Source organism: Salvelinus fontinalis, chromosome 42 (genome assembly GCF_029448725.1).
Source record: "Salvelinus fontinalis isolate EN_2023a chromosome 42, ASM2944872v1, whole genome shotgun sequence".
NCBI classification, from domain to species: domain Eukaryota; kingdom Metazoa; phylum Chordata; class Actinopteri; order Salmoniformes; family Salmonidae; genus Salvelinus; species Salvelinus fontinalis.
Genome location: NC_074706.1, coordinates 19922550 through 19977194, shown reverse-complemented (window position 1 = coordinate 19977194; position 54645 = coordinate 19922550). Strand labels below are relative to the sequence as shown.

General features: G+C 44.1%; 2 protein-coding genes across 3 annotated transcripts; both read left to right on the top strand.

Moving 5' to 3' along the window:
* The first annotated feature begins 2621 nt into the window (after nucleotides 1–2621).
* LOC129841455 (uncharacterized) lies at nucleotides 2622–32368 on the top strand. The gene is made up of 7 exons (XM_055909725.1): nucleotides 2622–5979; nucleotides 6101–8632; nucleotides 10526–10656; nucleotides 10854–11018; nucleotides 18881–18992; nucleotides 20726–20823; nucleotides 22209–32368. Exons 2-7 carry the CDS (start codon nucleotides 8344–8346, stop codon nucleotides 23148–23150), a joined length of 1737 nt encoding a protein of 578 aa, XP_055765700.1. The 5' UTR covers nucleotides 2622–5979; nucleotides 6101–8343; the 3' UTR covers nucleotides 23151–32368.
* Nucleotides 32369–35806: 3438 nt separating this feature from the next.
* LOC129841430 (uncharacterized) lies at nucleotides 35807–46078 on the top strand. Of its 2 annotated transcripts, none has more exons than XM_055909694.1 (7): nucleotides 35807–36374; nucleotides 36920–37044; nucleotides 37215–37376; nucleotides 39734–39886; nucleotides 42592–42703; nucleotides 42919–43040; nucleotides 44563–46078. In XM_055909694.1, the coding sequence occupies exons 1-7, from the start codon at nucleotides 36116–36118 to the stop codon at nucleotides 45577–45579; spliced, it is 1950 nt and encodes a 649-aa protein (XP_055765669.1). In that variant the 5' UTR covers nucleotides 35807–36115; the 3' UTR covers nucleotides 45580–46078. The 2 variants fall into 2 exon arrangements, with proteins under 2 accessions (XP_055765669.1, XP_055765668.1); XM_055909693.1 differs by having other exon boundaries at nucleotides 35809–36374; nucleotides 36914–37044.
* The last annotated feature ends 8567 nt before the right edge of the window (nucleotides 46079–54645 follow it).

The window sequence follows — 54645 nt, the reverse complement described above, 5'->3', positions numbered from 1 at the left end:
CCATTCTCATCGACGGGGCTGTAGTGGAGCAGGTTGAGCGCTTCAAGTTTCTTGGTGTCCACATCACCAACAAACTAACATGGTCAAAGCACACCAAGACAGTCGTGAAGAGGGCACGACAAAACCTATTCCCCTCTCAGGAGACTGAAAATATTTGGTATGGGTCCTCAGATCCTCAAAAGGTTCTACAGCTGCACCATCGAGAGCATCCTGACTGATTGCATCACTGCCTGGTATGGCAACTGCTCTGCCTCCGACCGCAAGGCACTACAGAGGGTAGTGCGAACGGCCCAATACATCACTGGGGCCAAACTTCCTGCCATCCAGGACCTCTATACCAGGCAGTGTCAGAGGAAGGCCCTAAAAATTGTCAAAGACTCCAACCAGGCCTCCCGGGTGGCGCAGTGGTCTAGGGCACTGCATCGCAGTGCTAACTGCGCCACCAGAGTCTCTGGGTTCGCGCCCAGGCTCTGTCGCAGCCGGCCGCGACCGGGAAGTCCGTGGGGCGACGCACAATTGGCATAGCGTCGTCCGGGGTAGGGAGGGTTTGGCCGGTAGGGATATCCTTGTCTCATCGCGCTCCAGCGACTCCTGTGGCGGGCCGGGGGCAGTGCGCGCCAGCCAAGGGGGCCAGGCACACGGTGTTTCCTCCGACACATTGGTGCGGCTGGCTTCCGGGTTGGAGGCGCGCTGTGTTAAGAAGCAGTACGGCTGGTTGGGTTGTGCTTCGGAAGACGCATGGCTTTCGACCTTCGTCTCTCCCGAGCCCGTACGGGAGTTGTAGCGATGAGACAAGGTAGTAATTACTAGCGATTGGATACCACGAAAATTGGGGAGAAAATGGGATAAAAAAAATAAATAAAAAAAAGACTCCAACCACCCTAGTCATAGACTGTTCTCTCTGCTAACGCATGGCAAGCGGTACCGGTGCGCCAAATCTTGGTCCAAGAGGCTTCTAAACAGCTTCTACCCCCAAGCCATAAGACTACTGAACATCTAATCAAAATGGCTACCCAGACTAACCCGTCTTTTACGCTGCTGCTACTCTCTGTTATGATCTATGCATAAATCACTTTATTAACTCTACCCACATGTATATATTTCCTCAACTAACCTGTACCCCCGCACATTGACTCTGTGCCAGTACCCCCTGTATATACAGTTGAAGTAGGAAGTTTACATACACTTAGGTTGGAGTCATTAAAACTCGTTGTTCAACCACTCCACAAATGTCTCGTTAACAAACTATAGTTTTGGCAAGTCGGTTAGGACATCTACTTTGTGCATGACAAGTAATTTTTCTAACAATTGTTTACAGACAGATTATTTCACTTATAATTCACTGTATCACAATTCCAGTGGGTCAGAAGTTTACATACACTAAGTTGACTGTGCCTTTAAACAGCTTGGGAAATTCCAGAAAATTATGTCATGGCTTTAGAAGCTTTTGTTGGGCTAATTGGCATAATTTGGGTCAATTGGAGGTGTACCTGTGGATGTATTTCAAAGCCTACCTTCAAACTCAGTGCCTCTTTGCTTGACATCATAGGAAAATCAAAAGAAATCAGCCAAGACCTCAGAAAACAATTGTAGACCTCCACAAGTCTGGTTCATCCTTGGGAGCAATTTTCAAATGCCTGAAGGTACCACGTTCATTTGTACAAACAATAGTACGCAAGTATAAACACCATTGGACCACGCAGCCATCATACCGCTTAGAAAGGAGACACGTTCTGTCGAGATGAACGTACTTTGGTGCGAAAAGTACAAATCAATCCCAGAACAACAGCAAAGGATCTTGTGAAGAGGCTGGAGGAAACAGGTACAACAATATCTATATCCACAGTAAAACGAGTCCTATATCGACATAACCTGAAAGGCCACTCAGCAAGGAAGAAGCCACTGCTCCAAAACCACCATTAAAAAAAGCAAAGATCATACTTTTTGGAGAAATGTCCTCTGGTCTGATGAAACAAAAATAGAACTGTTTGGCCATAATGACCATCGTTATGTTTGGAGGAAAAAGGGGGAGGCTTGCAAGCCGAAGAACACCATCCCAACTGTGAAGCACGGGGGTGGCAGCATCATGTCGTGGGGATGCTTTGCTGCAGGAGGGACTGGTGCACTTCACAAAATAGATGGCATCATGAGGCAGGGAATGTGGATATATTGAAGCAACATCTCAAGACATCAGTCAGGAAGTTAAAGCTTGGTCGCAAATGGGTCTTCCAAATGGACAATGACCCCAAGCACACTTCCAAAGTTGTGGCAAAATGGCTTAAGGACAACAAAGTCAAGGTATTGGAGTGGCCATCACAAAGCCCTGACCTCAATCCTATAGAAAATTTGTGTGCAGACCTGAAAAAGCGTGTGTGAGCAAGGAACCTGACTCAGTTACACCAGCACTGTCAGGAGGAATGGGCCAAAATTCGCCCAACTTATTGTGGGAAGCTTGTGGAAGGCTACCCAAAACGTTTGACCCAAGTTAAACATTTTAAAGGCAATGCTACCAATTACTAATTGAGTGTATGTAAACTTCTCACCCACTGTGAATGTGATGAAAGAAATAAAAGCTGAAATAAATAATTCTCTCTATTATTCTGACATTTTACATTCTTAAAATAAAGTGGTGATCCTAACTGACCTAAAACATAATTATTTTTACTAGGATTAAATGTCAGGAATTGTGAAAAACTGAGTTTAAATGTATTTGGCTAAGGTGTATGTAAACTTCCGACTTCAACTGTAGCCTCGCTATTGTTATTTTACTGCTGCTCTTTAATTATTTATTAGTTTTATTTCTTATTTTTTAAGGTATTTTTCTTAACTGCATTGTTGGTTAAGGGTTTGTAAGTTAGCATTTCACTGTAAGGTTGTTGTATTGTTGTATTCGGCGCATGTGACAAATACAATTTCATTTGACTTTATTTACCTAATTCTTGAATCAACACATATGGAAAAAAATATATAATAATAAACTCTAATGGCTACATATTGTTAGGTATTTGAATGAAAGGGTTAGAGATGGGCTTTACTGTGGTTAACATTTTATAACATGTCACATTTCTGTGTGTACAGCAAAGAGTTTCTTCTATAACGCCTTCATACTTTTATGTTCAATTTGTGTTTACAGTCTGCAGTCCATGAGGACCTGCTGATATCCGGTGTTGCTGGTGGGAGAGAGTGGACCTCTGAAGCAGCTGGTCACAAATCCTGACCCTTGGTCAGAACCAGTCACTCTTCCTTGCCGAGTCAGAACCAGGACCGAACCACGAGGGTCAGTGCAGGACCGGAGCAGGGCCTGGGGCTAATAGGGATAGACCATCCTGTTTCCAGGGTTCCAGGGTGTTAAACACAAGAGGTACCTAGCCTATAACACAGCACACAATCCCAACAACACCCAAACAATGGCTCGAGGTCAAGGAGGGAGCTCAAAGACTAACCACCTGACTGAGGATGGTGGCTCCTGTTTCTACCTCCTCTGGTGTCATTGGGTCACAACGTGGGAGACCCAGCGTTAGGACGGACGCCAACAAGCAGTAGTATGCCTGCCCAACGTGTGGAAAGGGCTTCGCTTAGGCAAACTACACTACATGACCAAAAGTATGTGGACACCTGCCAGTCAAACATCTCATTCCAAAATCATCTAATATGGAGATGGTCACCCCTTTGCTGCTATACAATAGCATTAGTGAAGTCGGGCACTGATATTGGCCGATTAGGCCTGACTCGCAGTCAGCGTTCCAATTCATCCCAAAGGTGTCAGATGGGATTGAGGTCATGTGCAGGCCAGTCAAGTTCTTCCACACCAATCTTGACAAACCATTTCTGTATGGACCTTGCATTGTGCACGGTTGCATTGTTATGCTGAAACAGGAAAGGGCCTTCCCCAAACTGTTGCCACAAAGTTTGAAACACAGAATCGTCTAGAATGTTATTGTATGCTGTAGTGTTAAGATTTCCCTTCACTGGAACTAAGGGGCCTAGCCCGAACCATGAAAAACAGCCCTAGACCATTATTCCTCCTCCACCGAACTTTACAGTTAGCACTATGCATTCGGGCAGGTAGAGTTCTCCTGGCATCCCCCAAACTCAGATTCATCTGTCGGACTGCCAGATGGTGAAGCGTGATTCATCACTCCAGAGAACACGTTTCCACTGCTCCAGAGTCACGGCTGAGCCGTTGTTGCTCCTACATTTTTCCACTTCACAATAACAGCACTTACGGTTGACTTACGGTGCCACATTGAAAGTCACTGAGGTCCTCAGAAAGGCCATTCTACTGCGTATTGTCTATGGAGATTGCATGGCTGTGTGCTTGATTTTATACACCTGTCAGTAACGGGTGTGGCTGAATTAGCCGAATCCACTAATTTGAAAGGGTGTCCACATACTTTTGTATATAAATCAAATCAAACGTTATTTGTCACATGCGCCGAATACAACAGGTGTAGTAGACCTTACCATGAAATGCTTACTTACAAGCCCTTAGCCAACAATGCAGTTCAAGAAATAGAGTTAAGAAAATATTTACTAAATAAACTTAAGTAAAAAATAACAATAATGTGGCTATATACAGGGGGTACCGAGTCAATGTGCGGGGGTACAGGTTAGTAGAGGTAATTTGTACATGTAGGCAGGGGTAAAGTGACTATGCATAGATAATACATGTAAATAGTCCAGGTGGCCATTTGATTAATTGTTCAGCAGTCGTATGGCTTAGGGGTAGAAGCTGTAAGGAGCCTTATATAGTGTATTTACTGAACAAAAATAGAAAATGCAACATGCAAGAATTTCAACGATTTTACTGAGTTACAGTTCATAAGGAAATCCGTCAATTTAAATAAAGAAATTAGGCCCTAATCTATGGATTTGACATGACTGGGCAGGGGCGCAGCCATGGGTGAGCCTGGGAGGTTATAGGCCCACCCACTTGGAAGCCAGTAGTGATGGGTCGTTCGCGCACGAGTCGGCTCTTGGCTCTTGTAGGTGAACGTTGGGAGCCGGCTAGCATATCAGAAGAGCCTAATCTATTTATAAAAAATAAAATATGAATAATCAAAAGATTTAAATGAATAAAATTAACTAATTCAAAGAAAGAAAAAATAAATAAAATAATATAGGCCTAAATGCTCAAGCGCACACAGATTCGTTCTGACTGTGCTCAGACTAACAGCCTCACCTGTTGTTCCTGTCAATCAATGAACCAATGAACCAAACATGCATGAGGGAGGGCCAAGCCAACTCACTCACAGTCACACACTTAGCAGCCGAGGAGAGAGAGGAAGGACAGCTGTGAAAACAACAGCTGGAAAATGAGTCAGAAGCACAGTAGCATTTGGATGCATTTTAATAATGTAGACAATGTTAGAGCACCATGTAGAATTTGCCAAAACAAAATCACATATAAAGCCGGTTCTACGCACAACCTACACCGGCATATGCGAACTGTGCACCCAACTGTGAAGCTATTTGTAGAGGAGCTTCGAGGAACTAGCGGGCCAAGTAGATGGAAAAGTGGTCTGTTGTGTTAGCGACAATGCAGCTAACATAACCAAAGCCATGAACATTTTTAAATGGACCCATCATCCATGTCTTGCCCACACAATCAACCTGATTGTAAGAGATGCTCTGAAGGTGATAAAGCCCACGGTGGACAAAGTGAAAGCAGCTGGGGAATACTTCCACAGGAGAACAGTATGTGCTGAAAAACTAAAGTCTACACAAAGCCAGATGGGTATGAGCTGAGCTGAGGCCAAGACTCCACTACAAGGTGGAATTCAACATTTTATATGTTGAAGCGGTTTCTTGAATCAAATGATGCCATCATCTCTACCGTGGCCATTGTCAATGCACCTGTTGATGCTCTGACCCAAGAGGAATGGGAGGTGGTGGAACCCTTTGAGCAGGTCACTGTGGAGATCAGTGCAGAGTCCTGGAACCCTTTGAGCAGGTCACTGTGGAGATCAGTGGAGAGAGGTACAGTAAGCAGTTATTATTTAATCCAGTATTAAAAATGTATATGAGCAGTAGATGAGAATGTAGTATCAGTACACAAAACATGAACCTGAACTAATAAGTTACTGTTTTCTCTTTCCAGCTATGTGACAGCCTCAAAAATGATACTCCTGTGTAAGGGTCTGCAGCGAATCACAGCCAGCCGCCAGAGAGAAGCAAATGTAACCACAGGACATGTGACAAAGTTGTTGGACACCCCATGTTCATCAATAGACAGAAAGTTCCACAGAATGGAATATAATCACGTGCTATCAGAAACCGCTGCACTTGACCCCAGGTTTGAGAAGTTAGCCTTCAGTGATGCCAGCGCGATTGATGAGGCTCTTCAAACAAACCAATGCATTTTTAAATACATTGTGGGTAAGGTGGCTCTTTTTGTGGGTAAGGCTAGCTCTATTTGGGGAGCTGAGCCAAACGAGCCGGCTCACTGGAAAGAGCTGGAATGCCCATCACTAGAAGCCAGGCCCATCCTCTGGGGAGCCAGGCCCAGCCAATCCAAATGAGTTTCTCCCCAAAAAAGGGCTTTATTACAGACAGAAATACTCCTCAATTTCATCAGCTGTCCGGGTGGCTGGTCTCAGATGATCCCACAGGTGAAGAAGCCGGATGTGGAGGTCCTGGGCTGGCGTGGTTACACGTGGTCTGCGGTTGTGAGGCTGGTTAGACGTACTGCCATATTCTCTAAAACGACGTTGGAGGTGGCTTATGGTAGAGAAATTAACATTACATTCTCTGGCAACAGCTCTGGTGGACGTTCCTGCAGCCAGCATGCCAATTGCACGCTCCCTCAAAACTTGAGACATCTATGGCATTGTGTTGTGGACAGAACTGCACATTTTAGAGTGGCCTTTTATTGTCCCCAGCACAAGGTGCACCTGTGTAGTGATCATGCTGTTTAATCAGCTTCTTGATATGCCACACCTCTCAGGTGGATGAATTATCTTGGGAAAGGATAAATGCTCACTAACAGGGATGTAAACTAATTTTTTTGAACAACATTTCAGAGAAAAAATGCTTTTTGTGCATATGGAACATTTCTGGGATATTTTATTTCAGCCCATGAAAAATGGGACCAACACTTTACATGTTGCGATTATATTTTTGTTCAGTATAAATGCATATTCCCATGAAACTGATTGAGATCAAATAAATAGTTGTCATGGAGATGCAGTTTGGACGTTTCACCAGTATAAGGTCACAAATTATCATACATGATTGACAGCGATGGCCTGTTTTGAAATGAGGTATTCCTAACTTGGGGATTTAAAAATATTAACTTTTGAGACAATAGGGTGTGTTCGTAAATTCAATCTGGAATGCAAAAGTGTGCTCTAGGTGTTCATAAATTCAGAGGGTTTCGCTCTGGAGCGTTCACACTGGACGCTCTGGCCGAGGAGTAGAGTTGATCCGAGCATTCTGACCTCACAACGGCAGTAATGCACCCAAGCTAACGTTGCCTACCTTGCTAGCTACTTCCAGACACAAATGAGAGAACACCTCACTCTGACCATTTTACTTGCCCTAGCAGAGATGGTTAGGCTGTTTTCCTTTTATCCAGAGCGTTGGTGACTAAATCTGTTGCTGGCAACAATTTAATTACGCCTTTTTTTTGCCTACGTTTACTGACATCCGCCATATTCAACGGGTGTTGAGCGTTCGTAAATTCATCAGTTATTCTGCGCTCTGACACACTCAGACGAGTGCTCTGAACTCGGAGTAGATAGCCAGAGTGAATTTACAAACGCACCCATAGTGTGGGCATGGGCAGACGTTCCAATTGGAGGATGCAGTTTATGCATATTCTATAAACTGTCGGTACAAACGTTGATTGAAGAAAATTATTACGTCATTGGCATATTTTTTTGGGGGCGCTCCCTCACCTAAAAAAAATTGCACAACACAACTACTTGTAACCTTAACGTTTTTTCAACAGACTATCGTATTTGTTGATTTAATCCGACGTTATTCATATAATGAGTAATCTAGGAATGTCACGAGAAAACAGCAACTCCACAGATCGCAATGACACTCTATAAGCAGTACCGTATTTCAAAGAACAGCGGCGCGCATACCTTTTTCATTTAACCACACCATTTGATATGACGCCTACCAATAAGATCTTTTCTCTTTAGTGTAAACGGAAGTGATCAAAAACTATTTCCACGTTAGCATTGTTATTTAGACGTTTATTATCATCATAGAACTCAATATCAGTCCTTTAACTGTATAATGTCGTTTTTAATTCGCGTTGATACCAGGACTTGGTTAATAGATAGTATTTAGGTAACGCTAACTAGGTATAGTAGCTGATCACGTTAGCTAACAATGGCTAACTGCAACGATATGGTTTTTCACACTCAAATAGCCTCCATTATGGAGGTGCTAGCGAATGCAGCCGTGGCAGAGATCTGTAAACTCGTAGACGACGACTATGCAGTGTTTCGTTTGGAAATAACTCAAAGCCAGAAAGAAAACAGGACATTGCGGAGGAAACTACAGCTACTGGAACTGAAGGTGGCACGGGAGCGCGCAGAGGGGACAATGCGAGAGCGCGCCCTCGCCAGTCATAGCAGTAGTGTCAAGTTCCTCGACCGACACAGAGGAATGGCAAGAGGTATATTTTGCAGAATGCTGTCGCCGTTCATAAAGTTAATTGCACCTTTCATCCCTGCACATGTGTTCAGATGTTACCCAGAATTGGGTTTTGGTCAGTTTTTGGATGGTATGCAATATTTCAAATTCCCTGATTACTAGCCATCTATGGCTAGATATGGGTCGGAAAACGTACCTCAATGCAGGGATAGGATATGCCACTGTACTCCAAATTTGACCTTTAATGGGTTTCCAGCCGCATACAAGCCTAAGATCACCATGCGCAATGCCAAGCATCGGCTGGAGTGGTATAAAGCTCGCCGACTCTGGAGCAGTGGAAGCATGTTCTCTGGAGGGATGAATCAAGCTTCACCATCTGGCAGTCCGACAGACAAATATTGTTTTGGCGGATGCCAGGAGAATGTTACCTCCCCGAGTGCAGAGTGCCAACTGTAAAGTTTGGTGGAGGACGAATAATGGTCTGGGGCTGTTTTTCATGGTTTGGGCTAGGCTCCTTAGTTCCAGTGAAGGGAAATCTTAATGCTACAGCATACAATGACATTTTAGACGATTCTGTTCCTCCGATTTTGAGGCAACAGTTTGGTGAAGGCCCTTTCCTGTTTCAACAGGGCAATGCCACTGTGCACAAAGCGAGGTCCATACAGAAATGGTTTGTCAAGATCGTTATGGAATAACTTGCTTGGTCTGCACAAAGCCCTGACCTCAACCCCATCGAACACCTTTGGAATGAATTGGAACGCCGACTGCGAGCCAGGCCTAATCGCCCAACATCAGTGCCCGACCTCACTAATGCTCTTCTGGCTGAAATTGAATGGAAGAAAGTCCCCGCAGCAATGTTCGAACATCTAGTGGAAGCCTTCCCAGAAGAGTGGAGCAGCAAAGGAGGACCAACTCCATATTAATGGCAATGATTTTGGAATGAGATGTTCGACGAGCAGTTTTGTCCATGTAGTGTATCACAGCCAACGTGACATGCAATTCCATTATGGCTGCTGTGGCTACTGCTAGCTAGCATGAGGACGAATATGGCAGTTTTCTGGGAAAACGAACAGTATTTCAATCTTCTCGATGGAGCAGTATGGATAAAGGTCAGATCTGGAGTACTGCACTGTTGTACGGGTCCGTATCTCGTGCCGGCTCCATGGTGTCTTAATGTAACCATGAAAAGATGCAGTAGTCTCTACAAGCCAGAATGTTTATTAAAATGATATTTAAACTTTACCGGTTGTTCATGCTGTTGGTCCTTTTGGCAGTAGGAGATAGTGTATCCACAGGAAAGGGTTGATTACCCTACTTTTTGTGGCGCAGGTAGGTTCTGTCGCTTGTATTTTCAATCTCTTGACACTTACGTTGACCAAAGCACATTTCCTCGCAATCAGCTGGAAGTGTTTGCCGTTCGGTTATGCTCGGCCATATTGTGCAAGTATTTGTCAAGTGCGAATTGCATCAGTAGGTCGGGGGTTTTATAACACTTCCCTGTGGATATTCTGTGGCTATTTTGTACCAGATTACCTCCGACATAGGGACAAAATCAGCGGACAACAAGTAAGCTAAGTCGAAATGAGGTTTGTTCAACATTCTGACTTGTGGGACTGTTCAGTAATGCTGAGCCTACATGTTAGAGACGAGTGGGGAAGTATTTCACCCTCGGATTCTAAAAGAGGCTATTATAACCAGAGCCATTGATTTTTGTCATACGCTTACACTGTTATATGAAGCAGGACTTTCATACAAGCCTTATAATGAGAACTCCGCCGTGTTCTGCAACCAAAATTGCACTCTTCGCTCTCATGCAGAATTGTTTGTAAACACAGAAAAGGGTCTATACCGTTGAGCAGACAGTAGCCAACATAACCTATTCCCCCCCCCCCCCCCCCCCCAATCACTTTCACAGGTGAAGGAAGTCTCACTGAAGGCCACAGGAGCTTTGTGAAGCAAATGAAGCACAATTCAGAGAGAGATGACCAACCAATCAATGTTGATGAGGGGAGTGGAACCTCAACCCAGCACGTTATCATGATAGAGGTTAGTGTAATAGTATTACATAAAAAATTACAGTTACTTTGTTAATCAAATGTGGCCCGTTTATTTCAGAAAGGCTCCCCTCAGCTATTCACTTGCTTACATGTACATCTGCCATAGGGGAGCTTTTGAGACTTCACTACGACAGTTATCCAATTCTGCTAATTTACAGGTAATAACCTCCTCTCTTTTTGTGTCAGTCTGCAGATGCAGATACTGCAGGTCCTGGGGTCAAGATGGAGAGGTCTGAAGGAGAGGAAGACCCACGGCACAGCACAGACATCCAGACTGGAATGCCCTCTGTAGCCATGGAGGACACCACCACCGCCCCAGCACAGCCCAGGACCCGTAGCAGCATCACTGAGGTCAGTGGAACGCCGAACGCCGTCCTCAAGTCAGAGACAGACTCCAATACTTTAACTGTAACAAAAAGGCTCTTACACACAGGATCTGACCACAAATCAGACCCAGAGAGACTGGAGTTGGGGACACTGGGCTGTCCTCCTGCTCCCGGTTCAGAGTACTTACCCGTATTTCTCCAGAGCCAGAGAATGGTTCATTCCCGTGGAGATGGTAATGCGTTAGACACTGAAGTTGATGATCCGTCTTGTTCTTACACTACAGAGATGGACCCTGGCAACATATCCTTGGGTTTAGAGAGACAGACTGATCTGTCTAAAGGGGACTGGAACCAGTACAGTAGTAGTATATACACTGAAGGGTGCCGAGATAAGAAAAGGGAGGTTATAATCATAGATGAGGTGACTGTGAAAGTGGAGGGTGACGCTTCTCCCACATGGAATGCAGATAGTCACCTAGGAGATGGACACTCACAGGGCAGAGATTTCTTAGATTACAGGGAAAGCTTAGAGACAAATCCAACCGTCGTGACCCACTCTCCTATACACAAGTTCAGGGATCGCGACCCAGTGTCCACGTCGATGGGGCCTTCCGATTCACCCAGCCATGTCCTTTTTGATCAGGTATTGAACTCAAACGACAGGGCTAGAGCCCAGGCTCGGGGAGGTGGAGCCACATCAGGCAATAGTAAAGAAAAACGGTTCCTCTGCATGTTCTGTAACAAAGGCTTCAGCAGCCCCCAGAAAGTGGATATCCACCAGAGGGTCCACACAGGGGTGAAACCCTTCAGCTGTACCCAGTGTCATATGCGCTTCGCCCAGGCACGTGACCTGAAGAGGCACCAGAGGGTCCACACAGGTGAGAAACCCTACAGCTGCCCCCAGTGTGAGAAGAGGTTCTCCCGCCAGGACCATCTGAAGATGCACCTGAAGGTCCACACGGGAGAGAGGCCGTTCTCCTGTACGCATTGTGGGAAGAGGTTTTCAGAGAGGAGCTACCTCAGGATACACCAGCAGAAAAAACATTCCACTCTATAACATAGAAAGTAACTCTTCCACTCAATAGCTTCTGATGTTTAGATCAAACCCTGCATTATAGACAAAGAATAATTTTCATTGTTGTCAGCAGAATAGATCCATAGATGTGTTTGGAATAACAAGAGGAACGGATATCATTGTTGAATATTCCTTGGTAGAATATTGCATCCAGACATTGTGATATATAAGGCATATATAAGCCTACAAAGTCTGATACATGTTGATTGTACTGTGTAGGCTATATGTTGTTCACAAATGCCTATTTAATTACTTGCATTCAACTACTAAATTTTCTCCCCAAGACACTTTTCATGAGAAAATTAATGCAATTTAGCAAGTTCATTCAGATTATTAGTTGAGATGTGTATGTGTGGTTTTCATATGATGTATTTAAAACTTGTTTATGTTCAATAAACACAAAATGGAACTTTTCATTCTAAGACTTTCATTTGGACTCTTAGTATACATCACATCTGATCTCACCCTATTCTGCATACACACGATATTATAACCAATATACACTTACTAAATATACCCAAACCCCTACTGTACACGTCAACATAGTTTAGTCAGGTTTGTCTGATGACTTTTAACTTATCATAGCTGACTTATTTTTACCCACATAATATTTCTGTCCCATGATGTTTTTTTGTTTTTTATTAAGTCATTCTGTAACTACAGTATAGAACTCTAACGTAGTGGGGAACATAAGCAACAATTGAAATTGAAATATTTTCTGCGGCTCAAAATGCGTATTAGCCAATTAAAATGTTTGATTTATTTGCAGTTGACCAAACTCTAAATTGTAGCTAGTCTCATCAGATTATATCCTGGAACAAGTTCTGCATCAGCCAATTAAAATTGTCGACGTAGGTGGACATGTTCCAACACTTGTTCATGGAAGTGTCCTTAACATACCGCAGTCCAACTGCACATTCTGATCATAAAAGCAACTGTCACGTGTATTAGACTGACTGATCAAATTGCTCTCTGTGTAAATTGCCTAGTCTGCGTAATTGACGCAGATTGTGACAAGGCTTCGATTCTCAAATGAGCCCCCCCCCCCCCCCCTTTTATATGTAGATTGACGTGTATTGTGTTAGTGTGTTGAAAAGGGATGTAGCCAACAGCTTGAAAATGCAGAGCTGCCTCTTAAGCATTGCACACAAACACACTGCTATTTGTGCATCTAACTTTCTTACGGTGTGTTTGTAAATTCAATCTGGAGTGCCAGAGTGCCCTCTGGGCATTTGTAAATTGTCGGATTGTTCGTTTGTTGTAAATTCAAGAGTGTTTTGCTCGCGGAGCGTTCAGAGCGCATACTGGACGCTCTGGCGGAGAAGCAGGGTTGATCCAAGTTTCTGACCTCACAACGGCAGTCAAGCACCTAAGCTAACCTTCATTTAACTAGGCAAGTCAGTTAAGAACAAATTCTTATTTTACAATGACGGCCTACCCCGGCCAAACCTTCCCCTAACCCAGACGACGCTGGGCCAATTGTGTGCTGACCTATGGGACTCCAAATCATGGCTGGTTGTGATACAGCCCGGGATCAAACCAGGGTCTGTAGTGATTCCTCTAGCACTGAGATGCAGTGCCTTAGACCGTTGCGCCACTTGGGAGCTCGAAAATGAGAGAACACCTCACTCTGACCATTTGACTCTCCATAGCAGAGCTGGTTAGGCTGTTTTCATGTTATCCAGAGCATTGGTGACTGTAACTGTGCTCCTGGCAACAATTTAATTACGCTTTTTCGCTGAGGTTTACTGACACCGGCCATATTCAAGAGGTGTATTTGTCAGTTATTCTGCGCTTTTGCACACTCGGAGGAGAGTGCTCCGAAATCGGAGTAGATAGCCAGAGCGAATTTACTAACGCACCCTTAGTCCTGAATGAATCGTGAATAATGATGAGTAAGAAAGTTACAGATGTAGAAATATCATACCTCCAAGACATGCTAACCTCTCACCATTACAATAACGGGGGAGGTGAGCATTTTGGGGGGGGGGGGGGGGGGGGGGGGTGTATGATATTTGTAAGTGTATCTTTCTCACTCATCATTATTCATGATTCATTCAGGGTTATCCGTAATGATGGTAGCACCCACATTAATGTAGAAGAGTTTAGAAACATATTCTATTCTTATTTACAATGAAGGTGACTCAAATGACACAATACATTACATTTACCATTAATTTCTATTGGGCACAAAATTCTCTGAAACACAACCAAAATAAACAGCAATGCATCCAACAAGTTTGTGGAGTCACACACTTGATGTAATCATTGCGCGCTAGGAATATGGAACCAAATACTAAACTTTTGAATACTTTAATACACATAAGTGAGGGGACTATGTACAAAAGGTGCTCTAATTTCTAAACGGTTCACCCGATATGGATGACAATAACCTTAAATAATATCTAACAGTCTTCACTTTAACCTCAGTCGTGTGGTCAGGTGCCACAAAGGGAGTCCTCGAAAAACATTAATAATATGCATGTCAATTTCTTATGGCTCAAAGTGGAGGAGAGATTGACTTTATCACTACTTGTTTTTGTAAGAAGTGTTGACATGCTGAATGCATCGAGCTGTCTGTTTAAACTACTAGCACACAGCTCGGAGACCCATGCATACCCCACAAGACACGCCACCAGAGGTCTCTTCACAATCCCCAAGTCCAGAACAGACTATGGGAGGCGCACAGTACTACATGGAGCCATGGCTACATGGAACTCTATTCCACATCAGGTAACTGATGCAAGCAGTAGAATCAGATTTAGAAAACAGATAACAATACACCTTATGGAACAGCGGGGACAGTGAAGAGACACAGACACACATACATGGATGTTGTATTGTAAATATGTGATCGTGGAGTAGTGGCCTGAGGGAACACACTAAATGTATTGGGTAAAGTGTTATGAAATGCAATGTCATGTAATATTTACATTGTATATAACTGCCTTAATGTTGCTGGACTCCAGGAAGAGTAGCTGCTGCATTGGCAAGAACTAATGGGGATCCATAATAAATACAAATACAAATAGTTAATGTATAATTTCAAATCCAAAGGGTTGGAGTACAGAGCCAAAACAACAAAAATTGTCCCCAATATGTTTGGAGCTCACTGACCTTCAGGGAAGTGTCTGACGCCCTCCCAGCTCCCCTGTCCCTATCCCTCCACTCTCGCCAATAACCACCATTGGAACTTAACTATAATGGAAAACAAGGAATAATAATGACTTGACCTCCTAATTTGTCCAGAACTCTTATTCATTTTACAGCAGGTTTGCAAGTCACAAAAATAAATAAAATTACATTGTAGTATAGATTCATCCTTTCTTCCTCTTTTCCAAGCCAAGCTTATCCCTCAAACCTCCCCATCCCAGTCTTCCTACCCCCAAGCCAAGCCAAGCTCATCACACCCTCCCCCCTTTATTCCACCAAGCCAAGCTTGTCACACCCTCCCATCCTTGCCAAGCTTGTCACAACGTCCCATCCTTGGACACCCTTACCCACCCAAGCCAAGTTTCTCCCAACCTCCCGTCTTTTCCCACCCTCCCTTCTTCTCAGATACATTTACATACATCGACTTACTCATCCATTCTCCTTCATTCACACATACCCTATGCATCCACACACCCATTCACTCCCTCCCCACACGTATTAATTCACCTTCCTTCACACTCCCATTCATATGAACACCCACACACACCTACACTCACGCCCAAACACACACACGTCCATAGAACAGTTGGTTCCACTTTATTTGAAGGCTTCATAAAGCCTTGATATAGGGTTCATAAACACTGCATAAATGGGCCAAAAATCAGTCATCTTTATTGTATTTCATGCTCTATAAAAGATGTATAAATATGTCAAACAGTTATGCCACATTATGAATCTTTATAGAGCATGATATACGGTTATAGATGAGATGCTTCACAAATATGTAGTGTTATGACGCCTATATGAAGGCTTTATGAAGCTATCATAAGATGCACTTATAAAAAAGCTGGACCAAACAGTTATTGACATACATGCTATATTTCCTCATTTGTATTATATTTTCAGTGTCCATGTAGCCCATTGGCATCGGCTACTTCTATCGTTACTTCCTAGAGAAGAATAGTTACTTTGGGAAAGTAGATTATAGATTTTATTGGGGGAGGGGGAAATAATATTATCTCAATTTACCATAAGCTGATCATAGGCATCACTGTATGTAGCCTAGTGTGCACGTAGTTTTGTCATACTTAATCCTCTTCTCAGAACAGGGGGCTCTCCTTCTTCAACTGGAAAGGTTTCTTGTAGGTTGATTAGGGCTTCATTGGTGCTTGTGAGTTCCATCATTTGCGTTCCCTTCCATACCCACAGCACTGCCGGGAAGCAGAGTTGAGATTTGATTCTGATTGTCTGATCGGAATGTATTCCTTGCGTTTTCTCCTCAGCCTAGCAGACAGGTCCTAGACGAATCGAATGGACTGGCTGTGGCTTTTGATCTCCTTTCCCTCCTGTGCTTTCAGAATGTTGACTTTGGTCTGATAGTTCCACAGCTTGAAGATTACCATGCAGGGATATTTAGCGTTCATCTGTTTCACGCCCGATCCTTTGGCATCGTTCCAGATCCTCTGGTGCTATATCCACGGCAAGTTCTTCTGATATCAGTTTGACCACGTAACTGGAAAGGTGTCCTTTTTTCCTCGTCTTCTGGTACAGACAATATTCTCATGTTTCATCTCATTCTGTTTTCTTGCTGATCCAATTCATCTTCTAAAGTTTGCAACTTTGTTTCCAGCAGGCAAATTTTTGGGGGGTTCTTTCACGTGCATGTCTGACACGATAGACTACTTTCTTTTCGAGCGAATCTACTTTTTTAACAACAGATTGTAGCAGTTTGTTTTGGTGTGCATTGAGAGCATTTTAGCTTTGTTTGATATTCTTTAGCTGTTCATTACTCCCGTTTGCATCTCCTAATTGCTCCTTGTCTTTTGCTCTGGGGGAAGCAATGCTTTGTTGGATTTGTGTCGCCGCACCGCTTTACCAACTGATTGGTTTGCATTTGTACATAACTGACCGCTCACGCTTTCCCATTCGCTTGGGGATATATTGATCTATTTGATTTTAGAGACTTAATTTAAACTTTGTTGTCTGCCTTCTACACATATACCACATGTTTGTCAGTACAAAACAGAGCTAGTCACACCTGTCATAACTCTCCTGTGAAGATCTGAAGGATCAGGGTACAGTGGGTCCTCTCTACAGCGCCCTCTCTCCCCCGCAGAGGTAGAGGGGAACGCTTCATGTTGGTCGTAAAATACTCTGCTTTTGGACTCTGTAGTATCGAGATTGGAATGTGACTGTGGAACACAGAGACACTTGGACATCAAAAGGTTGAATAATTGAACAGTATTTCTGTTGCCCAAGCAGTTGGAGTAGTCCGTGGACACTTAAGGAACAGTCATGTCGAGTTTGTTTCATTTGGTGACCTCATGAAGGACAGGAGACACAGATTACTGTTTCTTTGTTTGTATACACTTCTCAATTATGGGGTTTGCATCTGAATGTTGTATAAAATGAATGATTAAGCATGAGAATACTTTTGGAAAGATAACAATGTGATCTTAGTCTTCTAAATGAGAATTGTTTTTCATAGTAACTTATGATCAGTCAGTGGCCACGCTCCTGTGAGCACAGACACTACACGGCATCATGGAACGCCCCCTTTTCTACTCCTGTATAAAACCACCCGTGACAAAATTTACATTAGACCAGAAAACATGGAAGCTGTCGCTATAAGTTGAAATGGTTGGCAACTCTACCAAAGGACAGGACCAGAGAACATGGAGATCATTCCCACGTTGAAATGGCTAAGAAATCTACAAACTAAAGAACAAGTATTCAGGCTGCAGCTGTTTAAGTACTTTAGTCTGGTAAATGCAACCGGTCGAATGACCGAATGGTACTCTGACGTATCCATTATAACAAGCTGGCGATCGCAGAGAGGGACAACAAAGGCATACACTCATAAATATGTAAATTGCCATTTCTTTTCGAATGAGTGGTTGTTCATGTTCAAAGTATTAGCATTTCCATGAGTGTAGTTATCAACTCTGAATATCCCGCTCTTAAGCTTTCCCGACCCCTTTCCTTTGTCTACCAAGCCATCATATTGGCTTAGCCCACTAGGTACTTTTCTTTGTGTCATGTTAGTAACCAATGTGTGATCTACTGTGTGTGTGTTTATGTAATTCTGTGATTGATTAGTTAGTTAGTTAGTAAATAAATAAGCCATTTTGTATATCACTGATTCATGATTTATGATGATAGGGTTCGTGCAGATATCCAGAGTTTGCGACATTCAGGAATGAGACTGATGAGGTAATAATACATTAATATACGACTGTAATCGATAAGATAATAAAATATCTGAAGAGTTATATTCAGGAAATTACAACTCTATAAACAACATTTTCCCGTGGTGCCCCAACTTCCTAGTTAATTACTATTCCGTGATTAAACGAATCAGATCAGCTTAAACGATTAGATCAGATTAAACGATTAGATTAGCACTCCTACTCTGAGACTCTTTGTAGATATTGGCCGAGGTCTTGATTAATTTTGTGGGACCATGGCTTTTAAATGATCAAACCATTAAAGAGTGTCAAGTAATCAAATCAACTAACATGTTTGCATAGTATAAAATAAATTGACATGTTTGCACAGTACTCATAGAAATCCCTCATTGCCCAATTAGAAGATGCTCCAAAGCAGGGTGCTCCTATCAGATTTCTTGATCCAAAATCATCTCACTCTGTATCTTACAGTCAGTAGACATGGAGGATGGGAAGCCTGATCTGCTGATAGTCAAAGAGGAGACGATAGAGGACGAACCAGAGCGCATTGATCTGCTGAGTGGACTAAAGATGGGGGCGCAAGGTAAGGGAGAAATACACTACCTTTCAAAAGTTTGGGGTCACTTAGAAATGTCCTTGTTTTTTTTGGTCCATTAAAATAACATCAAATTGATCAGAAATACAGTGTAGATATTGTTCATGTTGTAAATGACTATTGTAGCTGGAAACGGCTGATTTTTATTCAACTATCTACATAAGCGAAGAGGCCTATTATCAGCAACCATCAGTCCTGTGTTTCAATGGCACGTTGTGTTAGCTAATCCAAGTTTATAATTTTAAAAGTCTAATTTATCATTAGAAAACCCTTCTGCAATTATGTTAGCACAGCTGAAAAGTGTTGTTCTGATTAAAGAAGCAATACAACTGGCCTTCTTTAGACTAGTTGAGTATCTGGAGCATCAGCATTTGTGGGTTCGATTACAGGCTCAAAATGGCTAGAAACAAAGAACTTTCTCCTGAAACTCGTCAGTCTATTCTTGTTCTGAGAAATGAAGGCTATCCCATGCGAGAAATTGCCAAGAAACTGAAGATCTCCTACAACGCTGTGTACTACTCCCTCCACAGAACAGTGCAAATTGGCTCTAACCAGAATAGAAAGAGGAGTGGGAGGCCCCGGTGCACAACTGAGCAAGAGGACAAGTACATTAGAGTGTCTAGTTTGAGAAACAGATGCCTCACAAGTCTTCAACTGGCAGCTTCATTAAATAGTACCCGCAAAACATCAATCTCAACGTCAACAGTGAAGAGGCGACTCCATTATGCTGGCCTTCTAGGCAGAGTTGCAAAGAAAATGCCATATCTCAGACAATCCAATAAAAAGGAAAGATTAAGATGGGCAAAAGAACACAGTCACTGGAGAGAGGAACTCTAACACAACGTGCCATTGGAACACAGTGATGGTTGCTGATAATGGGCCTCTGTACGACTATGTAGATATTCAAAAAAAAAAATGTATCTGCCGTTTCCAACTACAATAGTCATTTACAACATTAACAATGTCTACACTGTATTTCTGATCAATTTGAAGTTATTTTAATGGACATTTAAAAAATATATATATTTCAAAAACAAGGACATTTCTTTTTTCCTTTTTTTTTTACCCCCTTTTTCTCTCCAATTTAGTGGTATCCAATTGTTAGTAGTTACTGTCTTGTCTCATCGCTGCAACTCCCGTACGAACTCGGGAGAGGCAAAGGTCGAGAGCCATGCGTCCTCCGAAACACAACCCAACCAAGCCGCACTGCTTCTTAACACAGAAGACTTCCAACCCGGAAGCCAGCCGCACCAATGTGTCGGAGGAAACACAGTACACCTAGCGACCTTGTCAGCATGCACTGCGCCCGGCCCGCCACAGGAGTCGCTAGTGCGCGATGAGACAAGGATATCCCCGCCGGCCAAACCCTCCCTAACCTGGACGACGCTAGGCCAATTGTGCGCAGCCCCATGGGCCTCCCGGTCGCGGCCGGTTGTGACAGAGCCTGGGCTCGAACCCAGAGTCTCTGGTGACATTAGACCACTGCGCCACCTGGGAGGCCCCACAAGGACATTTCTAAGTGACCCCTAACTTTTGAACGGGAGTGTACATATAGCCTACATACAGTAATAGATCTTCAATGGGAATAGTGGCTATTCTTTTTTTTCTTCATTCATAAAATTAAATCAATGCAGCTTATGTTCACATACAAAAACACACATTATAATGGATGAACTTGACCAGGTAATTGACAACAAAAAAACTCTAACCTCTTCCTGCAGGAGACTGGGTGGCCATCTTGGATACCCAGACCGGTGTAGCCAAGAGCCCAGGGGAAAACATCATTGATCAGGGCAGGACCAGAGGCGATATAGTGGAGGTCAGTGGATGGGACAGCGTCCTCAACTCTGGGCTGGGGAACAACACTGTTAACCACAACCAGAAACAGACAGGGGAACACAAAACAACATCCACACTTAGTCTCCATGACAACAGACTGGCTGAGACCAGGGTGAGGCGTAGATTTGGTCTGCGGGGACGGGGAAGTGTCAGTATGAGAACAGTCACAGACTCGGCTAGCGATGCTCCATCCTGCTCGTATAGTTGTGATTCAGAGAGACTGACGGCGCCTCAGGTTAACCGCCTAACAGGTGTTGCCTTCAGTCTGCCTTCTATAGGATCTATCAACTGGACATGGACCCTGTGACAACACAGACACTCCCTGGCCTTCATCCTCCTCACCCTCTCCTAATGTTAAACCAGACCTCAGACAAAGCCAGTGCCTCAACACTAAATGACTACACAAGCCCATTGACACATGACAGTAGTAGTAACGCTATGAGCAGATCCAGTAGTAAAGAGAAGCAATTCCTGTGTTCATTCTGTTGAAAAGCCTTTAGTTTACCCAAACAAGTGGAGCTCCACCAGAGGATGAACACCATCTGTGCCGGACCAGTTTCTCCCACTCGTTAAACCTGAAGAGGCACCAGGGTAAACACAAGGGAGAAACCATACTGCTGCCACAAGTGTGAGAAGAGGTTCTCGCACCGGCAGAAAGTCCAAATGGGAGAGAGGCCATTCGCCTGTACGCACTGCGAGAAAAGGTTCTTAGAGGAGCTACCGCAGGCTACACCAGCAGAAATAGTATTGTAATATGTAGTGTAGTACTAGTTAGTTTGTAGTTCATTCTGTTGCTTTAGGATGTAGTGGAGGTGAACTGAGGAAATAATGAGTACGATAAGGCAGATTAGATGATATGGTGATGGTTGGTGTGATGTGTCTGTACAAATACTTCACTGATGAAGAATGACAACTATGTCCCTTTAGGTTGATACTGGTGTTTTATAATGAGGAAATAGTGCCCTAATTACTTGATATAAAGTAGTAAACATGTGTGTAATGTTGAACCTTTTCCAAAGTATTCCAAAATGTATTTAATCAAAGCGAGGGTAGCAGATGTACAGAAAAGGGAAAGTGTTACCATAGTGAGAACAAATATTCTACTTTTCACATGTATCATTTTGTGCAATAAAAGTAGTGTATGACCATTTTGTTGAAATCAAATACAGTGCTGACTGACTTGGTAATTTTTGTATCATTGCAGGGATTAAGTTTCAACACATATGGACATTTAAAATTAAAATAAAAACTCCTATGGCTCCATATTGTTAGGTTCTTGAATCACAGTTTTAGACATGGGCTTGACTGTGGTTAAAAGTGTCTTATATAAACCTTTATGCTTTTCTGTACAATCTTTGTTTTCAGTCTGCAGCCCATGAAGACCTGTTGATATCCAGTGTTACTAGTGGGAGAGAGTGGACCTCTGAGGTGGCTGGCCATAAACCCTGGCCCCGGATCAGGACCCTGGATCAGGAGCCTTCGCTCTTCCTTCCCGAGTCGGAACCAGGACACAACCGCGAAGTACAGAGACTCCACCACATAGAAAACAACCAGTGGTCAGGTGGACTGAACAACCTCAGTCCTGGTGGTCATCAGAGAGACAGGGGCTCCAGTCAGGGATCCAGTCTGCAGCACAGACCCTTCTCTTCACAGTCTCAGTGCAGGGATGAAGCAGGGCCTGGGGCTGATAGAGATAGACCCTCCTGTTCCTATGATACAAACACCACAGTATCCATGATGAACAGAGCAGGTCAGCCTGGGCTTCAACCTTCACAGAGAGTGGTGGGAGACCCCCCTGGTGGTAGTCTATCAGCAAGTCTGTCTTCTCCTTCAGGTTCTCATCTAATGCCTTGTGACTGGGTTCAAAGAAAGCCTGGGCCTGGACCTGGGTCTAGCCTTCCTCAGTTACCTCATGGTTACCCTACAAATACAGACAGGGTCAGGATGGGTGTTCAACACGAGAGGTACCTAGCCTATAACACATCACATAATCCCAACAACACCCAAACAATGGCTAGAGGTCAGGGAGGGAGCTCAAAGACTAACCATCTGATGGTGGCTCCTGCTTCTGCCTCGTCTGGTGTCATTGGGTCACAACATGGGAGGCCGAGCGTTAGGACTGATGCAGAAAAGCCGTATGCCTGCCCCACATGTGGGAAGAATTTTGCTAAAGCAAAATATGTGAAGCAGCACCAGACCATTCACACCAATGAGAGGCCCTTCAAGTGCAAACTATGTTACAAGAGCTTCTCCTTCCTGAGTATCCTTATCAGACATAGGAGTGTCCACAATGGGGAGAAATTGTAGCAGTGTGGCTTGAGATGTACACAGGGGATATCTGAGAACCATTCTTTAGCTGACATATTATAGTTATCATGTGAAGTGTCTTGTGGTAAGAGGGTTTTTTGGATGACTAAATCGCTCAGCATCTGGGCATGCTGTCTTTCTCACGTGATACAGACTTGTTGTTTGGTGTGCTGGCATAGCCATAACACTGTCATTTAAGTCTAACACTATATTCATCCTTTGAATTTGATTTTGCCTATGTTCTATTCATAACAAATATAATGTCCCTCTTTTATATAACACCTTTATAACACCCCCTACCCCCCAAAATTATTTGGCATAATCAGGAGGTATCTGTACTAAAAATAGATGATCAAATCGGTTAATGAGAAAATATGTTGTCTTTTTATTTGCTTAAAAATTTGACTTAGTTTCCTTGGCTTCCTTCGAACAATTTGTCACAACAATGAGCCAGATATTTCACTGGATGTATAAATGTGAAGCATCCGTTTGGCCTTACCACCCACCAAACAAATATGGTGATGAGAGGAAGCCCAGTGGTTGGCAGTGAGAGAAAATGAAGCGAGATGGATTTTGGCCGACATTCTGTTCATTTTCTAATCAATTAAACATTTGATCTCAATACAGTTTTCTGCTTTCAAAACTATAATATGTTATGAACAGAGTGGATTAAGTTTGGCAGACTTTACCCTTTCACCCCAATTTTTTTTAAATTGCTTTCTTTCTAAGGAGTTTAAGGGCGAATTGAGTTATTGCACACGCACACTTCACAGAGTAGGCGTTCCCTAAGGGAAATCTGCAAATCGTGTATTCATAAAGTATTCAGACGCCTTGACTTTTTCCACATTTTGTTATGTTACAGCCTTGTATTAAGAAAAATCCCATCAATCTACACACAATACCCCATAATGACAAAACCCCAAAAAGTTTTTTGAAATGTTTTCTAATTTACAACCTCGGATATGACGCTACAAGCTTGACACACTTGTATTTGGGGAGTTTCTCCCATTTTTCTCTGCAGATCCTCTCAAGCTCTGTCAGGTGGATGGGGAGATCGCTGCACAGCTATTTTCTGGTCTTTCCAGATGTTCGATCGGGTTCAAGTCCGGGCTCTAGCTGGTCCACTCAAGGACATTCAGAGACTTGTCCCGAAGCCACTCCTGACTTGTCTTGGCTGTGTGCTTAGGGTCCTTGTCTGGTTGGAAGGTGAACCTTGGCCCCAGTCTGAGGTCCTGAGCGCTCTGGAACAGGTTTTCATCAAGGATGAAATGGTCAGAGTTCTTTAGGTGCCTGTTGGCAAACTTCAAGCGGGCTATCATGTGTCTTTTACTGAGGAGTCGCTTACGTCTGGTCACTCTACCATAAAGGTCTGATTGGTGGAGTGCTGCAGAGATGGTTGTCCTTCTGGAAGGTTCTCCATCTCCACAGAGGAATGTTGGAGTTCTATCAGAGTAACCATCGGGTTCTTTGTCACCTCCCTGACCAATGATTCCATACTTCTTCAATTTAAGAATGATAGAAGCCACTGTGTTCTTTGGGGACCTTCAATGCTGCAGAAATGTTATGGTACCCTTCCCCAGATCTGTGCCTCGTAACAATCCTGTCTAGGAGCTCTACGGACAATTCGGTATTTCAGCCACACCCATTGCTGACAGGTGTATAAAATCGAGCACACAGCCATACAATCTCTATAGACAACCATTGAGCTCATTGACTTTCAACGTGACAACATCATAGGATGTCAACTTTCATCAAATTTCTGCCCTGCTAGAGCTGCCCCGGTCAACTGTATGTGCTGTTATTGTGAAGTGGAAACCTCTAGGAGCAAGAACAGCTCAGATGCGAAGTGGTAGGCCACACAGGCTCACAGACCGGACGAGTGCTGAAGTGCGTAAAAATTGCCTGTCCTTGGTTGTAACACTTGCTTCCCGAGTTCAAAACTGCCTTTGGAATCAACGTCAGCACAAGAACTGTTCTTCGGGAGCTTCATGAAATGTTTTTACATGGCCGAGCAGCCGCACGCAAGCCTAAGATCACCTTGCGCAATGCCAGGCGTCGGCTGGAGTGGCGTAAAGCTCGCTGCCTTTAGACTCTGGAGCAGTGGAATTGCGTTCTCTGGAGTGATCTGGCAGTCAATTGCTTCACCATCTGGCAGTCCGACGGACTAATCTGGGTTTGGCGGATGCCAGGAGAATGCTACCTGCCCGAATACATAATGCCAAATGTAAAGTTTTGTGGAGGAGGAGTAATGGTCTGGGGCTGTTTTTTATGGTTCTGGCTAGGCCCAGCAAACAATGACATTCAAATAAAAATAAAAATTCACCTTTATTTAACTAGGCAAGTCAGTTAAGACCAAATTCTTATTTACAATGACTGTCTACCCTGGTCAAACCCGGACGATGCTGAGCCAATTGTGTGCCGCCCTATGGGACTCCCAATCACAGCCGGATGTGACACAGCCTGGATTCGAACCAGGGACTGTAGTGACACCTCTTGCACTGAGATGCAGTGGCTTAGACCTCTGCGCCACTCAGGAGCCCATTCTAGAAGATTCTATGCTTCCAACTTTGTGGCAACAGTTTGGTGAAGGCCCTTTCCTGTTTCATCATGACAATGCCCCCGTGCACAAAGCGAGGTCCATACAGAAATGGTTTGTCAAGATCGGTGTGGAAGAACTTGGCTGGCCTGCACATAGCCCTGACCTCAACCCCATCATACACCTTTGGGATGAATTGGAAAGCTGACTGCGAGCCAGACCTAATCGCCCAACATCAGTGCCCTACCTCACTAATGCTCTTGTGGCTGAATGGAAGCAAATGTTCCTGCAGCAATGTTCCAACATCTAGTGGAAAGCCTTCCGAGAAGAGTGTAGGCTGTTATAGCAGCAAAGGGGGGACCAACTCCATATTAATGCCCATGATTTTGGAATGAGATGTTCGACGAGCAGGTGTCCACACACTTTTGGTCATATAGTGTACATGTGAATCTGAAATGGAATGAGGTCGACCTGACTGCGAGGCAAGTGCTGGCTGAGGCTGCTGAGCAGCACACTGAAATTAGTGGGGGAGGGGCACAAATAGACAGCACAGAGCCGGCACAGTGCGTCCAAATGACTGATTGTTTATCAATAAATTATTGAGGGGGACGAATCGACCCATTCTGAATATTGTGGGTGACATTAATATCTTCTACATTAATGTCGATAATACCATGATTATGGATAATTATGAATGAATCGTGATTAATGATGAGTGAGTAAGTTACAGAGGCATAAATATCATACCCCCCCCCCAAAATGCTAACCTCCCCTGTTATTGGTAATGTTGGGAAGATACCATGTCTTGGGGATATTTATTAGGATCCCCATGACTCTTCCTGGGGTCCAAACAGGGTTAAAACAGTTACAGTACAGGTGTTTTGTCGTCTTTTTAAAAAATCTGATTTTACTTCTCTTCTGGCATGAATTCTACCACGTGTGGCGTTCAAACGTTGCTCAATTCATATCAAGGGACCTAACGTGTACCAGGAAAACATTCCCCACACCATAATACCAGCCTGTACTGTTGACACCAGGCAGGATGGGGCCATGGACCCATGCTGCTTAACGGCACATCTGGACTCTGCCATCAGCATGACGCAACAAGAACCGGGATTCTGCTGCAATAGCCCATCCGTGACAAGGACCAAATAGTTGTGCATTCTGAGATGCCGTTCTGCGCCGGTATTTACCTGTTTGTGGCCCACCTGTTAGCTTGCACGATTCTTGCCATTCTCCTTCGACCTCTCTCATCAACGAGCTATTTTCGCCCACAGGACTGCCGCTGACTGGATGTTTTTTGTTTGTCGCACTATTCTCGGTAAACCCTAGACACTCTTATGCATTATAAGCCCAAGAGACCAGCCGTTTCTGAGATACTGGAAGCGGCACGCCTGGCACCGACGATCATACCACGCTCAAAGTCGCTTAGGTCACTCCTTTTGCCCATACTAACGTTCAATCGAACAGTAATTGAATACCTCAATGCCTGTCTGCCTGCTTTATATAGCAAGCCATGGCCACGTGACTCACTGTCTGTAGAAGCAAACCATTTTTGCGAACAGAGTATTGTACCAAATAAACTGGCCATTTAGTGTATTTAGTGCCATCTTATTGCTTGCCATCCATTCTAAAACTGACTGCAGCTCTTTGTTAAGTGTAGTAGGGATTTCACTTGCTGTGGTAGGTGATGTATAATAATGTTGAATCATCAGCATACATAGACACAGGCTTTACTCAATGCTAGTGGTAGGTCATTTGTAAAAATAGAAAAAAGTATGGGGCCAAGACGGCTACCTTGAGGTATGCCAAGCTCTACCTGGTTTAAGTTTAGAGAGGCTTCCATTGTCTGTGTTCTGTTAGATAGGTAACTCTAAATCAACGATATCGCATAGGATGTAAAGCCATAACACATTTTTTCTCCAGCACACTATGATCAATAAAGTCAAAAGCTGCTCTGAATTCTAACCAAAAATCTTTTTTCAATTTCTTTCAGCCAATCATCAGTCATTTGTGTTAGTGCCGTACATGTTGCGTGCCCTTCCCTATAAGCGTGCTGAAAGTCAGATGTCAATTTGTTTACTGTAACATAGCATTGTATCTGGTGAAACACAATTTCTTCCAGAAGTTCACTAACGGTCGGTAGTAGGCTGATTGGTCGGCTGTTTGAACCAGTAAAGGGTGTTTTGCTATTCTTGGGTAACGGTATGACTTTTGCTTCCCTCCAGTCGTGAGGGCACACACTTTCTTGTAGGCTTAGATTGAAGACATGGCAAATAGGAGTGGCAATATACTGTAGTCCGCTACCATCCTAAATCATTTTCTATCCAAGTTGTCAGTGCTAAGTTGTTTGTCATTATAGATAGATAACACTACCTTTTCCCCTCTTCCACACTCACAATAGGGAATTCAAAGTTACAATGTTTGTCTTTCATAATTTGGTCAGTTATGCATTTTATTTATTTTATTTATTTCACCTTTATTTAACCAGGTAGGCAAATTGAGAACACGTTCTCATTTACAATTGCGACCTGGCCAAGATAAAGCAAAGCAGTTCGACACATACAACAACACATAGTTACACATGGAGTAAAACAAACATACAGTCAATAATACAGTGAAAAATAAGTCTATATACAATATGAGCAAGTGAGGTGAGATAAGGGAGGTGAAGGCAAACAAAATATATATATAAATAAATAAAAATATAAAAAGGCCATGGTGGCGAAGTAAATACAATATAGCAAGTAAAAAATAACACTGGAATGGTTGGTTTGCAGTGAATGAAGGTGCAAAGTAGAGATAGAAATAATGGGGTGCAAAGGAGCAAAATAAATAAATACAGTAGGTAAAGAGGTAGTTGTTTGGGCTAAATTATAGATGGGCTATGTACAGGTGCAGTAATCTATGAGCTGCTCTGACAGCTGGTGCTTAAAGCTAGTGAGGGAGATAAGTGTTTCCAGTTTCAGAGATTTTTGTAGTTCGTTCCAGTCATTGGCAGCAGAGAACTGGAAGGAGAGGCGGCCAAAGGAAGAATTGTTTTTGGGGGTGACCAGAGAGATATACCAGCTGGAGCGCGTGCTACGGGTGGGCGTTGCTATGGTGACCAGCGAGCTGAGATAAGGGGGGACTTTACCTAGCAGGGTCTTGTAGATGACCTGGAGCCAGTGGGTTTGGCGACGAGTGTGAAGCGAGGGCCAGCCAACGAGAGCATACAGGTCGCAGTGGTGGGTAGTATATGGGGCTTTGGTGACAAAACGGATGGCACTGTGATAGACTGCATCCAATTTATTGAGTAGGGTTTTGGAGGCTATTTTGTAAATGACATCACCGAAGTCGAGGATTGGTAGGATGGTCAGTTTTACAAGGGTATGTTTGGCAGCATGAGTGAAGGATGCTTTGTTGCGGAATAGGAAGCCGATTCTAGATTTAACTTTGGATTGGAGATGCTTGATGTGAGTCTGGAAGGAGAGTTTACAGTCTAACCAGACACCTAGGTATTTGTAGTTGTCCACATATTCTAAGTCAGAGCCGTCCAGAGTAGTGATGCTGGACAGGCGGGCAGGTGCAGGCAGCGATCGGTTGAAGAGCATGCATTTAGTTTTACTTGTATTTAAGAGCAATTGGAGGCCACGGAAGGAGAGTTGTATGGCATTGAAGCTCGCCTGGAGGGTTGTTAACACAGTGTCAAGAAAAGGGCCAGAAGTATACAGAATAGTGTTGTCTGCGTAGAGGTGGATCAGAGACTCACCAGCAGCAAGAGCGACATCATTGATGTATACAGAGAAGAGAGTCGGTCCAAGAATTGAACCCTGTGGCACCCCCATAGAGACTGCCAGAGGTCCGGACAACAGACCCTCCGATTTGACACACTGAACTCGATCAGAGAAGTAGTTGGTGAACCAGGCGAGGCAATCATTAGAGAAACCAAGGCTGTCGAGTCTGCCGATGAGGATGTGGTGATTGACAGAGTCAAAAGCCTTGGCCAGGTCAATGAATATGGCTGCACAGTACTGTTTCCTATCGATAGCGGTTAAGATATCGTTTATGACCTTGAGCGTGGCTGAGGTGCACCCATGACCAGCTCTGAAACCAGATTGCATAGCGGAGAAGGTATGGTGGGATTCGAGATGGTCGGTAATCTGTTTGTTGACTTGGCTTTCGAAGACCTTAGAAAGGCAGGGTAGGATAGATATAGGTCTGTAGCAGTTTGGGTCTAGAGTGTCTCCCCCTTTGAAGAGGGGGATAACCGCAGCTGCTTTCCAATCTTTGGGAATCTCAGACGACACGAAAGAGAGGTTGAAAAGGCTGGTAATAGGGGTGGGAACAATTTCAGCAGATAGTTTTAGAAAGAAAGGGTCCAGATTATCTAGCCCGGCTGATTTGTAAGGGTCCAGATTTTGCAGCTCTTTCAGAACATCAGCTGACTGTATTTGGGAGAAAGAGAAATGGGGAAGGCTTGGGCGAGTAGCAGAGGGGAGGGCAGTGCTGTTGACCGGGGTAGGGGTAGCCAGGTGGAAAGCATGGCCAGCCGTAGAAAAATGCTTATTGAAATTCTCAATTATAATGGATTTGTCGTTGGTGACAGTATTTCCTATCTTCAGTGCAGTTGGAAGCTGGGAGGAGGTGTTCTTATTCTCCATGGACTTTACAGTGTCCCAGAACTTTTTTGAGTTTGTGTTGCAGGAAGCAAATTTCTGCTTGAAAAAGCTAGCCTTGGCTTTTCTAACTGCCTGTGTATACTGGTTTCTAGCTTCCCTGGAAAGTTGCATATCACGGGGGCTGTTCGATGCTAATGCAGAACGCCATAGGATGTTTTTCTGTTGGTTAAGGGCAGTCAGGTCAGGAGAGAACCAAGGGCTATATCTGTTCCTGGTTCTAAATTTCTTGAATGGGGCATGCTTATTCAAGATGGTGAGGAAGGCATTTTTTTTAAATATCCAGGCATCCTCTACTGACGGGATGTGATCAATATCCTTCCAGGATACCTCGGCCAGGTCGATTAGAAAGGCCTGCTCGCTGAAGTGTTTCAGGGAGCGTTTGACAGTGATGAGTGGAGGTCGTTTGATCGCTGACCCATTACGGATACAGGCAATGAGGCAGTGATCGCTGAGATCTTGGTTGAAAACAGCAGAGGTGTATTTGGAGGGCAAGTTGGTTAGGATGATGTCTATGAGGGTACCCGTGTTTACGGAATTGGGGTGATACCTGGTAGGTTCATTGATAATTTGTGTGAGATTGAGGGCATCAAGCTTAGATTGTAGGATGGCTGGGGTGTTAAGCATGTTCCAATTTAGATCGCCTAGCAGCACAAGCTCTGAAGATAGATGGGAGGCAATCAGTTCACATATGGTGTCCAGAGCACAGCTGGGGGCAGAGGGTGGTCTATAGCAGGCGGCAACAGTGAGAGACTTGTTTTTAGAGAGGTGGATTTTTAAAAGTAGGAGTTCAAATTGTTTCGGGACAGACCTGGATAGTAAAACAGAACTCTGCAGGCAATCCTTGCAGTAGATTGCAACACCGCCCCCTTTGGCCGTTCTATCTTGTCTGAAAATCTTGTAGTTAGGGATGAAAATGTCAGAATGTTTGGTGGTCTTCCTAAGCCAGGATTCAGATACGGCTAAAACCTAGGTATGAAGGTTCAGAGTTTGTTGTTGTTATGCGTAAATTTGTTAATCTTGCCAATGAAGTAGTGAAGTAGTAGTAGTTGGCAATATCAGAGAGTTTTGTGACGAATGAGCCGTCTGATTCAATGAAAGATGGAGCCGAGTTCGTCTTTTTGCCCAAAATGTAATTTAAGGTGCTCCAAAGCTTTTTACTATCATCCTTTATATCATTTATCTTTGTTTCATAGTACAGTTTCTTATTTTTGTTTAGATTAGATACATGATTTCTCAATTTAGAGTTCGTTTGACAATCGGCTGTGCAGCCAGACTTATTTGCCATTCCTTTTGCCTTGTCCTCAACCATACAATTTTTTTTTATTCCTCATCAATCCACGGGGAATTAGACGTTTTTACAGTCAGTTTCTTAATGGGTGCATGTTTATTAGTAACTGGAAAAAGCAATTTCATAAATGTTTCTCCTCATTACACACAACAGACCAGCAAATATTATTTATATCTTCAAAATAGGACTCCCTACACAACCTCTTGTATGATCTCTCATACACAATTTTAGGCCCAGCCTTTGGAACTTTGGTTTCTGTAGATATGGCCACTATATTATGATCACTTTATCCGATGGGTGTGGATACTGCTTTAGGGCAGATTTCTGCAGCATTAGTAAAGATGTGACCAACACACGTGGATGATTTATTTCCTGTGCTGTTTGTCTGTAGGTTGAATGATTACCTGAACCAGATTGCAAGCACTGCTTACAGTTGGAAGATGTTTCTTGAGTGGACAGCTGGATGAAAACCAGTCAATATTTAGGTCACTCAGAAAATATACCTCTCTGTTAATATCACATACACCATTGAGCATTTCACACATTTTATTCAGATACTTATTGTTAGCACTCGGTGGTCTACAGCAACTTCTCTTTGTGCCTCTGTAGCTTTCTCACTTATTATTCACGATTCATTCATAATTATCCACAATCATGGTAGCATTTATATTAATGTAGCAGTGTTCAGAAACATATTCTATTCTTAATTACAATAAAAGTTACTTCAAAATGACAGGGTATTCATTATTTGCCATTCATTTATATTGGGCACAACATAATCTGCCTGTCTCTTCATAGGAAACATTTGATCTCAAATCCAAAATGCTGGAATAGGCTATAGAGCCAAATTAAAAGCTTCACTGTCCAAATAAATAAGTAAGGCAGTGTACATCTCCATGTCACTGTGTTTAGTCTACAGTCCTTGGCCTCAAGCTGTTTGCAGTAAATGGCCTATAATCTACCTTCGGGTCGTGTGATGATTGAGATGAAATATTAAACATGAACTAAAGTCCTCCTGTACTTGATATTCCAGACTGACTGGTCTTTACAAACTGGGTCAGCGTGTACGACCTGTTTACTTCTGTTTAGGAGGGTGGTAAAACAACAAATCAAAGTTTATTGGTCATGTACACAATTTAGCAGATGTTATAGCAGGTGCAGCGAAATGCTTATATTACTAGCTCCTGACAATGCGGTAAAATGTCAAACAGTTACAAAAACAATCAATAACTGCGGTTAAGGGTGAGAGGTCACTGGTTTGAATCCCTGAGACGACTAGGTGTAAAATTTGTTTGTGCCCTTGAGTAAGGCACTTAACTCTAACTGCTCCTGTAAGTCGCTCTGGATAAGAGCATCTGCTAAATGACAAAAATTAAAATGTAAATGTAATAAACATTTTAAAACTGTAAGAACAACAATAATTCAAGAAACGTCAGAACGAATCAAATTTACAACCCAAACAAACATATTAACATACTCCTCATTAACCCTTTGTTAACTTGAATTTTAAACAGGCTTGTAAATACCTGTTTTTAGAGAGACAGTATACCTAGGCTAGATAAACCTAGGCTAGAATGTGTATCTGATGCACATTCAAATGTCATAAAAAATCAACACTGCAGAGCTATCCCTGTCCTCTGCTGTGCCTTGATTGTATTACTGCTGATGATATTTGGAAATGTGCATGTACATCTTGGCCCATCTACTGTTGCTATCCCCAATTCTGACTTATGCTCTGATATCTGCTTCACTGATTTCTGCTCTTGTAAAAGCCTGGGTTCTCTGCAAGTTAACACTAGAAGCTTATTACCTCAAATTGACAAATTGAAAGTGTGGTTTCACAGCTCCAATCCAGATGTGTTGGTCATTACTGAGACGTGGTTAAGAAAGAGTGTTTTGAACACGGATGTTAACCTCTCTGGTTATAACCTTTTTCGGTAAGACAGATCTTCCAAAGGTGGTGGAGTGGCAATCTTTACCAAGGAACACCTTCAGTGCTCGGTTGTCTCCACCAAGTCTGTCCCCAAACAATTTGATTTGCTGGTTTTAAGCATTAAACTTTCAAATAGCTCTTTGTTGACTGTTGCTGGGTGTTATCGTTCACCATCAGCACCAGCCTGTACTCTACCTGCCCTAAGCTCTTTCCTGGCCCCTTACACTAAGTCTGATTTTTTCCTACTAGGTGACTTAAACTGGAACATGCTTAAACAACCTTACCAAGTCCTAAAGCAATGGGACTACCTAAATCTTTCTCAGATTATTACCAATCCCAAAAGGTATGACTCCAAACACACAGAAAAGGCTACTCTTCTTGATGTTATTCTCACACATAATCCTCATAGGTATCAGTCTGGAGTTTTCTGTAATGACCTTAGGGATTACTGTTTTACAGCCTGTGTTTGTAATGGCTGCTCAGTGAATCAACCTGTCCTGATTTGTCATAGACGCTTGCTTAAAAACTTTAAGGCTCCTTCATGACCTTGCCTCTGTAAATTGGTTTAGAATCAGCTCTGTCGAAGACACTTGGACCTTCTTTTTTGATATTTTCAGTGGTATTGTGAACAAACACGCCCACCATAAAGAAAATTAGAATTAAAAACAGGTTCAGCCCCTGGTTTGATCGTGATCTGGCAGAGTTACTCCACCTCAAGAATTCCATTTGGAGAAAGGCTCGGCTATTACGCATTCCTGCGTCTGTCTCCCGAATCTCTTCATACCAACGTGACAATGATGTCACCATTGCCTTTGATTCTAAGCAATATTGTGCTGCTATTTTTATTGACTTGGCCAAAGCTTTTGATACGGTAGACTATTCCATTCTTGTGGGCCGGCTAAGGAGTATTGGTGTCTCTGAGGGGTCTTTGGCCTGATTTGCTAACTATCTCTCTCATAGAGTGCAGTGTATATAGTCAGAACATCTGCTGTCTCAGCCACTGCCTGTCACCAAGGGAGTACCACAAGGCTCGATCGTAGGCCCCACGCTCTTCCCAATTTACATCAACAACATAGCTCAGGCAGTAGGAAGCTCTCATTCAATTATATGCAGATGGTTCAGTCTTATACTCAGCTGGTCCCTCCCCGGATTTTGTGTTAAACACTCTACAACAAAGATTTATTAATGTCCTACAAGCTTTCTCTGCGCTTAACCTTGTTCTTAACACCTCCAAAACAAAGGTCATGTGGTTTGGTAAGAAGAATGCCCTCTCCCCACCGGTGTGATTACTACCTCTCAGGGTTTAGAGCTTGAGGTAGTCACCTCATACAAGTACTTGGGAGTATGGCTAGACGGTACACTGTCCTTCTCTCAGCACATATCAAAGCTGCAGGCTAAGGTTACATCTCGAATTGGTTTACTCTATCGTAATTGCTCCTCTTTCACCCCAGCTGCCAAACTAACCCTGATTCAGATGACCATCCTACCTATGCTAAATTACGGAGACGTAATTTATAGGTTGGCAGGTAAGGGTGCTCCCGAGCGGCTAGATGTTCTTTACCATTCGGCCATCAGATTTGACACCAATGTTCCGTATAGGACACATCACTGCACTCTATACTCCTCTGTAAACTGACCATCTCTGTATACTCATCTGAAGACCCACTTGTTGAGGCTTAAGTAAGCAACTGGAATGAGCTGCAACAAACACTCAAACGGGACAGTTTTATCTCAATCTCTTCATTCAATGACTAAATCATGGACACTCTTACTGATAGTTGTGGCTGCTTCGTGTGATGTATTGTTGTCTCTACCTTCTTGCCCCTTGTGCTGTTGTGCCCAATAATCTTTGTACCATGTTTTGTGCTGCTGCCATGTTGTGTTGCTACCATGCTGTGTTGTTGTCTTAGGTCTCTCTTTATGTAGTGTTGTGGTGTCTCTTATCGTGATGTGTGTTTTGTCCTATATTTTATTTTTAATCCCAGCCCCCATCTCCACAGGAGGCCTTTTGCCTTTTGGTAGGCCGTTATTGTAAATACTAATTTGTGCTTAACTGACATGCCTAGTTAAATAAAGGTTAAATAAAAAAATAAAGGACAGTTGAATATTTACCTTAATGAGGTGATGTAGATGGAATAAAATAATTATATTGTATTCTATTCTACTATGTTCTTGCTAACACTGTTCTTTATAAACAAATCTGCTCTGGGCTTGAAAGATACTTGAATCGGAGACTTGACGTCTAACGTAATAGTCAGTACCGTATTTCAAAAAACAGCGCGCATACCCTTTTCATTTAGCCACACCTTTCGAGCTATGACGCCGTCATTAATATCCGTTCTCTTCAGTGTAGACGGAAGTGAACAGTGACCAGGAAAAATGTCCACGTTAGCGTTTTTATTGTCGTTTATTAACCCAATGGAACTCAACATATGACTATTTTAACTTCACAGCATTACATACTCATCACATGTAGTCTTTAATTCGCGTTGGAGAAAGGACTTGTTCGATATACTTTATCTAGGTAACGCTAGCTAGCTGCTAACAATGGCTAACTGTATGGTTTTTCACACTCAAATAGCCTCCATCATGGAAGTGCTAGCGAATGCAGCCGTGGCCGATATCTGTAAACTCGTAGACGACGACTATGCAGTGTTTCGTTTGGAAATAACTCAAAGCCAGAAAGAAAATAGGGGATTGCGGAGGAAACTACAGCTACTGGAACTGAAGACGGCACGAGAGCGCGTCCTCGCCAGTCGTCCCAGTAGTGTCAAGATTCTCGACCGATACAGAGGAATCGCAAGAGGTACATCAGTGGAGGATGCTGAGGGGAGGATGACTCATAATACTGGCTGGATTGGAGCAAATGGAATGACATCAAACACAATGATTCACATCATTCTACTAATTATGTTCCAGCCATTACCATGAGCCCGTCCTCCCCAATTAAGGAGCCTCCAACCCCCTGTGATGCTCATATATAGCTCAGCACAGTAGCCCCGTTCCCCTCTGCAAATGTGTTCAGATGTGTTACCCAGAATTTGGTCTTGGTTACTTTTTGGATAGTATGCAATAATTCCCCAGATTACTTAACAATTTTACGCAAAGACACAATATCATATTCTAAACAGGTTCTTGATTTACTGCATTTCCTATTATTTCCTCAATGAAAACAATGTGATGCCTGGAACACAATACATCGATCAATATATAGTATACCCAGAAGTTATGCGAACTGTTTTTCATCCTTGCCAATTCTAGATCAAAACTGTCAATAGTGTACAACATAGCGGTAAGCATTGACAGTAAGTAACCTAACCACCTGTCCCCCAATCACTCTCTAAGGTGAAGGAAATCTCACTGGAGGCCACAGGAACTTTGTGAAGCCAGCGGGACACAATACATGGAGAGATGACCAACCAATCACTGTTGACGAGGGGAGTGGAACCTCAACCCAGCACGTTATCGTGATAGAGGTTAGTGTAATAGTGTTGCGTTAAACATTTGAGTTACTTTGTAAATCAAATATGGCCCTTTTATTTCGGAAATGGTCCCCTCAGCTATGTACATCATTTATCTGCCATAGAGGAGCTTGTGAGACTTCCCTATGACATTGTTATCAAATAACCTCTTCTCTACTTGTCAGTCTGCAGAGGCTGCAGGTCCTGGGGTCAAGCTGGATAAGTCTGAAGAAGAGGAAGACCCAAGGCACAGCAGAGACATCCAGACTGGAGGGGCTGGAGCGCACCCTGTAGCCACGGAGGACCACGCCTCAGCGCAGCCCAGGACCCGACACAGCATCACGGAGGTCAGTGGAACGCTGAACACCGTCCTCAAGTCAGAGACCGACACAGAGACTTTAACTGTAACACAAAGGATTTTACACACAGGATCTGGCCATAGGTCAGACCTGGAGAGACTGGGGCTGGGGGGACTGGGGTGTCCTACTGCTCCAAGCTCAGAATATTTACTCTACGGTAACCCGAGCCAGAGGAAGGTTCATTCCAATCCCGATTCAGGTGATGTGTTAAATGCTGGCGATGATCCGTGTTGTTCTTACACTACAGAGATGGACCCTGGCAACATACCCTTGGGTTTAGAGACACAGACTGATCTGTCTAGAGGGCACTGGAACCAGTACAGTAGTGGTGTGTACTCTGAAGGGTGCCTAGATAAGAAAGGAGAGGGTCTGGTCGGAGATGAGGTGACTGTGAAAGTGGAGGGCAACGTTCCTCCCACATGGAATGCAGATAGTCACCTAGGCGACGGACACTCACAGGGCAGAGATTTCTTAGATTACAGGGAAAGCTTAGTGTCCACGTCGATGGGGCCTTCCGATTCACACGGGTGTATCCTTTTCGATCAGGTATTGAACTCAGATGACAGGGCTAGAGCCCAGGCTCGGGGAGGGGGAGCAACATCAGGCAGTAGTAAAGAGAAACGGTTCCTCTGCATGTTCTGTAACAAAGGCTTCAGCTGCGCCCAGAAGGTGGAGATCCACCAGAGGGTCCACACAGGAGAGAAACCATACAGCTGCCCCCAGTGTCACATGCGCTTTGCCCAGTCTGGCAGCCTGAAGAGGCACCAGAAGGTCCACACAGGAGAGAAACCCTTCAGCTGCCCCCAATGTGATAAGAGGTTCTCCCGCCAGCACCTGCTGAAGACGCATCTGAAGGTCCACACAGGAGAGAGGCCGTTCGCCTGTACACACTGCGGGAAGAGGTTCTCAGAGAGGAGCTACCTCAAGATACACCAGAAGAAAAACCATTCCACTCTATAGCTTCTGACTTGTTGATCACCTCCTGCATTAAAAACAAACATTGATTGTCATTGTTGTCAAGAGAAAAGATCCACAGATGCATTTGGAATAACAAGATTAACAGATTTCAGTGTTGAATATTCAACACTGTGTAAAGTTCCCCAACTGGCGGGTGAGTTTTCTGAGCAATTAAAACTAATACATTCGTGTATGGTTTTTATTGACATAAAACACCAGTAAATCAGGTCCAATTGATTTTAATTTTGGAAATCTCTTCCAAAGTATTCCCACGCCTAATAGAAAGATAAATGGGATCATATACAAATTTAAGCAAGATTTGAAATTATTATATTTTTGTCAAATATATCTGTTTGAGCTTTTTGTGGTCAATTTGCAGTCTACAAATTATGATTATGTTCCGGCCCCTTGACCATCTGCAAAAAAGATCATCGGCCCATGGCTGAATCTAGTTGATGATCCTTGACTTAGATGCACAAAGTAAACTACAGTAGTGGGTTAATTTCCGCAACAACGAAGAGTGTTGAAGCACGAGGCTAAACAAGTAATAATGTGAGTAACAGATTTCAGTGTTGAATATTCCTGGGTAGAATATTGCATCCAGACATTGTGTGATATTTAAGGCGTATATAAGCCTAATGAATCTGTTTCAGATTGTTTGTACTGTACATTTGATGTTAAAAATGCATTACTTCCATTCAACTACCAACAAAAATGCCCCAAGACACTTTTAATGAGAAAAGAAATGCAATTTATCGAGTAAATACAGATGTGTATCTGAGATGTGTGTATGTGTGGTTTTCATATGGTCTATTTAAAGTGTGTTTTTATTTAATAAACACAAAATGGGACTTTTCATTCTAAGACTTTCATTATACTCTCTTTAGTGTACCTCACATCTGATCTCACCCTATTCTGCTTAAACACGACTTTATAACCAATATACACTATACACTTACTAAATATATCTACACATACCCATCACAGGAGGCTGCTGAGAAGAGCATGGCAAATTGAATGAGGTCAAACACCTGGAAACCATGTGTTTGATACCATTCCACTTATTCCGCTCCAGTCATTAACACAAGCTCGTTCTCCCTAATTAAGGTGCTACCAACCTCCTGTGATACCCACACGCAAACACCTCCTGAACACATCAGAATGTTTTGTCAGGTTTGTCTGATGACTTTTGACTTGTTTTTACCCACAACATATTAATGTCCACCATGATGGGTTTAACAACAATGAAGTCATTCTCTAACTACAGTATAGAACTCAAACGTAGTTGGGATGGGTAAACGCTCCATGTGGAATGTGTGTTTATTATCTGTGTGTACGTACCTGAGGGAGTGTATGTCTGTGTAATCTGTATCACCTGTCTCTTCCAGGAGGAGGAGGGTCCAGAGGTGCTGCTGGTGAAGGAGGAGGGTCTGGGGAACCCTGAGGAGACCATGGTCATGGAGGACAACCAGACTACACCTCCTCCTGAACCCACAGAGGAACCAGATGAGCAGCACAGGGCCACACACAGTCTCACTGAGGTGACCCCACTGTCTGTATGGTGTTAGGTCAGTGGCGTATCCACAAAGCCACTCAGGGTGCTGATCTAGGATCAGTTTAGCCTTTTAGAGCATAATGAATAAGATTTATATAGAAGGATTCTAGATCAGCAATCCTACTCTGAAACTCTTTGTGGATACGGGCCCAGGTTTTAATAATTTTGTCTTAAGTGTGGGACCATGCCTTTGAACTGTCAAACTATTAAACAGTGTGTGGTGGAAATTCTACACATAGGATACTCATAGTCAATCTTAAATTAATCATTGTTTAATACCAACATGCTGAAGAGGTCACAGTCAAACTTAGATGCATAAGGTATCGGTCTGAAGTGAGCCCTAACGGGACAGTCCCGTAAGCTCTCTTATATATTTACAGGCAAGTTATATTTGCATGATTTAGCTCATTCATCATTCATAATTAATTAATCATTAACGTTTGGTTCATGCTTGTGACAGACCAATACTTCACGAGGCATCTTCTCTACAAGCTGAGACATTGAAACTGAGATATCAAATTTTATTTGTCACATACACATGGTTAACAGATGTTAATGCGAGTGTAGCGAAATGCTTGTGCTTCTAGTTCCGACCATGCAGTAATATCTAACAAGTAATCTAACCTAACAATTTCACAACAACTACCTTATACACACAAATGTAAAGGAAGGAATAAGAATATGTACACATAAATATATGGATGAGCGATGGCCGAACGGCATAGGCAAGATGCAGTAGATGGTATAGCGTACAGTATATACATATGAGATGAGTAATGTAGGGTATGTAAACATTATAAAAGTGGCATTGTTTAAAGTGGCTAGTGATACATTTATTACATCAATTTTTCATTATTAAAGTGGCTAGAGATGAGTCAGTATGTTGGCAGCAGCCACGCAATGTTAGTCATGGCTGTTTAACAGTCTGATGTCCTTGAGATAGAAGCTGTTTTTCAGTCTCTCGGTCCCCGCTTTGGTGCACCTTTACTGACCTCGCCTTCTGGATGATAGCGGGGTGAACAGGCAGTGGCTCGGGTGGTTGTTGTCCTTGATGATCTTTTTGGCCTTCCTGTGACATCGGGTGGTGTAGGTGTCCTGGAGGGCAGATAGTTTGCCCCCGGTGATGCGTTGTGCAGACCTCATTACCCTCTGGAGAGCCTTACGGTTGTGGGCGGAGCAGTTGCCGTACCAGGCGGTGATACAGCCCGACAGGATGCTCTCGATTGTGCATCTGTAGAAGTTTGTGAGTGTTTTTGGTGACAAGCCACATTTTTTCAGCCTCCTGATGTTGAAGAGGCGCTGCGGTGCCTTCTTCACCATGCTGTCTGTGTGGGTGGACCATTTCAGTTTGTCCATGATGTGTACGACGAGGAACTTAAAACTTTCCACCTTCTCCACTTCTGTCCCGTCGATGTGGATAGGGGGCTGCTCCCTCTGCTGTTTCCTGAAGTCCACGATCATCTCCTTGTTTTGTTGACATTGAGTGTGAGGTTATTTTCCTGACACCACACTCCGAGGGCCCTCACCTCCCTGTAGGCCGTCTCGTCGTTGTTGGTAATCAAGCCTACCACTGTAGTGTCGTCTGCTAACTTGATGATTGAGTTGGAGGCGTGGTGGAGATGTTACCTACCGTCACCACCTGGGGGCGGCCCGTCAGGAAGTCCAGGACCGAGTTGCACGGGGCGGTGTCGAGACCCAGGGTCTCGAGCTTAATGACGAATTTGGAGGGTACTATGGTGTTAAATGCTGAGCTGTAGTCGAGGAACAGCATTCTTACATAGGAATTCCTCTTGTCCAGATGGTTTAGGGCAGTGCGATTGCGTCGTCTGTGGACCTATTGGGGCGGTAAGCAAATTGGAGTGGGTCTAGGGTGTCGGGTCCTTGACTAGTCTCTCAAAGCACTTCATGATGACGGAAGTGAGTGCTACGGGGCGATAGTCATTTAGCTCAGTTACCTTCGCTTTCTTGGGAACAGGAACAATGGTGGCCCTCTTGAAGCATTTGGGAACTGCAGACTGGGATAAGGATTGAAAGAATATGTTCGTAAACACACCAGCCAGCTGGTCTGCGCATGCTCTGAGGACGCGGCCGGGGATGCCGTCTGGGCCTGCAGCCTTGTTTAAATGTTTTACTCACGTTAGCTGCGGTGAAGGAGGTTTTGGTAGCGGTCCGTGTCTGCGGCACTATTGTTTTCAAAGCGAGCAAAGAAGTTGTTTAGTTTGTCTGGGAGCAAGACATCGTGATCCGCGACGGGGCTGGTTTTCTTTTTGTAGTCCATGATTGGCTGTAGACCCTGCCACATACCTCTCGTGTCTGAGCCGTTGAATTGCGACTCTATTTGTCTCTATACTGACGCTTAGCTTGTTTGATTGCCTTGCGGAGGGAATAGCTACACTGTTTGTATTCGGTCATGTTTCCAGTCACCTCGCCCTTTCGTTCTCAAAACAAAGTTCTGGGCATACTGCCAAATTGCAGATACTGATAGTGAGGATTGGTTCAATCAGTCACTTGCATGAACACTGAAATTGGTTATAGCACAAATATACAATTTGTGTCAAGTAATCAAATCAACTAACATGTTTGCATTGTACTCACAGCAATCCCTCATTGCCCAATCAGAAGATGCTCCTTAGCAGGGTGCTCATATCAGATTTATTGATCCAACATCCTCTCACTCTGTATCTCTTACAGTCAGTAGACATGGAGGATGGGAAGCCTGATCTGCTGCTGGTCAAAGAGGAGACAATAGAAGACGAACCAGAAAGCATTGATCTGCTGAGTGGACTAAAGATGGGGGAGCAAGGTAAGGGAGCTATACATATAGCCTAAATAGATCTTCAATGGGAATAGTGATGCACCTGGCTATTTCTTTTCTTTCTTCATTCATAAATGAACATACATTTATGTTTACATACAAAACCACACATTATAATGAATGAACTTGACCAGGTAAAAAAACTCCATATGTAGAGTTCTCTGCCATGTTTGTTAAGTCTATTTTGTAACCTCTTCCTGCAGGTGGTTGGCTGGAGGGTAACAGAGGAGACTGGGAGGCCATCTTGGATTCCCAGACCGGTGCAGTCAAGTGCCCAGGGGACAACATCACTAAGCAGGCCAGGACCAGAGGCAACATAGTGGAGGTCAGTGGATGGGACAGCGTCCTCAACTCTGGGCTGGGGAACAACACTGTTAACCACAACCAGAAACAGGCAGTGGAACACAAAACCACAACCAATCTTAGACTCCATGACAACAGACTGGCTGTGACCAGGGCGAGGCATAGATTTGGTCTGCAGGGACAGGGAGGTGTCTCTATGCGGCAGGAGAGAACAGTCACAGACTCGGCTAGCGATGCTCCGTCCTGCTCCTATAGTTGTGATTCAGAGAGACTGATGACGCCTCAGGTTGATCCCCTAACAGGTGCTGGCTTCAGCCTGCCTTCTATAGGATCTATCAACTGGAACATGGGCCATGCGACAACACAGACACTCCCTGGCCTTCGTCCTCCTCACGCTCTGTTTAACCAGACATGTGCCAGTGCCTCAATACTAAATGGCTACACAAGACCATTGACAAATGACAGTAGTAGAGACACTATCAGTAGATCCGGTGGCAAAGAGAAGCGCTTCCCGTGTTCATTTTGTGGGAAAGCCTTCAGTTTTCCCAAACAAGTGGAAATCCACCAGAGGATGCACACGGGGGAGAAACCATTTGGCTGCCAACTGTGTGAGAAGAGGTTCTCCCATCAGCACCACCTGAAGAGGCACCAGAGGGTCCACACAGGGGAGAAACCTTTCAGCTGCCCCCAGTGTGAGAAGAGGTTCTCCCACCAGCACCAGCTGAAGATGCACCTGAAGGTCCACACAGGAGAGAGGCCGTTCGCCTGTACGCACTGGGGGAAGAGTTTTTCACCTCAGGATACACCAGCAGAAAATGCACACGGCCCATGTATAGTGTATGGTGACATGTAATGTAGTACTAGCTAGTTTGTTTGTAGTTAATTCTGTTGGTTTTCAATGAAGTAGGGAACCGGATGAGGTCAACTGAAGAAAGAATGAGTATGATGAGGCAGAGTAGATTATATGGTGATGGTTGGTGTTTGTAAAAATGTTTCACTGATGAAGAGTGACTCATTTTCTCCCTTTAGGTTGATACTGGTGTTTTATAGTGAGATACTGATGGTGCCTTAATTCATGTTTACGTCACATGAAGTAGTGAAGCTGTGTGTTATGTAATGTTGAACCTTTTCCAATGTATTCTAAAAAAAAAAGTTTAAAGCAAGGGTACCAGATTGAGAAAAGTTATTATATTTGTCACATATCGTTTTGTGCAATAAAAGTACTGTACTTCAAGTTATCTTAGTGTATGGCCATTTTGTGAAATGAAATACAAAATTGACACTGTGATGACTGACTTGGTTAATTTTGTATCATTGCAGGGACTGAGTTTCCCTTATTTCAGTCGAACCAAAACATTATACTTAATTCTTGAATCAACACATATGGAATCGTTTTATAATAAACTCCAATGGCTCCATATTGTTAGGTACTTGAGTCAGTGTTAGAGATGCTGGTTAACATTTTATAATGTCATGTTTCTGTGTGTAAAAGCAGTTTCTTATATAAACTTTTATATGCTCTTCTGTACAATTTGTGTTTACAGTCTGCAGTCCATGAGGACCTGCTGATTTCAGGTGTTGCTGGTGGGAGAGAGTGGACCTCTGAGGTGGCTGGGCTCAAACCCTGGCCCCGGATCAGAACCCTGGATCAGGAGCCATCACGCTTCCTTCCCGAGTTGGAACCAGGACCGAACCGCGAGGGACAGAGACTCCACCACCACACAGAACACAACCAGTGGACAGGTGGACTGAACAACCTCAGTCCTGGTGGTCATCAGAGAGACAGAGGCTCCAGTCAGGGATCCAGTCTGCAGCCCAGACCCTTCTCTTCACAGTCTCAGTGCAGGGATGAAGCAGGGCCAGGGGCTGATAGAGATAGACCCTCCTGTTCCTATGATACAAACATCACAGTATCCATGATGAACAGAGCAGGTCACCCTGGGCTTCAGCCTTCAGAGAGAGTGGTGGGAGACCCCCCTGGTGGTAGTCTTTCAGGAAGTCTGTCTTCTTCTTCAGGGTCTTGTCTAATGCCTGGTGACTGGGTTCATAGGACGTCTGGGTCTACCCTTCCTCAGTTACCTCAGGTTTACCCCACAAATACAGACATGGTCAGGATGGGCACTCACCACAAGAGGTACCTAGCCTATAACACAGCACACAATCCTAACAACACCCAAACAATGGCTAGAGGTCAAGGAGGGAGCTCAAAGACTAATGACCTGAGTGTGGTGGCTCCTGCTTCTACCTCCTCGGCGTCACAACGTGGGAAGCGATGCATTAGGACAGACGCCGACAAGCCGTACGCCTGCCCCACATGTGGGAAGCGCTTCTCTGAGGCAAACTATGTGAAGCAACACCAGACCGTTCACACTAAGGAGAGACCCTTCAAGTGCAAGCTGTGTTACAAGAGCTTCTCCTTCCTGAGTAACCTTATCAGACATAGGGGTGTTCACACAGGGGAGGAACCCTTCAGCTGTACCCAGTGTCACATGCACTTTGCCCATGCTGGTAACCTGAAGAGGCACCAGAGGGTCCACACAGGGGAGAAATCCTCCAGCTGACCCCATTGTGAGAAGAGATTCTCCAGCCAGCAACAGCTGAAGATGCACCTGACGGTCCACATAGGAGAGAGGCCTTTCGCCTGTACGCACTGCAGGAAGAGGTTCTCAGAAAGAAGCTACCTCAGGATACACCAATAGAAAACCATTCCACTCTATAGCATAGAAAGTAGCCATACCACTCAAACCCTGCATTAAAGACAAACATGAATTGTCATTTTTGTCAGCAGATGCATTTGGAATAACGAGAGTAACCATGTTGAATATTCCTGGCACGAATATTGTATCCAGACATTGTGTGATATATAAGCCTAAAAAGTGTTCATATTGTGTTTGTACTGTGTAGGCTATATGATGTTCACAAATGCCATTCAACTACTTAATTTCTGTCCCAAGACACTTTTAATGAGAAATTTAATGTCGTTTATCATACAGATTTGTAGTTGAGACAGGTGTATTTAACACTTGTTTATGTTTAATAAACACGAAATGTGACTTTTCATTCTAAGACTTTCTTTGACTAGTATAAATCACATCTGATCTCATCACACCAGTGGAGGCTCCTCAGAGGAGAAAGGGGAGAAACATCCTCAGTGAATTTCATAGTAATAAAAATAGTGAAACATTTAAAGTTCACCTTCTTAGATAAGACTATACTAAATATATTCACGCCACCAAATCATTGATTAAAATACATTGTTTTGCAATGAAGGTCTACAGTAGTCTCAACAGCACTCTGTAGGGTAGCACTATGGTGTAGCCGGAGGACAGCTAGTTTCTGCCCTCCTCTGGGTACTTGACTTCAATACAAAACCTAGGAGGCTCGTGGTTCTCACCTCCCATAAACTTACACAGTAATTATGACAACTTACAGAGGACGTCCTCGAAGCTATCAGAGCTCTTGCAACATGAACTGACATGTTTCCACCCAATCAAAGGATCAGAGAATGAATCTTAGACATGAAAGCATAAGCTACAGCTAGCTAGCACGGCAGTGCATAAAATTTGTTGAGTAGTTTACTCAAAGAGCGAGAAAGACAACAGTTTTGAACAAATTTGTTTCTTCAAAAATAAAGGAGAAGGAAGAGAGAGTCATTTCTTTCAGTTTCACTTACTTACAGTTGAAGTCGGAAGTTTACATACACCTTAGCCAAATACATTTGAACTCAGTTTTTCACAATTCCTGACATTTAATCCTAGTAAAAATTCCCTGTCTTAAGTCAGTTAGGATCACCAATTTATTTGAAGAATGTGAAATGTCAGAATAACAGTACAGAGAACTATTTATTTCAGCTTTTATTTCTTTCATCACATTCCCAGTGGGTCAGAAGTTTACATACACTCAATTTAGTATTTGGTAGCATTGGCTTTAAATTGCTTAACTTGGGTCAAACGTTTCAGGTAGCCTTCCACAAGCTTCCCAAAATAAGTTGGGTGAATTTTGGTCCATTCCTCCTGACAGAGCTGGTGTACCTGAGTCAGGTTTGTAGGCATCCTTGCTCGCACACCCTTTTTCAGTTCTGCCAACAAATTTTCTGTAGTATTGAGGTCAGGGCTTTGTGATGGCCACTCCAATACCTTGACTTTGTTGTCCTTAAGCCGTTTTGCCACAACTTTGGAAGTATGCTTGGGGTCATTGTCCATTTGGAAGACCCATTTGCGACCAAGCTTTAACTTCCTGACTGATGTCTTGAGATGTTGCTTCAGTATATCCACATAATTTCCCCTGCCTCATGATGCCATCTATTTTGTGAAGTGCACCAGTCTCTCCTGCAGCAAAGCCCACCCACAACATGATGCTGCCACCCCCGTGCTTCACGGTTGGGATGGTGTTCTTAAGCTTGCAAGCCTCTAACCTTTTTCCTCCAATCATAACGATGGTCATTATGGCCAAACAGTTCTATTTTTGTTTCATCAGACCAGAGGACATTTCTCCAAAAAGTACTATATTTGTCCCCATGTGCAGTTGCAAACCGTAGTCTGGCTTTTTTATGGCAGTTTTGGAGCAGCGGCTTCTTCCTTGCTGAGCGGCCTTTCAGGTTATGTCGATATAGGACTCATTTAGCTGTGGAAATAGATACTTTGTACCTGTTACCTCCAGCATCTTCACAAGGTCCTTGCTGTTGTTCTGGGATTGCTTTGTACTTTTCGACCAAAGTACGTTCATCTCTAGGAGACAGAACGTGTCTCCTTCCTGAGCGGTATGACAGCTGCGTGGTCCCATGGTGTTTATACTTGTGTACTATTGTTTGTACATATCAATGTGGTACCTTCGTGGTACCTTCAGGAGTTTGGAAATTGCTCCCAAGGATGAACCAGACTTGTGGAGGTCTTTGCTGATTTCTTTTGATTTTCCCATGATGTTAAGCAAAGAGGCACTGAGTTTGAAGGTAGGCCATGAAATACATCTACAGGTACACCTCCAATTGACTCAAATTATGTCAATTAGCCTACCGGAAGCTTCTAAAGCTATGACACAATTTTCTGGAATTTTCCAAGCTGTTTAAAGGCACAGTCAAATTAGTGTATGTAAACTTCTGGCCTACTGGAATTGTGATACAGTGAATTATAAGTGAAATAATCTGTAAACATTTGTTGTAAAAATACTTGTGTCATGCACAAAGTAGATTTCCTAACCGACTTGCCAAAGCTATAGTTTGTTAACAAGAAATTTGTAGAGTGGTTGAAAAACAAGTTTTAATGACTCCAACCTAAGTGTATTTAAACTTCCGACTTCAGCTGTAGTTAGCAAATGCAGCTAGCTAGTTTAGCTCACTCAAGCCCTGCTCAAGTAGAGGGATGCTGTGTTAGCTAGCTGGCTATGTCCCAACACAACACTAGTACTTCCAAATAAAGGTAAGCTTTTGGTTTTACAAATATATTGGTGCATGATTAGCGAGTTTACTAACACGTTAGTTCTATTAGCTATGCTGACTATGATGTTACTTTAGCTAATATGGTATGTAGCGGTTTTGATATGGTTTGGCTTGGAAAGTTTTTTTTCGCCTGTTCAAATACAGCTGATGTGTTGTGCATTGAAGTCCACAAATGAAGGGAAAAGGTGAGGGGAGGAGAGCACATAGATGCGAGAAGGAATTAAAACAGGGCCACTATGAAAGTGAACTGTGTTTACGGAACGAAACAGGGAAAAACTTACCTGAATTTGTACAATGGAAACTCTCGTTTGCAACTGTTGGACGAATGATTACACATTAGATCAGCTAGATGCAGGCAAGAGTGTGCAAGGCAGTATTGAATGTGTCACTGTCTGTCACCTCAAATTTTTCTGTCGACCTGTGTGCTACTTTGTAAACTTTCCTTCATAGGCTAAGTTGTAGCAACCTCATTATGGGTATAGGGAAAATGTGAGTATCATGTAGTAGCCTAAACCTATCAATGTTGCATTGAACTGGGTGAATGGAATTTGAATGACAGTCATCCAATATGCTATAATAGAAATAAGGCCATGCTCATGAAAAACAAAAACGTCCTCCCTCCTCATAAACGGCACCGACCGCCACTGCTATGACGTTAGCTCATTTGGTGACAACTAGTGGTGCGTGGGTCACCTGCACCCGCTAATAACCCATCTGCAACCGCCTGACAGTGCATTTGGAAAGTATTCAGACCTGTTCACTTTTTCTACATTTTGTTACAGCATTATTTTTCCTCATCAATCTACACACCATACCACAAAGCAAAAACAGGTTTTTAGAATGTTTTTCTAATTAAAAGAATATAACTGAAATACCTTATTTACATAAGTATTCAGATCCTTTGCTATGAGACTCGAAATTGAGCTCAGGTGCATCCGGTTTCCATTGATCATCCTTGAGATGTTTCTACAACTTGATTGGAGTCCACCTGTGGTAAATTCAAGTGATTGGACATGATTTGGAAAGGCACACACCTGTCTATATAAGGTCCCACAGTTGTCAGAGCAAAAACCAAGCCATGAGGTCGAAGGAATTGTCCATAGAGCTCTGAGACAGGATTGTGTTGAGGCACAGACATGGGGGAGGGTACCAAACAATGTCTGCAGCATTGAAGATTTCCAAGATCACAGTGGCCTCCATCATTGTTAAATGGAAGAAGTTTGGAACCACCGAGACCCTTCCTAGAGCTGGCCGCCCGGCCAAACTGAGCAAAAAAGGCCTTGGTCATGGAGGTGACCAAGAACCCGATGGTCACTCTGACAGAGCTCCAGAGTTTGTCTGTGGAGATGGGAGAACCGTCCAGAAGGAAAACCATGTCTGCAGCACTCCACCAATCAGGCCTGAATGATAGAGTGGCCAGACGGAAGCCACGCCTCAGTAAAAAGCACATGACTGCCCGCTTGGAGTTTGCCAAAAGGCACCTAAAGGACGCTCAGACCATGAGAAACAAGATTCTCTGGTCTGATGAAACCAAGATTGAAGTCTTTGGCCTAAATGCCAAGCGTCACGTCTGGAGGAAACCTGGCATCATCCCTACGGTGAAGCATGGTGGTGGCAGCATCATACTGTGGTAATGTCTTTCAGCGGCAGGGACTGGGAGACTAGTCAGGATCGAGGGAAAGATGAAAAGAGCAAAGAACATAGAGATCTTTGATGAAAACCTGTTCCAGAGCGCTCAGGACCTCAGACTGGGGCGAAGGTTCACCTTCCAACAGGACAACGACCCTAAGCACACAGTTAAGACGCAAGAGTGGCTTCGTGAAAAGTCTCTGAATATCCTTGAGTGGCCCAGCCAGAGCCTGGACTTAAACCTGATCAAACATCTCTGGAGAGACCTGAAAATAGCTGTGCAGCGATGCTCCCCATCCAACCTGACAGAGCTTGAGAGGATCTGCAGAGAAGAATGGGAGAAACTCCCCATATACAGGTGTGCCAAGCTTGTAAGGTCATACCCAAGAAGACTAGAGGCTGCAATCGCTGCCAAAGGTGCTTCAACAAAGTACTGAGTAAATGGTCTGAATACTTATTAGCTGTGATATTTCAGTATTTTTTTTTTTTTACATTTGCAAAAAAATCTCAAATCTGTTTTTGCATTGTCATTATAGGGTATTGTGTGTAGATTGATGAGGGGGGAAATAATTTAATCAATGATAAAATAAGGTTGTAATGTACCAAAATGTGGAAACAGTGAATGGGTCTGAATACTTACCGAATGCACTGTATGTGATAAAGTGAAAACCTGAGTCCCACTCCCTACCCTAACCCGCAAATATAGAAAATGCGCTATAAACTACAGTCAAAGACCGCAGAACGATTATTTGACAGGAGGTGCAGGATTTTATTTTTTGTTGCCTGATATAGATGTTTCTACTTATAATTTCCGACATTTTGGTAGGCTATTTGCTAATCAACTTGTTTATTATTAGACACCTTGTAGCTTCTCGTTTGTCATTATGTTGCCCTTGTCACGTTACTGACCTATTGTTCCTTTTTCTTTTATTTATTTAGTTGGTCAGGGCGTGAGTTGGGGTGGGTTGTCTTTGTGTGTTTTTTATTGTCTAGGGTGTTGTATGGTTTAGGGGGTTATATAGAGTAGATGGGTTAGTGTTTAGTATAGGTGTCTAGGAAAGTCTATGGTTGCCTGAATTGGTTCTCAATCAGAGACAGCTGGTTATTGTTGTCTCTGATTGGGAGCCATATTTAAGGCAGCCATAGGCTTTAGCTGTTTGTGGGTAATTGTCTATGTGTAGTGTTTGTGTCAGCACTATCTGTCTGTATAGCTTCACGGTCGTCAGTTTTGTTATTTTGTTAGTTCGTGTATAGTTGTTCGTTTCTTGTTTGTTTTTCTCTCTTCTTTAAATAAAGAAGATGTATTTTGCACACGCTGCGCCGTGGTCCAATCTCTCACAGCAAGACGATCGTGACAAAATTACCCACCAACCTAGGACCAAGCGGCGTGTCAAGCGGCAACAGGACCCACCTACACAGGATTCATGGACATGGGAGGAGATACTGGATGGTAAGGGACCTTGGGCACAACCGGGAGAATATAGCCTCCCTCGTGAAGAGCTGGAGGCAGCTAAAGCCGAGAGGAGGCGATATGAGGAGGCAGCAGGGAAGCAAGGCTGGAAGCCCGTGAGTACAACCCAAAAATTTCTTGGGGGGGGCCTTAAAGGGAGTGTGGCGAAGTCAGGTAGGAGACCTGCGCCTACTCCCTGTACTTGCCGTGGAGAGCGAGAGTACGGGTAGACACCGTGTTACGCAGTAGAGCGCATGGTGTCTCCTGTACGCGTGCATAGCCCGGTTTGGTACATTCCAGCTCCACGTATCGGCCGGGCTAGATTGAGCGTTGAGCCGGATGTCATGAAGCCGGCCCAACGCATCTGGCCACCAGTGCGTCTCCTCGGGCCGGCTTACATGGCACCAGCCTTACGCATGGTGTCCCCGGTTCGCCTACATAGCCCGGTGCGGGTTATTCCACCTCCCCGCACTGGTCGGGCGACGGGGGGCATACAACCAGGTAAGGTTGGACAGGCTCAGTGCTCAAGGGAGCCAGTACGCCTGCACGGTCCGATATTTCCGGCGCCACCTCCCAGCTCCAGCCCAGTACCACCAGTGCCTACACCACGCACCAGGCTTCCTGTGCGTCTTCAGAGCCCTGTGTCTCCTCCACGCACTAGCTCTATGGTGCGTGTCTCCAGCCCTTTACCACCAGTGCCTACACCACGCACCAAGCCTCCTGTGTGTCCCCAGAGTCCTGTGCGTCCTGATTGCTGCTCCCCGCACGAGCCCTGAGATGCGTGTCCTCAGCCCGGTACCACCAGTTCCGGCACCACGCACTAGGCCTAATGTGCGTCCCCAGGGTCCAGCATGCCCTGTTCCTTCTCCCCGCACTAGCCCTGAGATGCGTGTCCTCAGCCCGGTACCTCCAGTTCCGGTACCACGCACCAGGCCTACAGTGCGTCTCAGCCGGCCAGAGTCTGCCGTCTGCCCAACGGCGCCTGAACTGCCCGTCTGCCCAACGGCGACTGAACTGCCCGTCTGCCCAACGGCGCCTGAACTGCCCGTCTGCCCAACGGCGCCTGAACTGTCCGTCTGCCCAACGCCGTCTGAACTGTCCGTCTGCCAAGCGCCGCATGAACTGCCCGTCTGTACTGAGTATTCAAAGCCGCCTGTCTGTACTGAGCCTGCAAAGCCGCCCGTCTGCCATGAGCCTTCAGAGCCTTCCGCCAGACAGGAGCCGCCAGAGCCTTCCGCCAGACAGGAGCAGCCAGAGCCTTCCGCCAGACAGGAGCAGCCAAAGCCTTCCGCCAGACAGGAGCAGCCAGAGCCTTCCGCCAGACAGGATCAGCCAGAGCCTTCCGCCAGACAGGATCAGCCAGAGCCTTCCGCCAGACATGAGCAGCCAGATCCGTCAGCCAGCCATGAGCAGCCAGATCCGTCAGCCAGCCATGAGCAGCCAGATCCGTCAGCCAGCCATGAGCAGCCAGATCCGTCAGCCAGCCATGAGCAGCCAGATCCGTCAGCCAGCCATGAGCAGCCAGATCCGTCAGCCAGCCATCAGCCGTCCAGCCAGGATCCGCCAGAGCCGTCCAGCCAGGATCCGCCAGAGCCGTCCAGCCAGGATCCGCCAGAGCCGTCCAGCCAGGATCCGCCAGAGCCGTCCAGCCAGGATCCGCCAGAGCCGGCCAGCCAGGATCCGCCAGCCAGCCAGGATCCGCCAGAGCCAGCCAGCCATGATCCGCCATTCAGTCCGGTGCTGCCCCTCAGTCCGGTGCTGCCCCTCAGTCCGGTGCTGCCCCTCAGTCCGGTGCTGCCCCTCAGTCCGGTGCTGCCCCTCAGTCCGGTGCTGCCCCTTAATCCAGTTGGGTTAATGTGGAGGGTGGTCATTTGGAGGAGGCTACGAAAGCGGGTAGTTACTATGGTGGGGTGGGGACCACGACCAGTGCCAGAGCCGCCACCGTGGACAGACGCCCACCCAGACCCTCCCCTAGACTTTATTCTGGTGCGCCCGGAGTTCGCACCTTAAGGGGGGGGTTATGTCACGTTCCTGACCTATTGTTCCTTTTTCTTTTATTTATTTAGTTGGTCAGGGCGTGAGTTGGGGTGGGTTGTCTTTGTGTGTTTTTTATTGTCTAGGGTGTTGTATGGTTTAGGGGGTTATATAGAGTAGATGGGTTAGTGTTTAGTATAGGTGTCTAGGAAAGTCTATGGTTGCCTGAATTGGTTCTCAATCAGAGACAGCTGGTTATTGTTGTCTCTAATTGGGAGCCATATTTAAGGCAGCCATAGGCTTTAACTGTTTGTGGGTAATTGTCTATGTGTAGTGTTTGTGTCAGCACTATCTGTCTGTATAGCTTCACGGTCGTCAGTTTTGTTATTTTGTTAGTTCGTGTATAGTTGTTCGTTTCTTGTTTGTTTTTCTCTCTTCTTTAAATAAAGAAGATGTATTTTGCACACGCTGCGCCTTTGTCCAATCTCTCACAGCAAGACGATCGTGACAGCCCTAGAAAACTAAATGAACCTTTACGCAATACAATAATGTAATAGATCGATAGAATGAATGCTTCGATCTAGTTGACATCGGTCATGTTCTCTTTGTCATTTTCGCGGAGTCAAGACGTTTAGTTAGGCCTACTGGGAAAAAAATACAATACAGAAAAAAAAACGGGAAAGATTTCCTTGCAAAATCTCCAAATGACATCAGTTTGAAAGGTTGTTAGGAAACAAGAACCTGTGAAAACGGCCCAACGTGTTTCTGATAAGATTTAAATTCGGCTTCGATGCATATTTGATGTGGTTAAATACCATCAGCTTTTATGATGAAGACAGCACCTCTACAGATGGTATCTAATTGAGCATTGGATTCTCTCAACATGCAGAAAGAACGAAATCATATTTCTCCACTCCTGTTCCCAAGTCCAAATACTGCCTACATTTGGTGTATAATTTTAGTGCAATAAATGATTAATTCTGCAGGAGTTATTATGAAGGCTATAGTCCTATTCTCACGGGACTTGTATAACTAGAGAACCATGCGAATGTATTTATTTCCCCAGAATGTATGTTATTCCGGTAGAACGATTCGGACGGGATTCGTTTTTTGTCCCGTGGTGCTTTCCTTTTTTTCCTA

Excerpts from the sequence above, each read along its gene's own strand:
- LOC129841430 (XM_055909693.1), top strand. The coding sequence starts at position 36,116 with ATGGCTAACTGTATGGTTTTTCACACTCAAATAGCCTCCATCATGGAA. Across the intron at positions 36,375-36,913 it reads ATACAGAGGAATCGCAAGAG|GTGAAGGAAATCTCACTGGA; the intron begins GTACATCAGTGG and ends TCACTCTCTAAG. Across the intron at positions 43,041-44,562 it reads CCAGAGGCAACATAGTGGAG|TCTGCAGTCCATGAGGACCT; the intron begins GTCAGTGGATGG and ends TTGTGTTTACAG.
- LOC129841455 (XM_055909725.1), top strand. The coding sequence starts at position 8,344 with ATGGCTAACTGCAACGATATGGTTTTTCACACTCAAATAGCCTCCATT. Across the intron at positions 8,633-10,525 it reads ACACAGAGGAATGGCAAGAG|GTGAAGGAAGTCTCACTGAA; the intron begins GTATATTTTGCA and ends TCACTTTCACAG. Across the intron at positions 20,824-22,208 it reads CCAGAGGCGATATAGTGGAG|TCTGCAGCCCATGAAGACCT; the intron begins GTCAGTGGATGG and ends CTTTGTTTTCAG.